Source organism: Scyliorhinus torazame, chromosome 4 (genome assembly GCF_047496885.1).
Source record: "Scyliorhinus torazame isolate Kashiwa2021f chromosome 4, sScyTor2.1, whole genome shotgun sequence".
Lineage (NCBI taxonomy): Eukaryota > Metazoa > Chordata > Chondrichthyes > Carcharhiniformes > Scyliorhinidae > Scyliorhinus > Scyliorhinus torazame.
Genome location: NC_092710.1, coordinates 279,052,310 through 279,124,398, shown reverse-complemented (window position 1 = coordinate 279,124,398; position 72,089 = coordinate 279,052,310). Strand labels below are relative to the sequence as shown.

General features: G+C 48.2%; 1 pseudogene; it reads right to left on the bottom strand.

The window, feature by feature from the left end:
- Nucleotides 1-19,261: 19,261 nt before the first annotated feature.
- Nucleotides 19,262-45,506, bottom strand: LOC140411491 (protein phosphatase EYA4 pseudogene; annotated as a pseudogene).
- Nucleotides 45,507-72,089: the final 26,583 nt, after the last annotated feature.

Below are 72,089 nucleotides of genomic sequence, written 5' to 3'. Positions count from 1 at the left end.
AGGCCACTGGAATCGGGCCTGGCGCCGGTCTGGCGATTCTCCGGGCCCCGAAAATCGGCGTATCCCCGGAGTACGCCGCGTGGCTGGGGGCCCATGACAGAACCCTGCCCAGCAAACCTCCGCTCCCGACCGGCCGAGTTCCCAACTGCGTGGAACTAACCACCTATTGCCGTTCAGGATGCTGGCGTGGCGGCTGCGGACTCAGTCAGTGGCCTTCGTGGTTGGGGGCGGGGGGATCAGACACCGGCAGGGGGGTGCTTATAGGCGGCCGAGGGTTAGATCTGCGCAGTTAGATGCTCGGTGGTCTCATTTTTCCGTCTGACTCCGCGGTCCGAGTCTGCCATGGAGCTCGGTGCGACCGCTGGAGGCCGCTGCCGTGCGCATGAGTGGACTCCAATCCAATGGCGGGGGCCCATATCCACAGCTAAAGCTGCGAGATTTATTCCGGGTCCTTGCTAGCCCCCTGGAGGGCATTGAATTAGCTCAACTTGTTTCTCGGAATTTCTGGAGTAAAACTCCACCGTTTGTACGCCACGTGGGAGAATGCATTTTAGGAGAATGCAGCCCCACATGACCCAAAGGCAGGCGGATCATTTCAAACAATATGTCCTTCTGCTGTTCGGAAAGTACAGGCCGTACTTATCGGCCATGCTTGCAAAACCCAATGAAGCTTTCTCGTGAGGGTGAGTCCAGAGCTAGGGGCACGGTTTTAAAATTAAGCGAGATGAGAATTTATTTCTCTCAGAGGGTATGCGACTTTGGATCTCATGAAGGCGGTCGAGGCGGGGATCGTTAAATATTTTTGATGCGGAGGTAGATAGATTCTTGTTAGGCAAGGGAATCAAAGATTCTTAGGGGTGGATGGGATCAGGTGGCACGGTGGCACAGTGGTCAGCACTGTTGCTTCACAGCTCCAGGGTCCCAGGTTCGATTCCCACTGTCTGTGCAGAGTCTGCACAGAACTCCCCGTGTCTGCGTGGGTTTCCTCCGGGTGCTCCGGCTTCCTCCCACAAGTCCCAAAAGACGTGCTGGTTAGGCAATTTGAACATTCTGAATTCTCCCTCTGTGTACCCGAATGTGGCAACTGGGGGCTTTTCACAGGAGTTCATTGCAGTGTTAATGTAAGCCTACTTGTGACAATAAAGATTATAAAGACTTAGAAACACAAACAGATTAGCTGTTCTCACCAGTGAGCTTGCTGTTGTTCATCACAATATCCTGGAAAACATTTAGAAGCACAAAAGTCTGCCCAGTGCTGTCGACCATCGCACATTGATAATGTGAGGGCTTCCTACTTGCAAAATTGGGTAATGGCACATTTCTTAGTACATTATTATTTATAGATTATATTATGAACTCAATACTACTTGGGCTGAATACATCCCTGATCTGTACATTATAGATTGCCACATAGCCTCCATGTGTTCTCTTGCACAATGCTATTACTTACTGGAATGCTGCAGCAATGTCTCACGTGTGTGTCTCCTGACCAACATTCCCTCTAAGCTGCATGGATGCATGGCTGTGCAGTAATCGCGAGTGTTCAGCAGAGGTGACAAAGAGGCTGTGCACAAGAAGCAGTGCCTTTAAGATCCGTGCATGCACAGCCGCGCGGTCATCTAAAAAGGATCATTCAGCGCACAAATGGATGATACACTGTAAAGGTAAATCTCGAGGGGCTGAATGGCCTACTTGGCTTCTATTACTTATGTTCATACACGTGTGTAATTTCAGGAAGGAATTCGTTTTAGCTCTTGGGGCTAAAGGGATCTGGGGGGAAGGAGGGATCAGGGTTTGAACTTGCTGATCAGCCATGTATATTCAAACACAATGTCCGACATTCAATGTGATTCCACAATTGTACAACATTTGCTAAATAAGTCTCAGTGTGCTCAAAATTACTTGATAACCAATTTAAGATTGTCAATCAGGCTCGCAGTTTGGTGCATTTCCGTGTACCGGAAGCTACATATATTGATACAGAGAGCCCTGTTCTTTGCAGACAGAAAAAGCATGTACACACATTGTGCCTTTTTAAGCTAAACAAAATAAGCGACAGCCATTCACAGATTCATTCCCCAGGGCAATTCCTTGACCAATCAGAGTCAAATTGCCTGGTTTAAATTTCAAACAATGCTTGGCTATTATCTGTCAGTCACCATCCACTGGTGCATTCTTGTTATAATCTGTGTGGGTCCGACGGAATAGGAATGATTAACTACCCCATGGACCTTGCAAAGTACGAGTTCCCCTAATAAGGGGGCGGGGGACCTCTACCAATGTCTGGCTCTGTATAAACAGAATCGGCCAGTAAGATACCGATCAGTGAAGATCCAGTAGGGAGCTAATGGAACTGTACATAATAGTTGTTGTAAAATAAAGTAAGCTTTCATTTCTACAAATTTGGTGTGGACTCTTCGTGGCCTTATACAATTTCTCCATGTCAACGTCTCTACCAATTAGAATTCACTTGCCAAGTAATCAACATTCTTTCATCTCTTACAAGATAAATGTTTGTTTTCCCCTTATATTGGTATTCTTGTGAAGTGTCCTGATGAGTTCAAGATGAAAAGCTTCAACATGTTCCTTTTTCCCGCAATAACTAACATTCTTGTTTATGTCCTCCCAAATCATTCCACAAATATGCGTTCACTAGAGTACCTCAAATCTGCCTGGCAATTCACAAACACTCTGGTACCTGAAGGACATGTGAAGAATCAGTATATTGTACAGGTCAAATGGATCACATTCTCAAGTCTCGGTCTCGAGCCCCAATCAGAAAATCTAGTCCACTGCATCTGAACCACTTTCACAGGTTATTTTCAATGAATCTTTCAAACAGTACATATACACTCAGCTGACAGGATGAAAACATTATAGCGATTTATTAATTGGGGCATCCTTTGAAGACAGAGTTCCCGTGTTTGTTAGCAGTTATCAAATTAAGGTGGTTTTATGGGCTGGGGCACGTCTGCAAGACAGAAGACAGTTGCACACCCAAAATCTTTTTTATGGTGAGCTAGCTGGAGTCAGACGGCCAGAGAGAATCCCAAAGCTCTCCCTGAAGAATGTTTGCAAATGTGACATGAAAACCCTCACTAACGATTATCACACCTGGCAGATGCTATCCGACAAGAGCAGAAAATGGCCATAACTCCTGTGGTAGGCTCCACCATGATGACCAGCGATTATAGCAGCTTACAACAATTGCCAACTCACAGTGACACTTGTAGCTTCATGTACAGCACCTGTGGCAGAACCTGCCTCTCAAGGATTGGCCTTTTCAGCCATCAGCAAAAGTGCACCAAGTGAAGACACCTCATCTGAAATGGGTTCGTCGGCTGCGTAGATGAGAGGATGCCTGAGTGCAACACCATTCGAGCACACAATCCCAAAGCAGTCCTGAATGTTTTTGCACGGATGTTGCTGAGTGCGTATCTGAAACTGGCATTGCTGAAAGTGTACCTCCTTTCTCAGTGGTCAAGTGTGAGAGGGATTCAACGTCTTCCACGCTGCTGTATTTCCCATAGCTGATATTGCCAGTGTGTGCGCAATAAGCATGTCTGCATCTTATTCCTGCTTCTGCGAATGTGCACACAATACTAGTAATGTACTGGGAGAGGGGTGACGGTGGGAAAGTAATGAATACGTTGTGATTCCGAGCATGAAGGCCAATACCTTAACTTTACCAATTATCACATTTAGAACTGTTAAGGCCAAAATTGACGCTAATCTCAGAGAAATCTGGATCTTTAGCCCAACAGACATTTTACAACAATTTATAATGGAGATCCCTGGGGAATGAGTAAGTTCCATGTGCCTCTCGGTATGGATAAACACTCAGTAAAAATGGCTGAAATGTTTTCATGGCTTTGCACTCTCAAGGGATTCGCATGGGGTCTGTGAGTTAAGGATCAGTGCACGTTCTCTGCAAAAACCATACAGACCATACTGAAAATCGTCTTCCAATTAAAGCATTGCTTCAACCCCTTTTCCATCTGACGAATAAGCTTTCGAGTATGTGCTAACTTTAGAAGGTTGAAGGTGCAATTATTTTCACAAGTGGTGTTCCACTGTGTAATTATACAGTGAGAAACTTTTTTCAATAAATGATCAGCAAACTATACAGCTTTTTTCCACTAAAAGGAATCCATTAGACAATTCTCATCATGCTTCCATGTGGGAATGATTACAACTTCATTACAGGACTGGCTGGAGTCCATACGCTCGCTCTGTGCTGTCTCCCATATTTCTGAAGGAGAAATTAATTAAATATAATGTCATGTTGGAGGCAAATGATGCGTAAAGATTGGGCTTGCGTTAAGCGATAAGGGATGACAATTAGCTTTCACTATTTATGCAGCAATTTCAAAAAGTGTGAATAAGATGTTGGACAGCTGGCAATTTCCTGCTGGCCACATGCTTTAATGCTTTAGGCTGTAACCGCCACGGGAAGGATCTGAAGCAGCTGTGCAATACTTACTTTCATTAAATACTGAGTGTCGAGACCCAACAATGAAACCGGAATACCTGGCTGCATGGTGCCAGCATCTTTAAATCTGACTGGTCGGAAGTGGAGTGGGTGGGTTTTTTGCATCCCCCCTGCCCCCCCAGGCCCCACTGCTCAAAGACAACATAACCCACTTTGTTGTCACAGCTTTCAAACCTGCCACTTCATTGCTGCCCGGCATCTATCCAGCACGCAACACCTCGCGAGATTCAACGCAATCTCGCTGAGGTGAGCTGCTTTTCCAGTTGAGACTGTGACCTGAGATTGACGACAAAACCTTTCCAAAGGATCCCTGACCCTTCCAGCCTCATCATGATTAGGCAGCTAGGTACATCCCGGGTGCAGGGATGCCAACCATTGGTATGGAACCTCCTTCTGATCCTATAAAGGCCTCCAGGGCAAAGGGTGGACATGTCCAACAGCCAAATCTCAGTACTTATGCCAAGAGGTGGCCATTACAGATTTTTCGTGTGAAGGTATTGCACCAAACATGCCCTTACAAAAGAATTGTTTTTAAAAGCAAGTAAGAGAGACATTTGCCATAATATCCACTCATGTATATAATGAGATGCAGACAGGCAGTGAGTGACACATAGGATGACCAGTAAGCACACAACACAGTGCAGCCAATCACCAGACAGGACATTACCACTATAAAGCCAGAGGGCACTAGGTTTCCCGCTCTCTCGGGACCCAGCCACTGAGACAGTCAGAGTCCACGAGCTAACAAGTGCAAACACCATGCGGTAGCTAGTAAGTCTGGTCAGGCTACTAAAAGGTCTCCAGTCAGTTCAGTATAGTGTCGACCCACAGCTGAATATGTATATCAGTTCTATCATTGAATGAAACAGTGTTGGATCTTCTCCAGTGTTAGACGTCTGTTTCTAGCTTCCCTGCATCGAGTGCAGTCCACATCGAACCTACCTGCCTGACACATCAACATTAGCCAGGTAAGTAGTCACAAATAATCCGGTCAAATCATTAAAAAAAAGTAGCCCAAGTGTTTTTGCTTTGGGAGCAAATTTGCACTCAAAATTGCGCTAATTCTGTGAAGTGAATTTTTCACCAAAACACAATATCTACCTTGAAATGTCACAATTCGGAATATTGAAAAAAAATTATATGTTTATGATTAATAAAAATGAAAATTGCTCTATCACAAGAAATGCAGTTTTACTAAATCACAAGAAATACATTTTTATTAGGGTGCCTAATCCATCACCGGTTTGTCATCCAATCTTAAATAACTGAAAATTGTTTTTAAGGACTGTACTGAAACATTTACTCATTAAACTGATAGTCATCAGTTTCTCAGTAAAATTTTTTAAATTAAAAGCTTTTAAAAGATGCCTATTAGTGTCATTGCAGCTGAAAATCTTTTTTAGACTTGTGTCAAAAACCAAGGAATGGGCATAATTAGTAGAAAATCGCCATGGTGATTTAATTCGACCTGCTGTTTGGCTAGTTTTTTTTTAAAGCATTAAAAAAATTGCAGAACTTCAATTTGCACTGACATAATTTGCACTTAAAATTCCTCAATGTTTGCCATTGATTTGGTTGATATTGAGATGCATTGCGTTGAAAATGCCAGAACAGCTAAATGGAAACACCAGGCCTGGATAATTTAAGCAATATTTTTAATCAATTTCCTCTGTGAACAACATAGACATGTTTATGATTTATCATACCAAGAACAGTGCACCTTCACCATCCCCCCCCCCCCCCCCCCAGGAAGCTATAACTGAGACCCAAAGCTAAGTGTTTGAACATTACAAGGTCCAGCTTTGAAAATACTTTATATTTGTGCCTGCAAAAGGGGAGGGTTTTCAACATAAATCTCCACTTAGGGATTAGCTCTCTGGCAACCAACCTACTGCTGCAGGGGAAAGAAAGTGAGGGAGAATATTATTTTCAGTATGATGTTCAATTAGTGAAAGTTATTCTGGTTAAATAATTGGACAGAGTAATTTATTTTGGAAGAGTTTCAAAGACATGATCTTCCTGGCATAGTGTTTATGCGACATTTCACTGTGAATGTAGTGGTGGGGGTGGCGCGTTGGATAGAGGCACTGTTAGGGATTGTGAAAACCTTTACAGTTACAATGGGCCCCAAGCCAATGAGACTGCCCTGCGCTAATCCAGAGATTGAACACTTACTCGCTATGGGAAACGCAGACGACCAATAGACTGGCGAGCACAATCGGGAGTGTTATCTTATTTTTCTGCCAGCTTGTTTTCATATATTCAATAGGCAACCTGCTTTTACATGTTTTTAAAAACAAATATTTATCTCTGGTGAAAGGAAGAATTGCAGGCACTTGGTCCTAACAGCAGAAATGCTTGGAGGTCTGTCCCAGGCAGGAGCCTCACACATTGGATCCTGGCTGAACTTTAGGTGCTGAAGGAATATACCTTCATCTCAGGGCTGCTGATCCTGTGCTACTGGCAAGGATAGGAGTCCGTCTCTGGACGCCCATAGAACTAAAGGCTAAAGAGGGAGTGAAATCAAATCAATGAGACAGATCAGGATAGAGAGAGATAGAGATAAATAAATTCCTCTGCATCCTGACTTTGGGGTATAGCTTAGGTAAAGAGATAGTTAATGAGGGAGAGAGAATAAGAGTGCAGGTGAAATTGCAGTTATTTTTGAGTGTATCGGGGAGATTTACGAGTTGGGTGTGAAGCATCAAGTGAATGCTCAAGCAAACCTTTTGCACGTGTGCTAGTCTGAAACAGGGGAATACCTTTGTGTCAAGCGAGTGGTAACTCTTCACTGGGTTATGTGTTTGTAAAAGATATTGCTGGATAAAGGAATATTGGTGAATTGAACCATCTTCTTGTTGATTTGAGATCTTTTCAATCTTTTTGTCTTGTGTAATACAGTTCATTTTTCTTGTTTTAATAAATATTGTGTTCATCAGCAGACTCCTGTGAATTTGTTCAGTAACTTTTCCTCCACAATTTCTTAAAGAAAAGTAAGGACCCATCAAGTTAGATTTCATTCTGGGATCTGACACAGCAAGCATCTCTCAAGTTGCCAAGAATAAAACATTGCAAGAAAGTATTGATATTATTAATCCAAATGACTTACGTAATGAATGTTTTATTGACCTTGTGTCAAATTCCTCTCTGTGCTTTGTGAATGGAGTTCTCTTTTTACTTTAGGTTGACTGAACTAAGTGTTTAGATAACAAAAGGTGAAAATTCCCATAAATACAATAACATCTTTGTACCAATTTGAGTGTAATTTTACCCCATTTATGTTCGAAAGCAGATAGCCATTAAAAGGAATGTTTTTGCTGATACGGTCACGAACGTTGATTTTGAACACCAGCTCTGAATCTCCTTGAGATATCTGTTGAGATAATTTTGTTGGAAGCATTACATTATAGACAGGAGGGGAACAGTTTAAACAACACTGTTTTCCTCAGACCATCTGTCTGTAAACAGAAAATGTGTTAAATTGTTTTTATTTAGTGTGATCCAATGTTACTAATAATCCACAGCAAACCCAAGTAAAGATTAACTGAGCAGGTTAGTTTATTCCACAACTTCAAAGACCACAACGTCCCTCACTGCATTTACACAGAAAAGGGGGGAATAGAGAAAAGGAGGTTTACAAGGACCGCAGAATATTGTTTCACTTGAAGTCCAGAGTCACAAAGTCAGAATCTAATGTGGAATTCTTTCACGTAAGCATCTTGAATTCAGCTGACTGGAGTATTGTGAGCAGTTTTGGGCCCCACATCTAAGGAAGGATGTGCTGGCCTTGGAAAGGGCCCAGAGGAGGTTCACAAGAATGATTCCTGGAATGAAGAGCTTGTTGTATGAAGAACGGTTGAGGACTCTGGGTCTGTACTCCTTGGAGTTTAGAAGGATGAGGGGGGGATCTTATTGAAACTTACAGGATACTGCGAGGCCTGGATAGAGTGGACGTGGAGAGGATGTTTCCACTTGTAGGAAAAACTAGAACCAGAGGACACAATCTCAGACTAAAGGGACGATCCTTTAAAACAGAGATGAGGAGGAATTTCTTCAGCCAGAGGGTGGTGAATCTGTGGAACTCTTTGCCGCAGAAGGCTGTGGAGGCCAAATCACTGAGTGTCTTTAAGACAGAGATAGATAGGTTCCTGATTAATAAGGGGATCAGGGGTTATGGGGAGAAGGCAGGAGAATGGCGATGAGAAAATATCAGCCATGGTTGAATGACGGAGCAGACTCAATGGGCCGAGTGTCTTATGGACTTATGGCCTTATGGTTTTGTAAGACTTTCTTTTCAACTGGTGTTAATGCCGTATGATGAAGTAAGAATGCAGAGATTGAATCAGTTCTATAGGCAATGGTACAAAATCTTCCAGCAGAGTCAGGTTAGATGGGTCGGTTGTCCTGTCTGGACAGAGCTGGATTAGACCAGAAGACCATAAGATATAGGAGCGGAAGTAAGGCCATTCCGCCCATCAAGTCCACTCCACCATTCAATCATGGCTGATTTCAACTCCATTTACCCACTCTCCCTCCATAACCCTTAATTCCTCGAGAAATCAAGAATTTATCAACTTCTGTCTTAAAGACACTCAACGTCCCGGCCTCCACCGCCCTCTGTGGCAATGAATTCCACAGACCCACCACTCTCTGGCTGAAGAAATTTCTCCTCATCTCTGTTCTAAAGTGACTCCCTTTTATTCTAAGGCTGTGCCCCCGGGTCCTAGTCTCCCCTGCTAATGGAAACAACTTCCCTACATCCACCCTATCTAAGCCATTCATTATCTTGTAAGTTTCTATTAGATCTCCCCTCAACCTCCTAAACTCCAATGAATATAATCCCAGGATCCTCAGACGTTCATCGTATGTTAGGCCTACCATTCCTGGGATCATCTGTGTGAATCTCCGCTGGACACGCTCTTGTGCCAATTTGTCCTTCCTGAGGTGTGGGGCCCAAAATTGCTCACAGTATTCTAAATGGGGCCTAACTAGTGCTTTATAAAGCTTCAGAAGTACATCTCTGCTTTTATATTCCAAGCCTCTTGAGATAAATGACAACATTGCATTTGCTTTCTTAATTACGGACTCAACCTGCAAGTTTACCTTTAGAGAATCCTGGACTAGGACTCCCAAGTCCCTTTGCACTTCAGCATTATGAATTTTGTCACCGTTTAGAAAATACTCCATGCCTCTATTCTTTTTTCCAAAGTGCAAGACCTCGCACTTGCCCACGTTGAATTTCATCAGCCATTTCTTGGACCACTCTCCTAAACTGTCTAAATCTTTCTGCAGCCTCCCCACCTCCTCAATACTACCTGCCCCATCACCTATCTTTGTATCATCGGCAAACTTAGCCAGAATGCCCCCAGTCCCGTCAACTAGATCGTTAATATATAAAGAGAACAGCTGTGGTCCCAACACTGAACCCTGCGGGACACCACTCGTCACCAGTTGCCATTCCGAAAAAGAACCTTTTACCCCAACCCTCTGCCTTCTGCCTGACAGCCAATCGTCAATCCATGTTAGTACCTTGCCTCGAATACCATGGGCCCTTATTTTACTCAGCAGTCTCCCGTGAGGCTTTGTTAGGTAGATGGTAAAATAATAAACTGCTACGTGTAGCTCAAAAATGTAATGTTTAGCTGATCAAAAGGCCAGAGTCTTGGGTCATGTGACTTTCCTTCTCCACAATGACATCAAAAAAGGATGTTTATCCAACATCTGGAATTGTCATTGCTTTCAGGGCTGATAATGTCTCAGCCATTATGGGTTGAAAGGTGTGCCATTTATGTTGAGGGCCTAACATATGAGAAACAACTGCCTCAGCACATTCACTGGCTCTGCTGACAAGATTGGCTTATCAACTGTAAATGGTCTTCCTGTATCTCCCATTGAAATTGGACTGACCAGTCCGAGATTCTCTGTTAGTAGCTCCTTAGGTATAATGAGTGTGACATTCCCGAAGCTGAGAGCAGAATTGTTTTGTCCTGGAGACAGCTGGGGATAACTCCCAGACAGAGGGTAAGCTATCATAATCATCTTATTCAGCAGAAATATCTACCTTAAAAATAAGAAATAACAAAAAGGCTACAGTTTTTATGGAATTTATTTCCTGTTCCGTGTCTGTGGAACCCAACAATTAAAACGCACTTTCCACGCCAGGATTGACACATTTCTGGCAATTTAACGGTTGTAATTCAGGGCCATAATGTTCGACAGATAACTGTATTATGATGGATATGTAAGATTGCTTAAGCTCCAGGATTGTGCTGGAGTCTCTAGGAATTGAAGATTAACCTCCTGCACACTGTAAGGAGAAACCTCGGAGAAAAATCAATAAAATAATTTATTTGGATATTTTCATTTATGAATCACAAAAATATTAAAGATGGCAGGTGTTGGCGATTCGTGGAAGGTTGATTCACTGGGCCAGTTAGAGGAGAGAAGCCGTGTGAAGAAATCTTGGGAATACATCCAATCAGAGTTGGAAGAATCATACAATCCCTCCAGTGCAGAGGGAGGACATTCAGCCCATCGAATCTGCACCGACCCTTCGAAGGACCACTCTACCTAGGCCCAATCTCTCACCTTATCCTTGTAACCCCACCCAATCTTTTGACACTAAGAGGCAATGTTAGCATAGCCAATCCACCTAACCTGCACATCTCTGGACTGTGGGCGGAAACCGGAGCACCCAGAGGAAACCCACGCAGACATGATCAGAACGTGCAGACCGTACAGTCACCCAAGGCCGGAATTGAACCCAGGTCCCTGGCGCTATGAGACAGCAATGCTAACCACTGTGCTGCCCTCTATAGCGTTGGAGCTATGAGGGAGGGAATCCACCGAGTGCGAACTGCGTGGAAACAAATGCAGCACAATTCTGTTTGTCTTTATATTTGCGACTCTGTTCTGCTTGAAACTTTTGCATCGGGAGCTTCAGAAGAGGAGATTGCATTGTTGGCTCATTGGTGTTTAAATCCTAAGTCATAATGCCAAGGCCTGTTGGCAATACCACTTGAGGACTTATGCAAATTAATGGAAAAATTGATTTAAACGTTATGTCCTTTAGGGGCTGTTTTAGCACAGGGCTAAATCACTGGCTTTGAAAGTAGACCAAGGCAGGCCAGCAGCACGGTTCAATTCCCGTACCAGCCTCCCCGAACAGGCGCCGGAATGTGGCGACAAGGGGCTTTTTGCAGTAACTTCATTTGAAGCCTACTTGTGACAATAAGCAATTTTCATTTCATTTCATTTTCATTTCATGGCCTGGATTTTTAGGATACTGCCTGTCCCACAGCCATTTTGTGAACGTTAATTGGCTGGACTTCTACCCCTCACCCGAGAAGAATCAGATAGGTAGGCAGCTCTTTTGTCCAGCCACTACCAGAAAAGGCAGTGGACAGGGCTGGGGCTACATGCAGTTCCCAAAGCCAAAGTCCCGGGATTCCAGGGACAGATGAGTTTTGGGATCACAGGGTAGGGAGGGTTGGAGAAGGCCAGGAGAGGGAGGTGTGCAGAGCGGGGTTGGGGTGTCGTTGGAGAGGCTGGCGGGAAGGCTGGTCCTGCGGTTACCAGACTATAAGGGGAGGGGTGCCCAATGTTTAAAAGGCTGATGGGAGTGTGTGTACCATTTTTGCCGCCTCCCTGCCCCCATCCCCCACCCGCCCCCCATAAAATTGTGGAGGTCGGGTTGAGTGGGGATCCAGGGTGGGCGGGAACCCAGTAGGAAGCTCGCTTGAAGAATTTAGTACTCATCTCCCTCTCCCCCGCTTACAAACCTGCTGGCGAGGGAGTGTAAAATTCCTCCCATAGGTGGGTTTCACAATACACAGGCCAAGAAAGTGGCTGAAAATCCGTTATCATGGCCATATGACAAGTGAACTAATCTCAGCTTGGATTTACGTATCAGTTTGACCTCAGCTGACCTCTGCCTAATTAACTGCATCGGTTCTTAATCTAGTTAATTGTGGAAGTAAAGTCTATAGCATGGCTGAATACTTTCAGCTCCATTCCAGATTCTTTACAGGTGTGGATTTCAAGTTCCTGGAAAATGCATCGGCCTCTTAAAAAAAATCTGACTGGAAGCGATTACGGCTCCGCTGGAGTTTGGACTGAGGGCATATTACACATTTGGGTGATTTTAATTTTTTGCACCCAGTGCTGTACCACACTGGAATGGATTTAGTTGATTAGACAAACAGCCTTTATGATTTTCTTTTTCTTTTTACTTTTCTCCCTGGTTGCTCTGAAGGTGCTGACCTCTCGTGAGTACCATTCAGTGTCCATTGACCAGCTCCTAGATAAGTAACTATGCTTTGTGTCTGATTAAAGACAGGTAATGTTTATTCTCAGGATCATTATAGCTGAACATGCATCGAGCCCCCCTCAATACCCACTTTGGTGTATTTTCCAGCATGGAACGCCGGACAATCGGAAAACTGAAAACAATTCTGACACTGGTTGCATAATTTAAAAAAAATTAATTTATGGGATGTGGTTGGGTCAGCATTAATTGCCCATCCTTAGTTGCCCTTGAGAAGGTGGTGGTGAGTTGCCTTCTTGAACCAGTGCAGTCCTTCAGGTGTAGGTACACCCACTGTGCTGTTCGGGAGGGAGTCCAGGATGTTGCCCCAGCGACAGTGAAGGAACGGCGATATATTTCCAAGTCAGGGTGGTGAGTGACTTGGAGGGGAACCTCCAGGCGATGGGGTTCCCAGGTAACTGCTGCTCTTGTCCTTCTAGATGATAGCGGTTGTGGGTTTGGAAGGTGTTGTCTAAGGAACCTTTGTGAGTTACTGCAGTGCATCTTGTAGATGGTACGTCTGGCTGCCACTGTTCGTTGTTTGTGGAAGGGGGAGAATCAAGCGGGCTGCTTTATCCTGAATGGTGTTGAGCTGCTTGAGTGTTGTTGGAGCTTCACTCATCCAAGCAAGTGGAGAGTATTCCGTTACACTCCTGACTTGTGCCTTGAAAATAGTGGACAGGCTTTGGGGGGTCAGGAGGTGAGTTACTCTCCGGAGGATTCCTGGCCTTTTACCTGCCCTAGTAGCCACAGTATTAACGGGGCTAGTCCAGTTCAGTTTCTGATCAATGGTAACCCCCAGGATGTTGATTGTGGGGGATTCAGTGATGGTAATGCAATTGAATGTCACGCGTCAGTGGTTTGATCCTCTCTTGAATGAGATGGACATTGCCTGGCACTTATATGGCATGAATGTAACCAGCTTCATGCGCGGCAGCACTTAGAAACATATGGTGAGGACCTGTCCGCCTGCATTAGAGCTACATGCTAATAGGATGTTACTCTATGTATATTAGTGCTAAAGAAAGACAGAACATGTATTGATATAGCCTCTTCGCATCTTTGGCGCGTGGAAACATTACTACCTGCAAGAAATCCACAAGCTACACATCACCCTGACTTGGAAATATATGACCATTCCTTCCTTGTTGCTAGATCAAAATCCTGGAATTCCCTCATTAACAGCATTGTGGATGTCCCTACACCACATGGGCTGCAGCAGTTCAAGAAGGCAGTTCACCACCACCTTCTCAAAGGCAATTCAGGATGGCCAATAAATGTTGGCCCAGCCAGAAATGCCTACATCCCAGCAGAGAAATACCTATCCTGCAAACCTATATGTGCCTTGGTGTCAAAGTTTGTTGAGTAACGCTCTTGTGAAACACCTTAGTGCATTATCTTGCATCACAGCTATTATATAAGTGTACTTTGTTGTCAGATAGATAACTGCCCAGAGTTTTGACCCGAAGTTGGGTGTGGAGATTTCCCGGCTCTGCGAACCAGACCTTCAAAAACGTCTGCCTGCAGATTGGGCTTTTGTTTGGGGGAAGGGGGTGCTTGCTGAAATCGGAGTCAGGGTGGTTTATCCAGAATGGGTGCAGAGGCTGCCAGGTGGGGAGGTGGGCTGGGTGGAAGACACCAGCACTATAAATACAATAAAATATCAAAACAATAAACAGCAGTCAAGCCCTCACCTCCCACCCTGCACACACTCCATATGTACATTCATGCCAACCCATGTCCCACTGACACCTCCCATGATCCCTCATATTCCCATGCCATACACCCCAGCCAAACTCCATGGTCTCTCATTCTCCCTATGCCAACCCATTTCCCCACCCACCAAACTTTACCCTTACACCCTCCATACCAACTCACCTAATATCCTTGCACACTTCCTTGACAGCTTTGACATCTTCAATATTTCCTTGAAAGCATTGGCATTTACTTCACAGCTGGACAGTAGTTGGACTTGGGTCGCACGGTAGCATAGTGGTCAGCACTGTTGCTTCACAGCGCCAGGGACCTGGCATGTGAATTCCCTGCTTGGGTCACTGTCTGTACGTTCTCCCCGTGTCTGCGTGGGTTTCCTCCAGGTGCTCCGGTTTCCTCCCATATGTCCCGAGAGACGTTGTTAGGTGAATTGGACATTCTGGATTCTCCTTCAGTGTACCCGAACAGGTGCCGGACTGTGGCGACTAGGGGATTTTCACAGTAACTTCATTGCAGTGATAATGTAAGCCTACGTGTGACACTAATAAAGATTATTATTATTGACAGCGGGACAGTTTTCTTTTGAAAGCTAGGCAGTTCCTTAACAGATTGACAGTTTTTGACAGTTGGACAGTCCCTTGACAGTTCCATAACAGTTGCATAAAAAGTGCACAATCATGTTTAATTTTAACAATACTGAAGGATATCAACTCTCCGAAAGGGTGCCTTACCTCTCCTGGGGTCACGCTCCCGGACTTCCAAAATCCCATATCACTGGTGCCATACGCAAGAACATGTCAGCATACAAAATAGTATAGAAGTCATAGGCTAAATAAGCCACTTTTCCCCTCGAGCCTGCTCCACCATTCAAGAAGATCATGGCTGATATGTTTGCGTTGAGTCCCACATTCCCATCTACCCCTGATAACCGTTGATTCCCTTGCCTTGGCTGCATCTATTTACTGACCTAAGGCTACGCCATCCCCTCCCACCCCCTCACAGATTTTGAAATCAGCTGAAGTTTCAGCTGCAGCAAGCAAGTGCCCAATTTAAATGGAAAATCATGGCCAGGTGGTGTCATCAGTGCTGCAGTGATTTTTTCAAAGACTTGGCAGTGGCCCACCATGTGTCAAAACTCCCAGGGAAACTAAGTGGGTTGCAGCATTGTGACTACCAAGATCAATAAAACTTTTGATTCTTCCGAGGAGCAGGGAGGAATTTTTGGGCCTCCCTTGCCCCTCCTCTCGGTCTCGCTCCCCGCACCAGCATCCGTTTGAGAACCTATTTGCATCCAGCATTTATTTATGTCAGAGTCCGTTCTCCCAGGTCCCTGCTGACGGCCGACTCCTGACTCATTATCCTACCCTTCTCCCCTGGCCATTGCACCATTTCCGCCCGCTTCCAGCAAGGCACTGATTCTTCTGATTGTTCAAATGTGGCCCCTCAATAAGGAGGACTCATTTCCTTCATAACATCCGTGTACACATCCAGTGTGTCATACCTACCATCCCTTTATATTTTTATTATTTTTATTATTGTTATTTATAATCAAGGCTTTAACCATAGAACCATAGAATTCCTACAGTGCAGAAGGAGGCCATTCAGCCCATTGAACCTGCAACGACCCTATGAAAGCGCACCCCACCTAGGCCCACTCCCCCACCCTATCCCCGTAACCCCATAGCCCCACCTAACCTGCTCATCTTTGGACATTAAGTGGCAATTTAGCATGGTCAATCTACCTAACCTGAACTTCTTTGGACTGTGGGGGCACCTGGCGGAAACTCACGCAGACACGGGAAGAAAGTGCAAACTCCATACATTCAGTCACCCAAGGTGGGAATTGACTCCTGGTCCCTGGGCGCTGTGAGGTAGCAGTGCTGACCACTGTGCCACCGTGCCACTTTAGTGTCAGCTTTATTTAATTCTCTGCTTTAATTCACTCCTTTGGAGTGCTACTCGAACCCATCGACTTCAGACAGAGGGGTATGAGTGCTGCCACTAGGCTAAGCTGACAGGGCTGTTACCAAGCCTATTACTAACAAAGGCTAAAGGGCTTTACTGTGTGACATTGCTGTACAGTAAAAGGATGCTGCTCTCAGTAGAACTACTCCAAGTAGAAAGCAATCCTGAAGCAGGAAACTGACACTTTTATTGACCAGTTTGGAAGTCATTTCTAAGTATGAAGAACACATTTCAAACTATTGAATGACATCAGACTTCTGGGAGTCCAGTAGATGGAGGAAACAGAGAAATTAGCTTTACAGTTTCTTTCCAGCTGAACTTTGCAGTTCATTCCTGTTAAGGCAATAAGCGGCTTACCATTAAAATGAAAGAGCCACTCACCATAACAGGAATTCAAGATGAAATATTAGAATACGTGTCCTGTTGCAGAAAGTTTGGAACACTTAAAACTGTCGCAATTTTGATTTCTAAAAACCCGTTTGCAAATCTGCTGCGTCCCACATACAACAATTTCATAATTGGGATATTCTGTCATAAAGCTTCAGTTTGTTCAGCCTCTGGCTGCTTTCTACAGTTAACATCTTATTTTTCTCTGAACATTAAACGGACAATCTTGCCAATGTTTCCGAATGTGCTTTTTACGACTCGTTTTATTTTCTTGCCCTCCCAAGGAAATGGTCAACATTTCTCTTTTTTTTTCCCCCACCAAGAATACACCCTGCTGTGCTATAATGCCCATTTGGGAGGTTGGCATATGACCATCTCATATCATCCGGCTCATCCAAGGCTGGAAACCTGAGCACACACCTTTTAGAATGTAACGTTTTTAGTTTCTTAATTGCTTCCCAGATTTCCACAACTGAACCATGTTTCATCATAGTAGTTTCTCTGGTCGGCGATGCCGAAATCGCGTTAGACGATTGGCCGGAAGATACCCGTTTGCGCCGAAATCGGGTGCGGTGCCGTGTTTGCGATGCTACGCTGCCTCAAAAATGGCGCCAGCGAGGAATATGCGGCACTCTGTCGGGACCGCCTAGGGACATCACCTGTGGCCCTCCCCTGATGCTCCGTCCCCGATGGAACGAGTGCCCGATGGCACGGAACACTTATGGTATTTTCTTCCGTGGACCCCGCGTGGCGGTTGTGGCCGCAGGTAAAGACGGGGCTTTATGCTGCGCAGCTGCAAGCCCCCCACCGGACGGAGGATCGGTGCAGCTGTTGCACCATGTTTACTGGCGTAAAACGCCACTGTTCCCACGCCGGCGTCTGCACTTAGTCTGGAAATCGGAGAATCCAGCCCCTTATCTCTAACACATTGGCGGGAATTCTCCATTTGAGAAACTACGGGCTCGATTCACCGTTTTGGAGACTGAGTGCCGACGCTGGTGTGGGAACTGTGCCATTTTACGACGCCAAAATCGCACCGAACCTTCACCCATCCTGCGACTGGTGAGGGGCTCGCAGCCGCGCCGGGTAAAAGTCCCGGCTCCCACAACGGAAGCGGCTGGAGAATGGCCAGTTCCGTGGCTGCGCATGCGCACAGCAACAACCTGCAGCGGTCACGCCGTAAAACATGGCGCCAGCCGTGCACGGACCCGACCTGCCAAATACTACCTCCCTGGTCACTCCCTGGCCACCTCCAGGCCATCCCCTGCCAAATCCCGCCCTAAATGTTGCTGCCAGAACTGAATAGCGGGCGATCCGCATTTCCGTTAGGGGCATTGGCGTAACTGAACAGTGTGCGTCGGAGACATCACGCGGCTGCCGTTCAGTGCTGCTCTCCACAAAAGTGGACCAGATGGAACGGCATTTGGGGGGGTCTTCCAGGGGTTCGGAAGCCCACAGGTGGTTGCCCTCTGCGCAGGGTGGCAGGCAGTGCTAAGATGCCAGGCTGGTATTTCTTCCTGTGCTGGGGTTGGACTCGGGGGTACCCTGCCCATGTGAGGTGAGTTGGGGTGCGGTGAGGTCCGAGGAACCCCTTATAGGTGAGTTGAGGTTTTGGGGGGTCCAGGGGTCAGGTCGGGGGCCATTATATTGGGACGTGATTTAAAAATGGCTTCCATTTTTAAGAAAGACCATGCTATCTAATGGAACGTTGATGCAATCCGGGGCCTCAATAGGGGACGCCCCACCAAGGTCGCACTTAGTCCCTTTTCACGCACTGAGGAGCTTCCACTCGCCCCCTGCAGTGGGGAGTTTCGGCGCGTGGAGTTCCTCAGTGCTGGAAACGGGACTAAGTCCGACTTTGGCGGGGCGTTCCCTGCTGAGGCCCCGGATTGCATCAAAGTTCCGTTAGAAAGCATGGTCTTTCTTGGCACTGCGAGCACTGGGAAACACCCAGCTAAACACGCTTGCCACGGTACTCTGTTGCAATTTGGTTAGATCACCCCCTCAATTTATGATGGATGGATTGCATATGTTTAATGATCTAATTATTGGGGCTAAGTGACTTAATTATTGTTGTTGAATGAAAGAACCGAGAGAGGGAGGGATGTGGCGTTAGTCCCCTTTAAGGGGTGATCTGCCGAGGGAGTCATGTGGCCCAGTTAACCAATCGGAGACCAGGGTGGGAGGGATCACCCTAGCAAGCACGGGTTTCTGTATCAGTTCCATCCTGGAGTCTGACTAGCAGCCATGAGGCTGAACACCTCTGCATTGTAGTTATGTGTAAATAAACGTTGCAGTTGTTATTTACCCAACTGGTGAATGGGAAATATTACACTCCCCATATCTTCTGATTCCCTGAGACAGCAGAAGCAGCATGCTATAGACATGCTTTGTGACCCCTACAACCGGAAATTCAGATCAAAACTCTGCAGTCCTGCCATATCCAGCAGTAGCTCAGACCAAAGGATAATATTGACTCTTGGAGTTTCCAATATACATGCTTCAGAAAGCTTTTTCAACCAAATCATACCGCGTAATGAAATTGGTGATTTGCCAAAACCATTACTGTATTCAGCTTCTAAAACAGGGAAGAACAAATAATGATCGAATTAAGGCAATCAGCTGCTGACCTCCGCTTCCTTGTTTTTTCAGGCAAATTAAGGCCGTTTTTCAATGTTCTGAATTACAGCATTCTCCCACCAGGAGGGCAATCTTTGCTTGCAAACTGGGCTAATTGAGTGAATGAAGAGAAGTTGCACGTCCAGCATTATTATAATACTGGGTTATATATCACCCCACAGAGCACGTGCAGGTTTATTTTTCGGCAGTGGTAAAGGAAGCCTTGGACAGGGGGTGAAAGGGCACCTACTACTTGCATATGCTGCAGACAGCGCATTGAAAAGAAGCTCCTAATTATCTGTGCACAGATTTACAGAGGTCATTACAAAGTGCGCCTTGCAGGTCCATTAAAGTCTGGGTTATATACCCCCCTCATATAAGCATGGCTTTCATTTGACAAAATGCCCATTGGGTACCAATAAAATTATAAAAATGTAATATTGCTTCACATGGACATGTAGGCCAATCTGCCCTGAACTCTGTCTCTCACTGAAGATAAAAAAAAGAAGAGGACAGAAAAAAAGCTCTGGTTTTTTACAGTTATTGCCCTTGAGCCGTGCAAAGAGCTGGGGGTTTTTATGAGGTACATGAAGCACTAAAGTCTTGCAAAATCTTGCATCCGGTTTTGATTAAACAATGTCTAGCCTTAGCAAACATTGTTAATATGCATTATGTTTTAAAGATTGATTGTTTTTAGTTTATTTCCCCCTTCCTGCCAGCACCCTACAGGCACAGACGCAGCTGCTGTTCAGCGCACAAGGATTCTAATCTTCCAGCTCACTCAAACGCATTACGTGTTAGTTACCCAGTGCCTCAGATTTATTTATTCTGCACCCATCTGCTGACAAACAAAATCCAGTTAAATCTTGCTAATTTACAAGATGTTCACATTCCTTTGGGTTTTGGAATGCTGCTAAAGTGAAAATCAGATCAACAGCGACATGCCTCCTACATATCTTTAGTTAAAGATCAATTCATTCCAGCGCCCACAAATACTGAACCATAGGCACCACCGGTTGTTTCAGTGGAGTATAGATCCGCTTAACTGTAACGCTGTTTACTTCTGTCATTTGGCTGGCTCTCCCCCCCCCCCCCCCCCCCCCTCCACACATCTACATGCAGCAGTGCAACTGATTTGTCATGGTTACCTTGAGTCAGCCATAGATCCTGGTTGAGACTATCAGTCTATAAGAACACAATGGAAACCCTGCATGTCCTCACATTCAAATCTCTCCACAATCATTTATCTCCGAACATCTGCCATCTTGTCCCATTATACATTCCCTCCCACATACTTCGGTCCTCCAAATCAGTCCTCCAAATCATGAGCGTCCCCTTGTTTGCCCGACCATCAATGGTGGAGCTTTCCATTACTCTCGAAAGAACTACAGTTTTCGACTTCTCATTTAAAACCTTTTTCATACAGAACTTCAGCCATCTCTCCTAACTCCTTTCCCATGGCTAGTATCGATTCTCCCGATTAATACTTCGGAGAGCACCTTGGAACACCAAGCACATTTAAGGTGCTGCATAAATGTAGCCTTCTTGTTGTTTCCACATTCTTGTATTGGAAGTCGTGCAACCTTGGGCCCAATGAGCAAGCATGGTAATGTGCACTGTCACTGGTGTTAGTCTCTCACATCAGTCTCCAGACTCACCTATAACTCGAACTGAAGAAGGAAGAAAGAATTTTCATTTTTATGGTGGTTGGAATTCTCTGGCCATTGGGATTCTCTGTTCCCGCTGGCAGCGCTGATCCGCTCGTGGGTTTCCCGGTGGTATGGGGTGGCTTCAATGGGAAATCCCATTGGCAAGCGGCAGGAAAGAGAGAATCCCGCCACCAGCGAAAGCGCGCTGCTGAGAAACCCGCAGCCGGGGGACCGGAGAATCCAGCCCAGTGCCTTCCGTGATCATAGAATCGCTACAGGGCAGAAGGAGGCCATTCGCCCCCTCGGGTCTGCACCAACCCTTCGAAAGAGCATCCCACCCAGGTCCACTCCCCCCCTCCACTCCACCCCACCCTCATAACCTGACTTGCACTGAGGGGCTATTTAGCATGGCCAAGCAGTCTAACCCGCACATCTTTGGACTGTGGGAGGAAACCGGATCACCCGGAGGAAACCCATGCAGGCACGGAGAGAAAGTGCAACCTCCACGCAGACAGTCACCCGAGGCCGGAATTGAACCAGGCTCCCTGGCGCTGTGAGGCAACAGAGCTAACCACTATGCCACCGTGCCGCTCTCGATCTCCGGATGTCCTTTACAGCTAATGAGGTACTTTTTAAATGTAGTCACCACTGTAATATAAGAAAAGCTCATCCATTTCAGTACTGCATCGTACCATATGAAATGAAATGAAAATAATTTATTGTCACAAGTAGGCTTCAAATGAAGTTACTGTGAAAAGCCCCTAGTCGCCACATTCCGGCACCTGTTCAGGGAGGCTGGTATGGGAATTGAACCAGCGCTGCTGGCCTGCCTTGGTCTGCTTTAAAAGCCAGCTATTTAGCCCTGTGCTAAACCAGCTCCATTATATATTTTATATATTAAATATAAAATATATATATAAAATATATATTTTAACACAGCATATTCTGAGTATGTTGTAATTACTGGCATCTTTTACCTTTAGATATTGACAGGTCTCCTGCATATTGCTGTTGATGTATATTGTTCTTGAAAATTGACAAGTGTATACTTGTTAAAAAAAGTAAATGATCCCAGAAGTAAATAAAACAGTCAGTTTTATATATATTTTTGTATGTTCCTGGTTTTCTATTACTGGCTTTATTATTTTTCACTGTATGTGTCAGACAAACACTGCCCAGACAGTTCAGACATGTCAATGTGACATGTTATTTTCAGATACATAAACCTACCGAAAGCAGAATTTGTTCTTAACCTTAACATATTTTAGTGTGTTTGCCAGAACATCTAAATTGAGGGAAAAAATCAATTCAGCACAAAGGCTACTTTCTATCATCGACAATTGGAAATTGCAGAAAATGCAACATGGCAGGCACATTGAGTTTTCCCCATCCATTTTATTAGCCGTCAGTTCCCTGGTCATTTATCCTTCCCCTATCAGCTTACTTCGAAAAAAGAATTTCTCCCCTTTGAAACATATCAATTAACTATGATTTCATGCCTTCCTCTCTCACCTTCCTTCAAAGAAAAATTTCCCTTGACTCACGTTAGTTTCGTTTAGATGCGAATGCTCCATCTTGTTAATTTGTATATTCTTTGACGAGGGAAGAATTGGTCCCTGCCTATCCTGTTAATTCCCTCACTTTCACAAAAAATGTAAATATTTTACCAAATGGAGGAATATTATTATTACAATTGTACGTTCACGGTTGCAACATTTTTTGAAGAAGAAGACTTTGACGGGTTAGTTTATCGACCTGAAGCATTAATCACTCTCTCCGTCGATGCTACCTGACCGATTGTGTGTTTTCCTGCATTTTCTGTTTTATTTCAGATTTACAAAAGATTAAGATTTTGCTTTTGTTTTACACTATCTAGTCTTTGCTGCATCTAATGTCCACGTGGAGTTGTTTTCAAAGGGAAATTCAAACAGAGTTGGCAAGGTTTTAGGCTTGATTTGTTCGGTTTAATTTTTAAAAAAAATCTTTTTTGTCACAAGTAGGCTTACATTAACACTGCAATGAAGAAAAAACTTGTTATAGGATATAGCATAGGGAGGGCACAGAATTATAGAATCATAGAATCATAGAATTTACAGTGCAGAAGGAGGCCATTCGGCCCATCGAGTCTGCACCGGCTCTTGGAAAGTGCACCCCACCCAAGCCCACACCTCCATCCTATCCCCACAACCCAGTAACCCCATCCAATACTGAGGGCAATTTTGGACACTAAGGGCAATTTAGCATGGCCAATCCACCTAACCTGCACATCTTTGGACTGTGGGAGTAAACCGGAGCACCCGGAGGAAACCCACGCGCACACGGGGAGAACGTGCGGATTTCGCACAGACAGTGACCCAAGCCAGGAATCGAACCTGGGACCCTGGAGCTGTGAAGCAATTGTGCTAACCACTATGCAACCTTGCTGCCGATAAGTGAGGAGATCATAATGGCACAAAGTGAAGGTTTTAACAGTCCATTGTGTTTGATTAGTAGACAACACCTTGATCAGCCCAATACAGTATAGTTTGTCTTCTCTCTACAAAACTCTTATGAAACATCGATTGCTGTGAGCAGGTTTGATCGGATCCGTCCTCACCCTAGCCGTCATAGCCTGTTCAGGTACACGGAGAGAGAATTCAGAATGTCCAAATTACCGTTTGGCATGATAAGTTCAGACTTCTGTACTGTCAATCCTCAAACCTAGCCACAACATAATGATGCAATTGAGACGATGTTTAAGGACTAGTTTCTCTTTGCTCCTGTGGTTTGTAATGCCACCGAAGCCCATACTTAGGTTCAGAGCTTGTAATTCGCTCCCATTACTCTAAAAGTGATCTTAAGGTAATAAGTGAGCACAATTTTTTTATATGGAGAGTTTGCAGACCAGCTTGGCTCCTGCAATAGCTCGAATCAGGTTGTTCTGAGATTATGTTTTAAATCTGTTAATTCCCAGCATTTTAAAGAATGGCTCTGTTAACTACTAATGACATAATTTCTAAGGAACCATTTTAGGTTGTTTTTAACTACTTGATCTTCTCCTTCCAGATTCTCTTCATCTCTGAGTCATTGGGACACAGTTCCTTTGTACTTGTCATGCAGCCATCTCATTCAAGATGTCGTGATGGTGAGTGTCGCAAATCATGGCTGAGGGTAATCCTGGCCTCATCTGCGGTGCAAACACACAGCCCCACATATGCAGGCACCCATAAACAAAGACACACACAGAGACACACACATTCATGCTCACACTCACTCATTCATGCACATGCACACATACAGGCACCCACATAATCTTACACACACATACATAGCAATACACAGACACAAGCACACACACCAGTGATAGCAAGAAGGGATTGTCAAAAATTGACTAAGGGCAGCACAGTGGTTAGCACTATGGCTTCACAGCGCAGTGTCCCAGGTTCGATTCCCGGCTTGAGTCACTGTCTGTGCGGAGTTTGCACATTCTCCCTGTGTCTACGTGGGTTTCCTCAGGGTGCTCCAGTTTGGACATACTGAGTTCTCCCTCTGTGTATCCGAACATGTGCCGGAATGTGGCGACGAGAGGCTTTTCACAGTAACTTCACTGCAGTGTTAATGTAAGCCTACTTGTGACAATAATGATTATTATTGTTATCAATTATTAAGATGATCTTATGGAATGGATGTGGGAATGGGAAGTGTCTAGTTCAGATATCTGCAAAATATTGCAGTGCAATCCTGAAGGGGTTCATTTCATGCTAGAGAGAATGACAATCTGGGATATTTCCACGTGAAAGTGCCGAGTGGAGCTTCAAAAGGTATTGGTAGCTTTGGGATTGCTAGCTACATTCTTTGAGGGTTAACCTCAATGTAACAACTTCACAGGCTGCCCATAATTTGTTCGGGACTATGAGATCAGTTTTGATACCATCAGTAGTTTGTGCCCCGCATCTGTTAGCAACACGAGGAGGTCGAAGGTGCTCCTGGCTCTGGAGAGTGCCAATGAACCTGCTTCCTGAAGGCATCACTAATGTCTACATATAATGAAGCTTCAGACATGGTCCACGCACCATTTGCTACAAGAGAAAGATTGTTGGAACTTGGATTCGCTGCTCCAGTGAGGTGAGTAACCTCAGACCTCGAGGAGAACTTGATCATTAGGATCCCAGTGTCAATCAGGTAGCACCTCACTGAAGTTAAAAGAACAGGACCTAGAGCAATTCAGACAGAGGGTACAGGGGGCTGACAGGAAAAGATATAATTATAGGTGGTGCATTTGAGCTGGTTGGCATGTTGCTCTGGGAAATAATCAGTGTCTGACCACAAACATCAGAATTAATTTCTGTGCATTCTTGCAACTATTTGGAGTTGAATAGAACAAAGAACAAAGAACAAAGAAAAGTACAGCACAGGAACAGGCCCTTCGGCCCTCCAAGCCTGTGCTGACCATACTGCCCGTCTAAACTAAAATCTTCTACACTTCCTGGGTCCGTATCCCTCTATTCCCATCCTATTCATGTATTTGTCAAGATGCCCCTTAAACGTCAATATCGTCCCTGCTTCCACCACCTCCTCCGGCAGCGGGTTCCAGGCACCTACTACCCTCTGTGAAAAAACTTGCCTCATACATCTCCTCTAAACGTTGCCCCTTGCACTTTAAACCAATGCCCCCTAGTATTTGACCCATCCACCCTGGGAAAAAGTCTCTGACTATCCACTCTGTCTATGCCCCCCATAATTTTGAGACCTCTATCAGGTCGCCCCTCAACCTCCTTTGTTCCAGTGAGAACAAATCAAGTTTATTCAACCTCTCCTCATAGCTAATGCCCTCCATACTAGGCAATGTCTTGGTAAATCTCTTCTGCACCCTCTCTAAAGCCCCCACATCCTTCTGGTGGTGTGGCGACCAGAATTGAACATTATACTCCAAGTGTAGCCTACCTAATGTTCTATACAGCTGCAACATGACTTTCCAATTTTTATACTCAATGCCCCGGCCAATGAAGGCAAGCATGCCGTATGCCTTCTTGACTACCTTCTCCACCTGTGTTGCCCCTTTCAGTGACCTGTGGACCTGTACACCTAAATCTCTCTGACTGTCAATAATCTTGAAGGTTCTACCGTTCACTGTATATTCCCTACCTTCCAAAATGCATTACCTCACATGTGTCTGGATTAAACTCCATCTGCCATCTCTCCACCCAAGTCGCCAAACCATAAGACCAAAGGACATAGGAGTGGAAGTAAGGCCATTCGGCCCATCGAGTCCACTCCACCATTCAATCATGGCTGATTTCAACTCCATTTACTCGCTCTCTCTCCATAGCCCTTAATTCCTCGAGAAATCAAGAATTTATCAACTTCTGTCTTAAAGACACTCAACGTCCCGGCCTCCACCGCCCTCTGTGGCAATGAATTCCACAGACCCACCACTTTCTGTCTGAAGTCATTTCTCCTCATCCCTGTTTTAAAGTGACTCCCTTTTATTCTAAGGCTGTGCCCCCGGGTCCTAGTCTCCCCTGCTAATGGAAACAACTTCCCTACGTCCACCCTATCTAAGCCATTCATTATCTTGTAAGTTTCTATTAGCTCTCCCCTCAACCTCCTAAACTCCAATGAATATAATCCCAGGATCCTCAGACGTTCATCGTATGTTAGGCCTACCATTCCTGGGATCATCCGTGTGAATCTCCGCTGGACCCGCTCCAGTGCCAGTATGTCCTTCCTAAGGTGTGTGTCCCAAGATTGCTCACAGTATTCTAAATGGGGCCTAACTAGTGCTTTATAAAGCTTCAGAAGTACATCCCTGCTTTTATATTCCAAGCCTCTTGAGATAAATGACAACATTGCATTTGCTTTCTTAATTACGGACTCAACCTGCAAGTTTACCTTTAAAGAATCCTGGACTAGGACTCCCAAGTTCCGTTGCACTTCAGCATTATGAATTTTGTTAACATTTAGAACATAGTCCATGCCTCTATTCTTTTTTCCAAAGTGCAAGACCTTGCACTTGCCCACGTTGAATTTCATCAGCCATTTCTTGGACCACTCTCCTAAACTGTCTAAATCTTTCTGCAGCCTCCCCACCTCCTCAATACTACCTGCCCCATCACCTATCTTTGTATCATCGGCAAACTTAGCCAGAATGCCCCCAGTCCCGTCATCTAGATCGTTAATATATAAAGAGAACAGCTGTGGCCCCAACACTGAACCCTGCGGGACACCAGTCATCACCGGTTGCCATTCCGAAAAAGAACCTTTTATCCCAACTCTCTGCCTTCTGCCTGACAGCCAATCGTCAATCCATGTTAGTACCTTGCCTCGAATACCACGGGCCCTTATTTTACTCAGCAGTCACCCGTGAGGCACCTTATCAAAGGCCTTTTGGAAGTCAAGATAGATAACATCCATTGGCTCTCCTTGGTCTAACCTATTTGTTATCTCTTCAAAGAAATCTAACATGTTTGTCAGGCACGATCTCCCATTACTAAATCCATGCTGACTTCTCCTAATCCGACCCTGCACTTCCAAGAATTTAGAAATCTCATCCTTAACGATGGATTCTAGAATCTTGCCAACAACCGTAGTTAGGCTAATTGGCCTATAATTTTCCATCTTTTTTCTTGTTCCCTTCTTGAACAGGGGGGTTACAACAGCGATTTTCCAATCCTCTGGGACTTTCCCTGACTCCAGTGACTTTTGAAAGATCATAACTAACGCCTCCACTATTTCTTCAGCTATCTCCTTTAGAACTCTAGGATGTAGCCCATCTGGGCCCGGAGATTTATCAATTTTTAGGCCTCTTAGTTTCTCTAGCACTTTCTCCTTTGTGATGGCCAACATATTCAACTCTGCCCCCTGACTCTCCTGAATTGTTGGGATATTACTCATGTCTTCTACTGTGAAGACTGACGCAAAGTACTTTTTTAGTTCCTCAGCTATTTCCTTGTCTCCCATCACTAGATTACCAGCGTCATTTTGGAACGGCCCAATGTCTACTTTTGCCTCCCGTTTGTTTTTAATGTATTTAAAGAAACTTTTACTATCATTCCTAATGTTACTGGCTAGCCTTCATAATTGATCCTCTCTTTCCTTTTTTCTCTCTTTGTTATCCTCTGTTTGTTTTTGTAGCCTTCCCAATCTTCTGACTTCCTACTACTCTTTGCCACATTATAGGCTTTCTCTTTTGCTTTGATGCATTCCCTAACTTCCTTTGTCAGCCATGGCTGCCTAATCCCCCCTCTGATAACCTTTCTTTTCTTTGGGATGAACCTCTGTACTGTCTCCTCAATTACTCCCAGAAACTCCTGCCATTGCTGTTCTACTGTCTTTCCCACTAGGCTCTGCTCCCAGTCGATTTTCGTCAGTTCCTCCCTCATGCCCCTGTAGTTACCTTTATTTAACTGTAACACCTTTACATCTGATTCTACCTTCTTTCTTTCAAATTGCAGACTGAATTCTACCATATTATGATCACTGCCTCCAAAGTGTTCCCTTTAAGATATTTAATCAAGTCTGGCTCATTACATAACACTAAGTCCAGAATGGCCTGTTCCCTCGTGGGCTCCATCACAAGCTGTTCCAAAAAGCCCTCCTGTAAACATTCAATGAATTCCCTTTCCTTGGGTCCACTGGCAGCATTATTTACCCAGTCCACCTGCATATTAAAGTCCCCCATGATCACTGTGACCTTGTCTTTCTGACATGCACTTTCTATTTTGTGGTGCATTTTGTGCCCTTGGTCCTGACCACTGTTAGGAGGCCTGTACATAACTCCCATTATGTTTTTTTTGCCTTTGTGGTTCCTCAACTCTACCCACACAGACTCCACATCATCTGACCCTATGTCGTTTAGTGCTATTGATTTAATTTCATTCCTAATTAACAAGGTAAACCCGCCCCCTCTGCCCACCTCTCTGTCTTTTCGATAGGTTGTGAATCCCTGGATGTTTAAATGCCAGTCCTGAACCCCCTGCAACCACGTCTCTGTGATCCCTACCACATCATACCTGCCAGTCACAATCTGGGCCACAAGCTCATCTACCTTGTTCCGTACACTGCGCACATTTAAATATAGCACCTTTAATTCTCTATTGACCGTCCCTTTTTGATTTCTTAGTGTGGTGGACCTTTTTTTACTGAGCCTTTCCATACACTGTGTCATATTTTGTGAGATGGGGACTATCTTAACCTCTCCTGAGTTCTGTCTTTTCGTGCTTTTTTGTATTCCTAAGCAGCTACGCTTCCCACTGATTACTTCATCTCTTGGTTCCCTGTCTTTTCCTTCCCCCCCCAATCTCTAGTTTAAAGTCCTATTGACCACCCTATTTACTCTTTTCGTCAGAACACTGGTCCCAGCTCGGTTCAGGTGGAGACCATCCCAACGGTATAGGTCCCCCCTGTCCCAAAACTGATGCCAGTATCCCATGAAAAGGAACCCCTCTTTCTCACACCACTCTTTCAGCCACGTGTTAACTTCCCTTATTCTTGCCTCCCTATGCCAATTTGCACGTGGCTCGGGCAGTAATCCGGAGATTATGACCCTTGAGGACCTATTTTTTAATTTGAATCCTAGCTCTTTTCATCTCTAAACAGGTCCTCTTTTCTAGACTTGCGTATGTTGTTGGTACCGACATGGACCACAACAACTTTATCCTCCCCCTCCCTCTCCAGTATCCTTTCAAGCCGGTCAGAGATGTCCTGCACCCTAGCACCGGGCAGGCAACATACCATGCGGGACTCTTTATCCTGCTCACAAAGGATACTATCTATCCCCCTGATAATAGAATCCCCTACAACTACAACTTGCCTATTTACTCCCTCCCCTTGAATAGCCTGCTGAACCATGGTGCCTTGGTCAGCTGACTCATCCTTCCTGCAGCCCTGTTCGCCATCCACACAGGGAGCAAGTGCCTCATACCTGTTGGACAGAGTCAAGGGCTGAGGCTCCAGAGTTCCTGACTGCTGGTTCCCTTTATCTGCCTGACTTGCAGTCACACCCTGCTGTCCCTGGCCACTGGCAGGATTTAAACTACTTACTCTGACAGGTGTGACTGCCTCCTGAAACGCAGTGTCCAGGTAAGTCTCCCCCTCCCGGATGTGCCTCAGTGTTTGAAGCTCAGACTCCAGCTCATCAACTGTGAGCCGGAGCTCTTCGAGCAGCCAACACTTACTGCAGATGTGGTCGCTGCAGCTCGCAATGGGATCTGCCAGCTCCCACATCAAGCAGCTCAAGCACATCACCTGACCAGCCATCACTAATTAATTAATTAGTTTAATTTAAGTTTACGAGTTTAGCTGCGTTTTTAAAAAAAATTGGGGCAGATTTGCTGTCAACCAATCAGATCACAGCTTCCCTCTGATGTCACTTTTGGAAAATAAAACAAAACTGGAAAACAGGAAGTTACCGTTAGGTTTTTATACTCACAGAGACTTCTCCTCCTCCTCTGAACAGCTCCCAAAATTAGGCCCGAAGAAAGAGAGAGAACAAACCAGTCGGGAAAAAGCACCTTCTCCCACTCTTCACCAAATTACCTCACTGCACCAAATTACCAAATTCTCACTGTCTGTGTCTCACTCACTCAGGCTGTGTCTCCTTGACCAGCGCAATGATCACTCTCCCCCGCCACGGACACAGTCGCAGCAGTGTATACTATCTACAAGATGCACAGCAGCAGCTCACCAAGGCTTCTTCAACAGCACCGTCCAAACCAGCGACCTTCTCCCTCACCTAGAAGAGCAAGGGCAGCAGTTGAATGAGAGCATCACTGCCTGCAAGCCACTCATCATCCTGATTGGAAATATATGGCCGTTCCTTCACTGCCATTGGAGCGCCCTCCCTAACAGCACAGTGGGTGTATGTACACCATATATATTGCCGCCGCTCAAGAAGGCAGCTCACCACCACCATGGGCAATTAGGGATGTGCTGGCCTAATGTTACTGGCTAGCCTACCTTCATGTTTGATCATCTCCGTCCTTATTTCTCTCTTTGTTATCCTCTGTTTGTTTTTGTAGCCTTGTCAATCTTCTGACTTCCCACTACTCTTTGCCACATTATAGGCTTTCTCTTTTGCTTTGATGCATTCCCTAATTTCCTTTGTCAGCCATGGCTGCCTAATCCCCCCTCTGATAACCTTTTTTTTCTTTGGGATGAACCTCTGTACTGTGTCCTCAATTACTCCCAGAAACTCCTGCCATTGCTGTTCTACTGTCTTTCCCACTAGGCTCTGCTCCCAGTCGATTTTCGTCAGTTCCTCCCTCATGCCCCTGTAGTTACCTTTATTTAACTGTAACACCTTTACATCTGATTCTACCTTCTTTCTTTCAAATTGCAGACTGAATTCTACCATATTATGATCACTGCCTCCTAAGTGTTCCCTTACTTAAAGATCTTTTATCAAGTCTGGTTCATTACATAACACTAAGTCCAGAATGGCCTGTTCCCTCGTGGGCTCCATCACAAGCTGTTCCAAAAAGCCCTCCCATAAACATTCAATGAATTCCCTTTCTTTGGGTCCACTGGCAACATTATTTAACCAGTCCATCTGCATATTGAAGTCCCCCATGATCACTGTGACCTTGCCTTTCTGACATGCACTTTCTATTTTGTGGTGCATTTTGTGCCCCCGGTCCTGACCACTGTTAGGAGGCCTGTACATAACTCCCATTATGGTTTTTTTGCCTTTGTGGTTCCTCAACTCTACCCACACAGACTCCACATTATCTGACCCTATGTCGTTTAGTGCTATTGATTTAATTTCATTCCTAATTAGCAAGGCAACCCCGCTCCCTCTGCCCACCTCTCTGTCTTTTCGATAGGTTGTGAATCCCTGGATGTTTAAATGCCAGTCCTGAACCCCCTGCAACCACGTCTCTGTGATGCCTACCACATCATACCTGCCAGTCACAATCTGGGCCACAAGCTCATCTACCTTGTTCCGTACACTGCGCGCATTTAAATATAGCACCTTTAATTCTCTATTGACCGTCCCTTTTTGTTTTCTTAGTGTGGTGGACCTTGGTTTACTGAGCCTTTCCATACACTGTGTCATATTTTGTGAGATGGGGACTATCTTAACCGCTCCTGAGTTCTGTCTTTTCATACTTTTTTGTATTCCTACGCAGCTACGCTTCCCACTGATTACTTCACCTCTTGATTCCCTGACTTTCCCTTCCCCCCAATCTCTAGTTTAAAGTCCTATTAATCACCCTATTTACTCTTTTCGCCAAAATACTGGTCCCAGCTCGGTTCAGGTGGAGACCATCCCAACGGTATGGTCCCCCCTGTCCCAAAACTGATGCCAGTGTCCCATGAAAAGGAACCCCTCTTTCCCACACCACTCTTTCAGCAACGTGTTAACTTCCCTTATTCTTGCCTCCCTATGCCGATTTGCACGTGGCTCGGGCAGTAATCCGGAGATTATGACCCTTGAGGACCTGTTTTTTAATTTGAATCCTAGCTCTTTACAATCTCTAAACAGGTCCTCTTTCCTAGACTTGCCTATGTTGTTGGTACCGACATGGACCACAACAACTGGATCCTCCCCCTCCCTCTCCAGTATCCTTTCAAGCCGGTCAGAGATGTCCCGCACCCTAGCACCGGGCAGGCAACATACTATGCAGGACTCTTTATCCTGCTCACAAAGGATACTATCTATCCCCCTGATAATAGAATCCCCTACAACTACAACTTGCCTATTTACTCCCTCCCCTTGAATGGCCTGCTGAACCATGGTGCCTTGGTCAGCTGACTCATCCTTCCTGCAGCCCTGTTCGCCATCCACACAGGGAGCAAGTGCCTCGGACCTGTTGGACAGGGTCAAGGGTTGAGGCTCCTGAGTTCCTGACTGCTGGTTCCCTTTACCTGCCTGACTTGCAGTCACACACTGCTGTCCCTGGCCACTGGCAGGATTCAAGCAGCTCAAGCACATCACCTGACCAGCCATCTCTAATTAATTAATTAGTTTAATTTAAGTTTACGAGTTTAGCTGTATTTTTTTTAAATTTGGGGCAGATTTGCTGTCAACCAATCAGATCACAGCTTCCCTCTGATGTCACTTTTGAAAAAAAGTGGAAAACAGGAAGTTACCGTTAGGTTTTTATACTCACACAGAGACGGCTCCTCCTCCTCCGATCGGCTCCTGAAACTAGGCCGCGATCCCCGGGTTAAAGTAGGTTTTTATACTCACACAGAGACTGCTCCTCCTCCTCCGAACGGCTCCTGAAACTAGGCCGCCATCCCCGGGTTAAAGTAGGTTTTTATACTCACACAGAGACTGCTCCTCCTCCTCCGAACGGCTCCTGAAACTAGGCCGCGATCCCCGGGTTAAAGTAGGTTTTTATACTCACACAGAGACTGCTCCTCCTCCTCCGAACGGCTCCTGAAACTAGGCCGCGATCCCCGGGTTAAAGTAGGTTTTTATACTCACACAGAGACTGCTCCTCCTCCTCCGAACGGCTCCTGAAACTAGGCCGTGATCCCCGGGTTAAAGTAGGTTTTTATACTCACACAGAGACTGCGCCTCCTCCTCCGACGGCTCTCGCAACTAGGCCGCGATCCTCGGGTTAAAGTAGGTTTTTATACTCACACAGAGACTGCTCCTCCTCCTCCGAACGGCTCCTGAAACTAGGCCGTGATCCCCGGGTTAAAGTAGGTTTTTATACTCACACAGAGACTGCGCCTCCTCCTCCGACGGCTCTCGCAACTAGGCCGCGATCCCCGGGTTAAAGTAGGTTTTTATACTCACACAGAGACTGCACCTCCTCCTCCGAAGGGCTCCCGAAAATAGGCCTCGATCCCCGGGTTAAAGTAGGTTTTTATACTCACACAGAGACTGCTCCACCTCCTCCGAACGGCTCCCGAAACTAGGCTAAACGATATAAATACTCTGACAGTCCTCATCACTATCCGCAATTCCACCAACCTTTGTGTTGTCCACAAACTTATTCATCAGACCAGTTACATTTTCCTCCAAATCATTTATATATACTACAAACAGCAAAGGTCCCAGCACTGAACCCTGGGGAACACCACTAGTAACATCCCTCCAATCAGAAAAGCACCCTGCCATTGCTACTCACTGCCTTCTATGACCTAGCCAGTTCTGTATCCATCTTGCCAGCTCACCTCTGATCCCATGTGACTTCACCTTTTGTACCAATCTGTCATGAGGGACCTTGTCAAAGGCTTTATTGAAGTCCATATAGAGAACATCCACTGCTCCACCAGAATCAATCATCTTTGTGACCTTCTCGAAAAACTTTATCAAGTTAGTGAGACACGACCTCCCCTTCACAAAACCATGCTCCCTCTCGCTAATATGTCCACTTGCTTTCAAATGGGAGTAGATCCTGTCTCGAAGAATTCTCTCCAGTAATTTCCCAACCACTGACGAAAGGCTCACCGGCCTGTAGTTCCCTGGATCATCCTTGCTACCCTTCTTAAACAAAGGAGCAACATTGGCTATTCTAACAGTAATGAGTAAAATTTAGGCTTTTGCCTCATAAAGGTATAGTCAGAAGACTTTGGCAATGGGACACTTTGTGAGGGTGTGTGAGAAAGGAAAGTCAAACATTAAGTGACTTTAAACTTACAACAGTGACAATAGGTGCAATTTAACTGAATGGGAACAAAGTCCCATGGCGAGCACGTTTAGCCATGGTGTTTCCCAGCACTCACCCCCCCAACCCCAACACCTGCACAGGGCACCCCCAGCCGATCGCCTACACGTAAAAAATGCCAGCTTGGCATTTAGCAGAGCCAACCTGGTACCCTTGCAGTGACCCTGCCAGCTGGCAGTGCCACATGGGTGCCTTGGCAGTGCCAGGCTGGCACTCAGATGACACTGCCAGGGTGCCAGCTAGCACCAGCAGTGCCACCCTGTCTAAAGGGCATGCTCTTGGGGCCTCTGATCCCCAGTAGTCCCCCACAAGTCCCGTTCCGTTGGGTCCACAAACTTACTAATCAGACCAGTTACATTTTCCTCCAAATCATTTATATATATTACGAACAAATCATTTATATACTTAAAGAAAATTGAACAAAAAGCAGGTAGATAAGTTATGGTACGTACAAGTCAGTGATTAAACAATAAGTCCAAATCAAATGTGCGAGTCCAAAACCCTTCAATCATCATGGTCAAATGTCTCTCTTGGTGGGGTGGTGAGTTTGCTGGTGGCATGTCCTTGTGAACGCCATCGGTGCCCCTGTGTATCAGGAACCAAGAAGTGGTCAAATCACTTTGCTGTCTGATTTGGAGTCTTTTCTTTCCCGATGTTTGTGATGGTGATGTTGGATGGCATCTTGTAGCTGGTAAGTCGTTGATGTTGAAGAGGTACCAGCAACAGTATCATTCGAGGTCATGTATGTGCCATATGTGGACGTTGGATAATACTGTGCATACTGGTTTTGGCCAAATGCTGTGTAGGAAGGGTAATCCTGATGAGAACTGTTGAAGCTTGTCGAATTGGAAACAGAATTGCAGCTCGCATAAATACCTGGTGATGGTGTGAAACTAGAACCTTGCATCTGATAGGAATATGCCATTTGGCCAGGCTGGGGTGCAGCAAATCCTGGGCTGTAACTAAGGCATCCAGTCTGCAGTGCAGATTGTGCTTGCGGTAGTCCTCCTTCGGTCTTGATTCCATTAGTGGGCGATCCGTAGTGCTGGCCTGTTTGAGAATATGCTGCATAGACTGCTGGCTGCTGCATTCCTGAATACTGGGGTTGTCCAGCATAAGCTGTCATTGACTGCACTGCTGGTGTGGAAAGAATATGTGGGTATGGCTTGGAAGGATATAGCTGAGGTGAATATTGGTGTATTCCTCTTGGACTGTAGCCACTACTTGTTATTACTGACCCAGTGTAATTGTCAAGTGATCCATCTCCTGTCGTCGTCGTCACCCTGAGCGTGCCGTCAATGAGTTTGCGTCACTCCCTGCCTGGAGTAAAGTCCAGCTTACGTGAATCAGAATTGGCGTTTGGTTGCTCTCCACCTGGAGTCTGGTCTGTTTCACCTGAGTCAGTGTTGGTTTGTTGGTGCTCCCCATCCGGAGTCTTAGAGGTTCACTGGAGTCAGCTGAGCATGTTCCGTTGATCCAAGACGCCACAAATTACACAAAAGCAATGGAATTCCTTAAGGAACACTACGCGCAGAAGGCGAATTGGCTCTTCGCCAGGCATGTACTCGCCACCCGCTCGCAACTACTTGGTGAGTCCATCGAAGACTTCTGGTGGGCCCTAATTCCACTCGTACGGGACTGTGACTGTCAGGCCGTTATGGCCGCTGAACACGCGAACCTCCTCATGCACGATGCTTTCATGACGGGGATTGCATCGGACTGCATCCGAGAACGATTACTGGAAGGGGCCACGCTCGAACTGGCGGAGACGAAAACTTTGGCGCTCTCCATGATGGTCGCATCGCGTACTGTGCAATCGTACCCCTCCCGTCGCGCTGCCAACCCTTCTACTCCTTCCTATCCCTCCTGGACCCCATCGACGACCTCCTCAGCCGGGGCCCTGCCTTCCCAATACGCCTGCGCCGCACGCCGATCTGCGCACCCCGGGGGTCCCCGCTGCTACTTCTGCGGTCAGCAGAAGCACCCCCACCAAAACTGCCCGGCCCGCACTGCCGTTTGTAAGGCCTGCAGTGAAAAGGGCCACTTCGCGGCTGTGTGCCAGGCCCGTGCAGTCGCTGTGATTGCGCCCGCTATCGCCCACTACCCCACGCCAGACGCACAATGGGAGTCGCCATCTTCTCCCGGGTTCATGAGCGACCAATGGGCGCCGCTATCTTGTCCCCCTTCGGCCACGTGCGCCCCATGGGCGCCGCCATCTTGTCCCGACCCCGCAATGTGCGTACCATGGGCACCGCCATCTTGTCCCGACCCCGCAATGTGCGCACCATGGGTACCGCCATCCTGTCCCCCACAGGGTCTCCGGACATCCCGACATCGGAACCGCACATGCTCGCCACCCGAAGCACCCGCAGCTCGCTTCGATGACGCTGGACCAATCTCACAGGCACAACCTGGCCACCGCGTCGACGACGGTGAAAATCAACGGCCACGCGACCTCATGCCTGCTGGACTCAGGGAGCACCGAAAGCTTTGTACACCCAGATACGGTAAGGCGCTGCTCCCTCACGGTCCACCCTGCCAATCAAAGGATCTCCCTAGCCTCCGGATCCCACTCCGTCCCGATCCGATGCTTTTGTACAGTCACCCTCACGGTCCAGGGCGTAGAATTTAGGAACTTCCGCCTCTATGTCCTTCCTAATCTCTGTGCAGCACTCCTGTTGGGCCTGGACTTCCAGTGCAACCTCCAGAGCCTCACCCTCAAATTCGGTGGCCCCTTACCCTCCCTTACCGTTTGCGGCCTCGCAACCCTCAATGTCGATCCCCCCTCCCTTTTTGCCAATCTAACTGCGGATTGCAAGCCCGTTGCCACTAGTAGCAGATGGTACAGCACCCAGGACAAGACCTTTATCAGGTCCGAAGTCCAGCGGCTGCTTAAGGAGGGTATTATCGATGCCAGCCACAGCCCCTGGAGAGCCCAAGTGGTAGTGGTTAAAACTAGGGAGAAACACAGGATGGTCGTGGACTACAGCCAGACCGTCAATCGGTACACGCAGCTCGACGTGTACTCCCTCCCACGCATATCTGATATGGTCAATCACATTGCGCAGTACCGGGTCTTCTCAACAATTGACTTGAAATCCGCCTACTACCAGCTCCACATCCGGAAGTCGGACCGGCCATACACGGCCTTCGAGGTGGACGGTCGCCTCTACCACTTCCTTCGGGTCCCTTTCGGCGTCACAAATGGGGTCTCGGTCTTCCAAAGAGAGATGGACCGAATGGTCGACCAGTACGGTTTACAGGCCACCTTTCCATACTTAGATAATGTCACCGTCTGCGGCCATGACCGGCAGGACCACAATGCCAACCTCGATAAATTCCTCCGCACTGCCACTCTTCTCAACCTGACCTATAACAAAGAGAAGTGTGTGTTCAGCACGACCCGGTTAGCCATTCTCGGCTATATAGTCCAAAACGGACTTCTCAGGCCCGACCCCGATCACATGCGCCCCTCATGGAACTTCCCCTCCCCCACTGCCCCAAGGCCCTCAAACGCTGCCTGGGGTTCTTTTCCTACTACGCCCAGTGGGTCCCAAACTATGCGGACAAGGCCCGCCCACTCATTCAGTCCACCCAATTCCCCCTCGCGGCCGAGGCACAACACGCTTTCGCCCGCATCAGAGCAGACATCGCCAAGGCCGGGATGCGCGCAGTGGGCGAGTCACTGCCTCTCCAAGTAGAAAGCGACGCTTCAGACGTCGCCCTTGCCGCCACTCTAAACCAGGCAGGCAGACCCGTGGCATTCTTTTCCCGCACCCTTCATGCCTCTGAAATTTGACACTCATCCATCGAGAAGGAGGCCCAAGCTATCGTTGAAGCTGTGCGGCATTGGAGGTATTACCTGGCCGGTAAGAGATTCACTCTCCTTATGGACCAACGGTCAATAACACACAGCGGGGCAAGATCAAAAATGTTAAAATTTTGCGGTGGAGAATTGAGTCCCTACACGACAGCCCTTGTCACCCGGGGGTCACTCGATTGTACCATCTGGTCAAAGCTCGCAATCTGCCTTACTCCGTCGAGGAAGTAAGGACAGTCACCAGGGACTGCCAGGTCTGTGCGGAGTGCAAGCCGCACTTCTACCGGCCGGACCGTGCGCGCCTGGTGAAGGCCTCCCGCCCCTTTGAACACCTCAGCGTGGATTTCAAAGGGCCCCTCCCCTCCACCGACCGTAACACGTACATTCTCAGTGTGGTTGATGAGTACTCCAGATTCCACTTTGCCATCCCATGCCCCGATATGACGTCTGCCACCGTCATCAAGGCCCTCAGCACCATCATCGCTCTGTTCGGTTTCCCCGCCTACATCCACAGTGACAGGGGATCCTCATTCATGAGCGATGAGCTGCGTCAGTTCCTGCTCAGCAGGGGTATAGCCTCCAGCAGGACGACCAGCTACAACCCCTGAGGAAAGGGGCAAGTAGAACGGGAGAAAGGGACGGTTTGGAGGGCCGTCCAGCTGGCCCTATGGTCCAGGAACCTCCCAGCCTCTCACTGGCAGGAGGTCCTCCCTGACGCTCTACACTCCATCCGGTCACTATTGTGCACCGCCACTAATAACACACCCCATGAACGTGTTTTTACCTTCCCCAGGAAGTCCACATCCGGGGTGTCACTCCCCACTTGGCTCGCATCTCCAGGACCGGTCCTCCTCCGTAGGCACGTCCGACTCCACAAGGCGGTCCCCTTGGTGGACAGGGTTCACCTTCTCCTCGCCAATCCTCAATATGTCAACGTTGAGTTCCCCGATGGCCGCCAAGATACTGTCTCACTCAGGGACCTGGCACAGTCAGGTTCCACCCCAACACCCCCCCGCCACCCATGCTCCCACCAGACCACCCCCCCTCCCCTTTTCCACTCCCAGAGTTCCCCAATGACTGGCCAGCATCAGCACCGCCATCACCGCCATTGGTGCCACCTCCACCACTGCCATCACCGACTTCGCCGCCACCGTTACGCCGCTCCCAACGAAGCACCAAAGCACCAGACCGGCTGAACCTTTGACGGACTCCGGACCATCAACATGGACTTTTCTTTTCCTACCACTGTAAATAATTGCACTAATTGTATATAGTTTCACGTCACCCCCGCCGGACTCATTGTTAACAGGGGGTGAATGTGGTGAACCACTGTATTAGGAGATGGAAGGTAGGACCTGCACTACAGGTTCGCCGGTGCTCCTGCCGACTGGCTCCGCCCAGGGAGAACTGTATAAATATGCGTGACCTCCAGTGCCCTGCCATTTCGCCAGCTGCAGCAGGAGGCCACGCATCTGACTGTAATAAAGCCACAGTTGTACCCAACTTTAGTCTTTGTGCAATTGATGTGCATCAGAGAGGTTCGAGCGAATGAGGTTGGCAGTAACGTGGTGTCACTGGAGTCACCAGTGGTCTCACAGTGATCGTCGAGTGCCTCTGTACACACGAGCTGAGGTCTGTCACATTGCACATCTTGCATGGCAAGTGGGATGCTGTCGTCACTCGTCTCACATACAGTGGATAGAGCCTCAGTAGCTTCTTGTTGTTCACTTGGGCTGGGTATACTGTCAGAGTCATCTCCTTGTGGCTCAGACAATGTGGGTGGACCGTCATAGTCGCTGTGTTGTTCATTTGGACTGTCATAGTCGCTTTGTTCTTCACTGGAGCATGATAGACCGAAATGCATATCATCACAAAGACCAGAGTGAATTGCGCTCGCCCGAGGTGTCTGAGGCAAAGGGGATAGATCCCAATGCCTTGGGTGCCTTGGGAAACTGCATATTCGAGAAAGACTAGCTGTCTCGCTCTATTTATGCAGTTTTGCCAAAAGGTGATCCCGCCCACAATGGGCAGGATTAGCATCGCAGCGTCTCGCGAGATAGTGGGTACAGAAGGCTGACAGGATAAGACATAATTATAGATGGTGCATATGAATTATTGGCAAGTTGCTCTGGGAAATAATCAGTGTTTGACCACAAACATCAGAGTTTATTTCTGTGCATTCTTGCAACTATTTGGAGTTGAATAATAATGTGTAAAATATATGCTTTTGTCTCATAAAGGTACAGTTACCTTTATGGGTGCAGCGTGGCCGTTTGATCGCGCCCAACATTTTAGGAATAACCTTTTGGTTGGAAAATCTCATGGGATGTTATGAGTTGTTAAAGTTCCTTGGGATAAATTACAGGTCTTGAGGTAAGTTTTTAAATAGAGGGAGGGATCATTGATAAGAAATCCTCCAAAAGTCAGAGCCCACTCAATATCGCTTCACCTTCAGCCAGTATTCTTGACTATTCGAGGGTCACCAAACCATGGCTCACCATTGATTTTACTGCTAGGCAGCATGGGGAGACAGGCCCCAAGTCTACTTCAGTTGAAACGGGGATCAAACCCTGTGCTGTTATTGTTATTCTGAGCGACAGACTAGCCGCCTGTTCAGAGTTTTTATTCTTCGGCTCTGTGACGGATTGGAGAACAGGAGAGGGCCTCTGTCCACACAGTGAGTTAATTAGTCACACAGGTTTTTGTTCAACCCCTGGGCAAGCCGACTTTATTGCAGACACCAGATGTGGTCACTTCCATCCACCTGCAGCTAAGCACTCACAGGTTTTTAACACTTCATTTGCATCAATGATCTGCTCCTCATCATCGCACCTCCAGGTATACAGTGGTTTGTGGGGGAAATTCTGGGATTCATCCATTCACACCATCGTTCAGCCTTATTCCTCACACTGGGAATTATATAGTCTCTAATTTTCCTCTGCATAACTTCACATGGTAGATTTGTTGCATGTGCTTTTGTGCTGCAGGGTGAATTTTCCATCATCAGGAAAAAGGTAAAGGGAGATTAGCAGGCTGCCCATCCCTACCACAGCTTCCAATCTGTGGGTAATTGCATGCTCTATGTGAACTCCCAACAGTGGGGTGGAAATTCCAGTGTGGCTGGTTAATTAAAAAGCCATGAAAATGCAAGTGTCCTTTCGTCAAGGTACACAGAGGGAGAATTCAGAATGTCCAATTCACCGAACAAGCACGTCTTTCGGGATTTGTGGGAGGTAACCGGAGCACCCGGAGGAAACCCACACAGACATGGGGAGAACTTGCAGACTCCGCACAGATAGTGACCCAAGTGGGAACTGTGCTACCGTGCCGCCTCCACATGGCTGTGGGTCTGGAGTAACATGTAGACCAGACCAGGTAAGCAGAGCAGATTTCCTCCTCTGAAGATTATCAGTGAACCAAATGCGATTTTACAACAATCTGGTGGTTACATTGTAATTTTTAACTTAATTTCAGAATTATTAATTAATTTATTTTGAATCACCTCAGCTGCCAATGTGACATTTGAACTCAAGTCTCCAGAGCATTAGGCTAGGTCTCTAGATTCCTATCTCAGGGTGCCAAGGTAGTAGTAGGCAGGGTAAGTAAGCTGGCAGGGTGATAGGTGGCAGTGTCGCTAGGGTGGCAGGGTTGTAGATTGGTTAAGGTGTCACCTGGGTAAGGTGGCAGTATGGGTAAGGTGGTGAGATTGGGTTGGGGACATTTGTCAGAGTGTTTCGGGGGCGTCGTAAGGTTGGGGGGGGGTGGAGTCAGAGAGCTGAAGGTTGGAATGCCAGTGGGTCTAGGGGGTGAGGTGAGGGGGGTTCGAGGGTCAGTGGGGTCAGAGGAGAATTGGAGGATGGATTCAGAAGGTTAGGAGCTTCAAGGGTCAGAAGGGGTGGTCAGTTGTATAGTTATCCAGTTTAAAATGTTTTTTTCCTGACCAACATTTTGTGGGTAGCTATCGGCACCCTCCAAAGTCTCTGACTCTACTTCAGAGTTGGAGAATCTTTTGAAAGGTTCTGATACAGGAAAATTGCCCCTCAAAAGTTTAAACTTCCCGGGCAATTCCTGTAGAGTCCTTGGATTGGGACTTCGAAGGCTCCCCTCAGCACATCTCCATTGGTACTCCCGGGGTACAACTACCGCAGACCAAAGATTTGGGTCAATGAGTTCAGAATTTGTTCTTCCACAACTTTACCACAGATGACTTGGCTTTTCATGACACTAAACATGAGGATCAACCTGCAAATCCTTTCAGTACATGACAATGGCAGAGGTCAAGATTGGGAGAGACTCCTGATCAACGATGTGACGGAAAGAAATTAGGGTCTCTGCCAACATGATCCATTGCTCCAGACTACAACGCGCATGTAAAAGTACATGCTGCCAAAGCAACTCAGGGCACGATTCTGCGGAAACATTTCCAAGTGCTGTTGCGAACGGGAATTGTCCCGTGTTTCCCTGTGCTCGGCCCAACAAGACTGGCAACACTATTCACCGTTAATTGGTCCACTTAACGAGGCCTCATGGGCTTCTCACCCCAAATGCTGGCTCACCAACTAATTCGCTGGGACCACGCTCGTTAGCTCCCCGCTAACAACGTCGAGCAGCACTTAAGCTGTACTTGCACAGCCAACCCCATCCAGCTCGCAACAATGGCGCTGAGGAGACGGCCCCAAGATTCGGGGACGCTGACCTGGGGAGGCTCCTGGATGTGGTGGAGGTCAGCAGGGATGCCCTGTTGCCCCGGGATTCCCAGAGGGTGAGCCACAAGGCAGCCAGTGCTGCCTGGGACGAGGTATGCAGCTGGCTGCCACCACCTCTGATGTGCATCCTGGGGACACAACTAGATGTAGTGGTAGAGCTAGGATGGCAAAGCACACTGAGGATCATTGAGGGAACTGGGGGAGGAGGGAACAGGGTAGGTAGCGGGTGAGGGATTGGTAGGGGGTGAGGGGTGGGTAGGGGATGAGGAGGTGATGCATCAGGAAAGGGGGGCATATATTGAACAATAAACGTCCTTGTGCACAACCAGGAGGAAGCCTCTATCACTTTCTTCCGCAATGCATTGCTGCATGCAGGTGACGGGTGTGAGCGAGCACTCAGCAGGGGTCAGATTATGGCATAGATTGAGCGGCACAGGCGCCCAGCTCTCAGCGGGTTATAGTTCCCTTCCTGCCCTCGACGGTGACCCGTGGACAGTGCCAACACTGACCCAGTACCCTGAAGTAATGTGACACATGCCCTGGGAGGGAGAGAAATAGGGGTGGTGGGTGGGGCAGAATGTGACGATGGACCAGGCCACGTCCTAGGTGAATCAGGCTAGTCTGGGGGCCTCCCTGGCCCTCCGGGCTTGCCGGGCCCTCACCGCCGCCCCTGTCTTGCAGTCTCCAGCTGGGCCTCAGGTTCCTCCCAGGCCTCGTCCTCTAGCCCATGATGGTCCGGTGCCTCCTCATCATCCTTGTCCCTGTGCTCCTCCTCCTTCACCTCCTCCTCCCCCTCTTCCCAGATGGCCACATGTTCCTCGTCACCAACCTCCAGCTCGTCGCCCCGCTGCTGTGCAGACCACAACAAAGTGGGCGACCCTCCTGGCGGTGTACTGGAGTGCACCACCGGAGCAGTTGAGGCATCTGAACCCCATCTTGAGGAGTCTGATGCACCGCTCAATGACAGCCCAGGAGGCTGCATGGGCCTCGTTCTAGTGGTCTCCGCTTCAGTCTCTGGCTTCCATACTGGTGTTATTCGCCAGGTCCTCAAGGGCTAGCCTTTATCCCCCAAGAGCCAGCCGTCCATCCTGAGGGGGTCCTCGAAGAGGGCAGGGATGACCAACTGTCCCAGGATGTCGCTGTCATGCACACTCCCAGGGAAGTGGGCAGACACAGACATTATCTGCATCTGGTGGTCCCACAAGGGCTGTACGTTAAGGAAGTGGAATCCCGTTCGGTTAACATAGGGCACCCCCAGATGGCCCGGTGAGCACAAGGCAGTGTGTGTGGTATCTATGACTCCCTGGACCTGGGGCATCCCGGAGAAAACTGCTGCCCTGGCATCCTGTTGGGCCTGGTCCATGGCAAAAATGATACAGTCTTCCGCCCGGGCATACAGGGCATTCGTGACCTGCCGGATGCACCGTGGGCAGTGGCCCGCAAGATACCACACAGGTCCCCCCTTGAGCCCTGCAATGATCCCGTGGCATAAAGATTCAGGGCTGCAGTGACCTTGACGGCCACCGGGAGCGAGTATCCTCCTCCTCCACGTGGTGCCAAGTCCGCGAGTCTGTGGCACAGGCGTCACACCATCTCCTTGTTGAGGCGGAGCCTCCTCCGGCACACACTGGCCATTTGTTTGAATGACCAGCGGTGCCTGTACATCCTTGGCCGTCGCAGGAGTCCCCCTCTGAGTCCCTCCCTGATGGGAGGCCAGGTCCTCAGGGTGTGGGACAGGGTCCAGCACATGGGCCGCTGGCTCGAGCATCTGCTGCTGCTGCTCCTGGTGCATTCACCGACGGCTGGCCACATCGCATAACACCAGCATCACAAGGGCAACCTCAGTGTCCAACATCCCTACCATAGTATTCAATATCTGTAAGGCATTGGGAGAGGGTGTGAGACCGACAAACAGCAGTGGCTTCCACCCAGGGACCCTCCATTCCCTCGTTGATCCCCACCCTATCCGGAACACCCTCTCCACATGCTCCAGGCCGCAGCGGGCCCCCTTTACCGGGCCCAAGACACTGTACCCCAGACACCCGCTCACAACACCACCCAGACCGGGTGCTGGCCCCCTCCCCATGGCAGTCTGGCCACAGATGCTGTCAGACCTGCTGAGTTTATCCAGCAATTTCTGTTTTTATTTAAGATCTCCAGCATCTGCAGTATTTTGCTTTTCTTTTGAGTGAGACAAGAAACTGCCTTCCATAGAAACCAAGCCAGATATGTGCTGACCTTATCATATTCCCCTCAAAGAACAAATTGAAAGATGGGTGGAAACAAAACTCAGAAAGCAGCGGGTTCAATGACAACAAGGCAAAGTTCGGCTGCGTCTGCCCAATGGACGATGGACCAGTTGGTCGAATACTTGGATGGGAAGTTCGCCCAGCACCGCAAGGAGTGTGCTGAAGACCTGATCCAGGCGGTGGCCTTGATTAAGGAGGTGGACGACCGGGTGGAGGAGAAAGTGAAGACTCAGGGAGAGGAGATTCAAAAGCTGCAGGAGCAGGCGACGGAACAAGAGGAAGAGTCCACAGCGATGGCAATGGACATTGACATTCTCCAGGAGCGGCAGAAGCAGCTGCTGGAGAAGGTGGAAGACTTGGAGAATCGTTCTTGCAGGCAGAATATCCGGATCGTCGGCCTGCCAGAGGGAAAGGAGATGCCAGTGAGTATGTGGGGAAGATGCTGGAGAAGCTGATGGGAGAAGGTTCATTCCCCAAGCCATTGGAGGTGGACCGGGCCCACAGGGCTCTTATGCGTAAGCCCGAGGGTTGTGAGCCCTCGAGGGCGATTGTGGTACGGCTGCATCGGTTCCTGGACAAGGAACGTATTATGAAGTGGGCTAGGCAGACAAAATGGTGCACCAGGGACGAGTCAGAGATCCGGGTGTATCAGGATTGGGGAGCAGAATTTGCAAAGAGGAGGACAAGTTTTAATAAAGTCAAGGCGGTCCTGTATGCGAAAGACATAAAATTTGGACTGCTCTATACAGCCCGTCTCTGGGCGGCCTACGAGAACCGGGAGCTATACTTTGGCTCGCCGGAAGAGGTGGAGGTCTTTATGAAAGACAAGGGGTGAAATTCTCCGGAAACGGCGCGATGTCCGCCGACTGGCGCCCAAAACGGCGCCAATCAGACGGGCATCGCTCCGCATCTTTGGGGGCCGAGCCCCAACATTGAGGGGCTAGGCCGACGCCGGAGAAATTTCCGCCCTGCCAGCTGGCGGAAACGGCCTTTGGTGCCCCGCCAGCTGGCGCGGAAATGACATCTCGGGGCGGCGCATGCGCGGGAAACTGTCAGCGGCCGCAGTGGAGGGAGTCTCTTCCGCCTCCGCCATGGTGGAGACCGTGGCGGAGGCGGAAGGGAAAGAGTGCCCCCACAGCACAGGCCCGCCCGCGGATCGGTGGGCCCCAATCGCGGGCCAGGCCACCGTGGGGGCACCCCCCGGGCCAGATCGCCCCGCACCCACCCCCCCGCCCCCCAGGACCCCGGAGCCCGCCCACGCCGCCCTGTCCCGCCGGTAAGGTAGGTGATTTAATTTACGCCGGCGGGACAGGCAATTTATCGGCGGGACTTTGGCCCATCCGGGCTGGAGAATCGAGCGGGGGGGGGGGGGGGCCCGCCAACCGGCGCGGCGCGATTCCCGCCCCTGCCGAATCTCTGGTGCCGGAGACTTCGGCCACTGGCGGGGGCGGGATTCACGCCAGCCCCCGGCGATTCTCCGACCCTGCGGGGGGTCGGGGAATGTCGCCCAAGAACTTGGTGGATACATAAGGACTTGAAAACCTAAACTGTGGTGGGCTGAGTTTTTAATAAGAAAGGGTGGGGGGGAAGTTTTGTGCGGTTCTTTCTTTCTCTGTCTGTAAAAATCTCAACCTTTCAATTCTGTAATTTAAGTTGCAACTTTCGGGAGGAGAAAGGATTTTTCTACTGGATTTGATTTTGATTTGTTGGATGTGCCGAATTGCGGTGAAAAGGGTTTTGATTTGCGATGTTTTTTCTCTTCTGTTGGAAAAAAGATGGTTGAGTTTCTGCATGCATTACTTTTTCCTACCCCATTTGATGTCTCTTCTATTGTCTTGGTTCTGTTTGAAGGTGATGGGATAGATAAGATTCTGTTAAGGGAGGGGGTGGGCCCCTGTGCCCAGGCCTTGGGGTTTGTTTATTTGCTTTCTGTGTTTGATGTTATTGTGTTGATGACTTATGTTAAGGGGGGGGAGGAGATCCGGCAGGTGGTAGAATGCTCGGCGCCGTGGGCAAGAGCTGCTCGGCTAGCTGGATAGCTAGTTAACGGGAGAAAAGTGGGGGGAGAGCTGAGGAGAGATGGAGTAGGGGGGTGGGGGGGGGGGGGGGGGGGAGGGGACTGCTGATGAGTAAGGGACTTTCGGGGGTTTGGAGATGGAGAGCAGAGGGCGGTAGCTGCCAAGGGGCGGCCCAAGGGAGGTGCAGGGCATGGGCTGAGGGCTGGCCTAGGAAAGGCCATGGCTGATTAACAGGGTTCTCGCCCCCCCCCCCCCCCCCCCCCCCCCCCTGACCAGACTGGTTACGTGTAATGTTCGTGGACTGAATGGGCCGGTCAAAAGGGCCCATGTGTTCACACACCTAAGACTGTTAAAAGCGGATGTGGCCATGCTACAGGAGACACACTTGAAGCTGGGAGACCAATTCAGATGGAAGAAGGGATGCGTTGGACAGGTGTTTCATTCTGGATTGGACTTTAAAACAAGGGGGCTGGCCATCCTGATTAACAAGAGGGTGGCATTTGAGGTGGGAGGATAGAGGCAGACCCGGGGGGTAGATTTATTATGATCAGTGGGAAGCTGGAGGGAATGGCAGTGGTACTGGTAAATATATACACCCCAAACTGGGATGATGTCGCATTTGTTAGGAAGGTGCTGGGAAAGATCCCTGCCCTGGACTCGCACCGGCTGGTTATGGGGGGTGACTTCAACACGGTTCTGGATCTGAGATTGGACCGGTCGAGTTCTAGATCAGGGAAAGTATCAGCAATGGCAAAGGAATTGCGGGGGTTCATGGAGCACATGGGAGGGGTGGATCCGTGGAGATTTGGGAGAACAAGAAGCAAGGAATATTCATTATACTCCCATATGCACAAGGTGTACTCCTGGATTTCTTTGTACTGGATAAAACACTGTTAGCGGGGGTGGAGGGCACTGAGTACTCAGCAATTGTGGTGTCAGACCATGGGCCACATTGGGTAGATCTACGGGTAAGCATGGGAAAGTCCCAGCGCCCGCAGTGGAGATTAGATGCTGGGCTGCTAGTGGACGATAAGATCTGTGAGCGAGTGAAGGAGGCCATCCGGGGGTATATAAAGAAAATGATGCGGTAGAGACCGCGCGTGAGTGGTTTGGGAGGCATTGAAGCCAGTTATCAGAGGGAATTTATTATGATTCGAGCCCTTAGGGAGAAAACGGAGTGGTCGGAGCTGGACAGATTGGTAGGAGAAAACGTACAGGTGGACAGGAGGTATGCAGAGTCTCCGAATGAGGAGCTCCTGAGGGAGCGTCAGAGACTCCAAATGGAATTTGGGTTCCTTTCCATAGGTAAGGCGGAGGGACAGCTGAGGAGGGCAAAAGGGGCAATATATGAATATGAGGAGAAAGCTAGCAGGATGATGGCACATCAGCTGAGGAAGCAGGAGGCAGTGAGAGAAATAGGGAAAATAAAGGATATGAGAGGGAAGGTAGTGTTAGACCCGGGAGCAGTAAATGACGTGTTCTGTAAATTTTATCGTCGATTATATGAGTCGTAACCCCCAGCCGGGGCGAGGGTATGAATCAATTCCTGGAGTTACCGAAGGTAGATGAGGAGCTGGTGGAAGAGGGATGTCCGCTCTCCCCATTACTGTTTGCCCTGGCCATAGACCCTTGGCAATGGTCCTTAGATCATCAAATGCCTGGAGGGGGATAGTGAGGGGAGGCGGGAGGGGGGGAGGCGGGGGGGGGGGGGAGTGGTGGAGCACAGAGTCTCTCTACATGCGGGTGATTTGTTGCTCTATGTCACAGACCTGGTGGGCGGGACGGCCAAAATCATGGAGATACTGGGAGAATTTGGGCAATTTTCAGGTTACAAGTTAAATATGGAAAAGAGCGAGATGTTCGTGATTCTGGCACGGGGGCAGGAAAGGAGACTGAGGGAGTTGCCGTTCAGAGTGGTTGAGAGGAGTTTTAGATATCTGGGGATTCAATTGGCTGAGGATTGGGGGCAGCTTCATAAGTTAAATCGGGGCAAAGCGGTGGATCAATGAAAAGGAATTTTCGCAGATGAGACATGCTCCCGCTGATGCTGGCAGGGATGGTTCAGATGGTGAAGATGACTGTCCTTCCGAGAATGCTCTTCTTTTTACAATGTCTTCCGGTTTTTTATCCCAAAGGCTTTTTTCAGGAAAATGAATGCGGCGATATCGGTTTTTGTGTGGACGGGTAAAATTCCGAGAGTAAAGAAGGCACTCCTGGAACGGGGTCACGGAGAGGGGGGCTGGGCCCTCCCGAGTTTTATTAACTATTACTGGGTGGCCAACATATCGATGGTCAGTAAATGGGTAGTGGGGGAGGGATCGGTGTGGGAGCGAGTGAAAGCGGCATCCTGGAAGGGTACAAGTTTGGAGGCCTTACTGATGGCGCCCCTGCTGTTTTTGCCGGCTTGGTACTCTACGAGCCCTGTGGTGGTGGCAGCCCTTAGCATGTGGGGGTAATGGAGGCAACACATGAGATTGGAGGGTGCGTCAGTGTGGTCACCGATTTGTAACAATTACCGGTTTGCCCCGGGGGGCTGGATAGGGGCTTTAAGGGATGGTGGCGGGCAGCGATTGAGCGATTTGGGGACCTATTCATTCAGGGGGGTTTCCCAACCTTGGAGACACTAGAGGAGGAGTTTGAGTTGCCGGGTACGGGATTTTGTCCGAGGGCAGGTTATTGGCTTCCCTCGCCTCCCTCTGAGGGGGTTACAAGATAAGGTGGTGTCAAAAACAGAGGTTGGAGAGGGGAGGGTCTCGGAGATAAACTAGGAGTTGATGGAGTGAAAAGGGGCCCCTATCAGGGAGGTGAAGAGGAAATGGAAAGAGGAGCTTGGTGGGGAGATGGAATTCGAGCTATGGGAAAATGCCCTGAAGAGAGTCAATTCATCCTCGTTGTGTGCTAGACTTAGCTTGATCCAGTTCAAAGTGGTCCACAGGGCCCACATGACGGTAGCCCGGATGAGCAGGTTCTTTGAGGAGGTGGGGGACAGATGTGGGCGATGTGGGGGTAGCCCGGCAAACCATGTACATATGTTCTGGGCATGTCCGAAGTTGAGGGGATTCTGCCAGGCATTTGCGGACGTTATGTCAGAGGACCTGGAAGGAAGGGTAACTCTGAGTCCAGAATTGGCAATATTTAGGGTGTCAGAAGATCCGGGGGCCAAAGGGGGGAGGGAGGCCAATGTTCTGGTCTTCTCCTCCCTGGTGGCCTGGAGACGGATCATGCTGGGATGAAAGGACTCGGAGCCCCCAAAGTCAGGAGTGTGGGTCAGCAATGTGGCAGGGTTTCTCAGTCTGGAGAAAATTAAATTCGCTTTGAGAGGATCAATTCAAGAGTTCACCCTGAGATGGCAGCCGTTCATAGACTACTTCAAGGAAAATTGAACGTCAGCAGTAAGGGGTGGAGGGAAAAAGTGGGGGGAGGAAAGCAGGAGGCATGGCAATGTTACAACGGGACAGAGACTAGTTTATGGGTAAATGAAACAAACATAACTATTGAAAACAAATAGAAAAGTCCCCGAATCCACCTTGCCATCCCACAGGTGTGAAATCATCACTTTCTGGCATACAATATGAGAATTTTGCCATTCAGATGTCTTTAAAGGCATTTCTTCTTCTTCGACAGCGCCTTAGAGTCAAGGATGACTTGCTTTCACACTAAAAGTGAGTTATCAGGCGACTGAAGAATCCAATATGCGACCCACAGTCTCTGTCACAGGTGGGGCAGATAGTGGTTGGGGGAGCAAAGAAACATAAAAAAATAGAAAATAGGAGCAGGGGGAGGCCATTCAGCCCTTCGAGCCTCCTCCACCATTCATTATGATCATGGCTGATCATCCAACTCAGTAACCTGTTCCCACTTTCCCCCCATATCCTTTGATCCCTTTTGCCCCAAGAGCTATATCTGACTCCTTGAAAACATACACAGTTGGATTCTCTACCAGCGGGATCCTCCACTTCACCAGCCGCGTGCTGACGCCCGCGGATTTCCCGATGACGTGAGGGCGCCCACAATGGGAAACCTCTTTGGCTGGCTGCCGGGACGGAGAATACCGCTGTCGGCTGGGGCGCGCCGCACCAGAAAATGGGTGCGGCAGGTTGGAGAATCCTGCCCACAATGTTTTGGCCTAAACTGCTTTCTGTGCTAGCGAATTCCACCGGCTCACCCCTCTCTGGGCGAAGAGATTTCTCTTCATATCAGTCCTCCATGGTTCAACCCGCATTCTTTACTGTGAACCCTGGTTCTGGACTTCCCCGCCATCGGGAACATCCTTCCCGCACCTACCCTGTCTCGCTCTGTTAGAATTTTATAGGTTTCTATGAGATCCCCCTCCCTTCTTCTCAGCCCAGCGAATATAATCCTAACCAACTCAATCTTTCCTCATACATCAGTCTCGCCATCCCAGGAATCAGTCTGGCGAACCTTTGCTGCGCTCTTTCTATATATCCTTCCTCAGATAAGGAGACCAAAACTGCACACAATATTCCAGGTGTGGCCTCACCAAGGCCCTGTATAATTGCAGCAAGACATCCCTGCTCTGTTCACGAATCCTCTCGCAATGAACGCCAACGTACCATTCGTCTTCTTCACCTGCGTCTGCAGGCTTACCTTCAGTGACTGGTGTACAAGGACATCCAGGTTTCGTTACAGATGTCCGTCTCTTAAGAACAAAGAACGAAGAAAACGAAACAGAACAGGTCCTTCAGCCCTTCAAGCCTGCACCGCCCATGCTGCCCATCTGAACTAAAACCCCCTACCCTTCCGGGGATCATATCCTTCTATTCCCATCCTATTCCTGTATTTGTCACGATAAAAGTCACTGTCCTATCTGCTTCCACTACCTCCCCCGGCAGCGAGTTCCAGGCACCCACTACCCTCTGTGTAAAAAAATTCCCTCCTACATCGCCTTGAAACCTTGCCCCTCACACCTTAAACCTATGCCCCCTCGCAATTTACTCTTCCACCCTGGGAAAAAGTCTCTGACTATCCACTCTGTCCATGCCCCTCATAACCTTATAGACTTCGATAAGGTCAGGTCGCCCCTTAACCTCTGTCATTCCAGTGAGAACAAACCAAGTTTCTCCAAACTCTCCTCATAGCTAATGCCCTCCATACCAGACATCACCCTGGTAAATCTTTTCTGCACCCTCTCCAAAGCCTCCACATCCTTCTGGTAGTGTGGCGACCAGAATTGAACACCATCGGCGAAATTCTCCGACCCCCCGCCGGGTCGGAGAATCGCTGGGGGCTGGCGTGAATCCCCCCCCCCGCCGGTTGCCGAAGTCTCCGGCGCCGGATAATCGGCGGGGGCGGGAATCGCGCCGCGCCGATTGGCGGGCCCCCCCGCTCGATTCTCCAGCCCGGATGGGCCGAAGTTCCGCCGCTAAAATGCCTGTCCCGCCGGCGTTGATTAAACCACCTACCTTAATGGCGGGACAAGGCGGCGCGGGCGGGCTCCGGGGTCCTGGGGGGGGTGCGGGGCAATCTGGCCCCGGGGGGTGCCCCCACGGTGGCCTGGCCCGCGATCGGGGCCCACCGATCCGCGGGCGGGCCTGTGCCGTGGGGGCACTCTTTCCCTTCCGCCTCCGCTACGGTCTCCACCATGGCGGAGGCGGAAGAGACTCTCTCCACTGCGCATGCGCGGGAATGCTGTCAGCGGCCGCTGAACCTCCCGCGCATGCGCCGCCCGGAGATGTCATTTCCGCGCCAGATGGCGGGGCACCAAAGGCCTTTTCCGCCAGCTGGCGGGGCGGAAATTCGTCCGGCGCCGACCTAGCCCCTCAAGGTTGGGGCTCGGCCCCCAAAGATGTGGAGCATTCTGCACCTTTGGGGGCGGCGCGATGCCCGTCTGATTTGCGCCGTTTTGGGCGCGCGGACATCGCGCCGTTTCCGGAGAATTTCGCCCCATATTCCAAGTACAGCCGAACTAAGGTTCTATAAAGCTGCAACATGGCTTACCAATTTTTATACTCAATGCCCTGGTCGCTGAAGGCAAGCATGCCGTATGCTTTCATGACTACCTTCTCCACCTGCGTTGTCACTTTCAGTGACCTGTGTACCTGCACACCCAGATCCCTCTGCCTATCAATATTCTTAAGGGTTCTGCCATTTACTGTATTCCCATCTGTATTAGACCTTCCAAAATGCATTACCTCTCAATCTATTGCCATTCAGATAATAATGGGCCTTCCTGTTTTTGCTACCAAAGTGGATAACCTCACATTTTTCACATTATACGGCATCTGTCATGCATTTGCCCACTTACTCAACTTATCCAAATCACACTAAAGCATCTCTTTATCCTCCTCACAGATCACCCTCTCATCCAGCTTTGTGTCATCTGCAAATTTGGAAATATTACATTTAGTTCCCTCATGTAAATCATTAATACATATTTTGAATATCTGGGGTCCAAGCACTGACTCCTGTGGTACCCATTAGTTACTGCCTGGCATTTGGAAAAATTCTATTCCTACTCTGTTTTCTGCCTGTCAACCAGTTTCTACCCATCTCAATACACTGCCCCCAATTCCATGCGCTTTAATTTTACACGCTAATCTCTTATGTGGAACTATGTCGAAAGCTTTCTGGAAGTCCAAATGAGCCACTCCACTGGTTCCCCCTCATCAATTCTGCAGTCCTGCCACATTCAATTGTGAATGGTGGTGGACAATTAAACAACTCACTGGAGGAGGTGGCTCTACAAATATTCCCATCCGCAATGATGGAGGAGCCTAGCACATCTGTGCAAAAGACAAGGTTGAAGTATTCGCAACAATCTTCAGCCAGAAGTGCAGAGTGGGAGATCCATCTCGGTCTCCTCAAGGAGGTCCCCAGCTTCACAGATTCCAGCCTTCAGTCAATTCGATTCACCCCACGTGATATCAAGAAATTAATTAGTGTGAGGGCCATTTCTGCTGATTTCCTTATTTCCCATTATTTTTTATGTTATCATTTTGATTCATGGATTCTGAATGGACATACATCTTTAAGACAAACAGGGGACATGAGGAACTCAAAAAATACAAAAGAGAACACTGCTCAAAGCTTTCGGCATCTGAGAAATCGGTGGGACACGGTTCAATTGGTTGGCCGGTGGTCATTGAATTGGTCAAAAGGTTTTGTTGTGCCCGCTAACACGCAAACTATCATCGGTTCACTCACTCACTCAGCCTCATTCACTCACACAGGCACTCTTTCACAGCCTGTGATGGGAGGAGCAGCTCTTGACAGAATCTTTCATTGAACTTGCCTGTAGTTTGAATATTGGCTCCCTGGGCCAGAGTCAGAGGTCTGATGGGCCGGATTGTGGCCCGCAGAGTTGGATAAGCCTGCACTAGAATTTCTGCCCTATATCTCTTTTACTCTTGTCCATAAGACATAAGATCAGAATTAGGCCACTGGGCCCATCGAGTCTGCTCTGCCATTCAGTCATGGCTGATATTTTTCTCATCCCCATTCTCCTGCCGTCTCCTCATAACCCCTAATATCCTTATTAATCAAGAACCTCTCTATCTCTGTCTTAAAGACACTCAGTGATTTGGCCTCCACAGCCTTTTGCGGCAAAGAGTTCCACAGATTCGTCACCCGCTGGCTGAAGAAATTCCTCCTCATTTCTGATTTAAATTGTGTCCTTTGCTTCTAGTTTTTCCTACAAGTGGGGACATCCTCTCCACATCCACTCTATCCAGGCCTCTCAGTATCCTGTAAGTTTCAATAAGATCCCCCCTCATCCTTCTAAACTCCAACGAGTACAGACCCAGAGTCCTCAACCATTCCTCATACGCCAAGCAGTTCATTCCAGGTATCATTCTTGTGAACCTCCTCTGGGCCCTTTCCAAGACAGCACATCCTCCCTTAGATACGGGGCCCAAAACTGCTCACCAAACTCCAAATGGGGTCTGACCAGAGCCTTATACAGATGCAGAAATAAATCCCTGGTGTTGTATTCTAGTCCTCTCAACATGAATACTAACATTGCATTTGCCTTCCTGACTGCCGACTGAACCTGCACGTTAACCTTAAGAGAATCACGAGAAAGGACTCCCAAGTCCCTTTGTGCTTCTGATTTACTAAGCATTTCCCCATTTAGAAAATAGTCTATGCCTAAATTCTTCCTTCCAAAGTGCATAACCTCACACTTTTCCACATTGTATTTCATCTGCCACTTCTTTGCCCACTCTCCTAGCCTGTCCAAATCCTTTTGCAGCCCCTTGCTTCCTCAATACTACCTGTACCTTTACAGGTCTTTGTATCATCTTCAAACTTGGCAACACTGCCTTCAGTTCCTTCTTCCAGATCATCAATGTATATTGTGAAAAGTTGTGGTCCCAGCACAGACCCCTGAGGCACATCACTAGTCACCGGCTGCCATCCTGAAAAAGACCCCTTTATCTCCACGCTCTGCCTTCTGCCAGTCAGCCAATCCTCTATCCATGCCAGGATCTTACCCTGAACACCATGGACTCTTAACTTATTTAACAATCTCCTATACGGCACCTTGTCAAAGGTCTTCTGGAAATCTAAATAAATCACATCCACTGGTTCTCCTTTGTCTAACTTCCTTGTTACCTCCTCAAAGAACTCCAACAGGTTTTTCAGACGTGACCTCCCTTTGACAAAGCCGTGCTGACTCAGTCCTATTTTATCATGATGTGGAGATGCCGGCGTTGGCCTGGGATGAGATCTTACAACATCAGGTTAAAGTCCAACAGATTTGTTTCGAATCACTAGCTTTCGGAGCAGTGCTCCTTCCTCAGGTGAATGAAGGAGGATTCAAACCCAGAACGCAGGCATTACCCTGGGTCTCTGGATTACGAGTCCAGTGACAATACCACTACGCCACTGCCTAACTGCCCCTGAGTAAGGAGCAGTGCTCTGAAAGCTAATGATTCGAAACAAACCTGTTGACTTTAACCTGGTGTTGTAAGACCTCTTACTATTTTATCATGCACTTCCAAGTACTTTCTTTGCTTCTTTAAGATGCTCCTCAAGCCGACATCTTTGACAAAGCTTTTGGTCATCTGGTATAACATCGTCTTTAGTGGTTTGGTGCTTCATTGAGTGTTACATTGTGCTATAGAAATGAAAGCTGTTGTTGTAAATACATCTTTATTCTATTTCCAGCGAAGAAAATTAAAACATTGCAAACACCTTTGAGTTGGAGTTAGCTCTGAGGCTTTCGTTTGACTTACAATTAGAATTGTTCTTCACTATGCCAATGTGAGAAGGAAATCACGACATGCTCCATTTAAAAAAAAACATTGATGTAGAGTTAATTATTGGACTGCTGAGCAAAAGAAGTGTGCAGCGTGAGAGTCGAGTGGGAATGAAAACTTACCTCATTTGCATTTCACCCAGACTTGCCAGCCGTAACTCGAGAAATTAGTCTACCCGTGCTAAACAACCTCTGAAAGTGTTCAGCTTGTGGCTCGACTTCTGTTTTTTCCCTCCTCTTTCTCTTTCTTCAACCACCCCCCGCCACCCCCTTCCTTTTTTCGGTGCGAAATGAACCCCACCTGATTCCTCACAACAGCTCGCAAATGAAGTGCGAACTGGTGTTGTTTTATTGAAGAGAAACAGAGTACAACAGCATACCTTTTTGTCAGGATGTTAAAGGCCTTCGTTCATCTGGTGATCCTTGGGGTGAATTCTTTATTATGAGTTATAACCCACATACTGATGAGCTGTTAATAAAAGTAAAGTAGCCCTGCTGGGGCAGTAGTTTGCTTTCCACACAGAATGTGCAGGCATTTATTTTTGTGTGTGGGGTGGTTCGAGGGGAGGCGAGTGTTGAAGTGTGTGTGTGTGTGTGTGTATGTGTGAAAGTTTACTGTTAATGATTTGAGTGCGAATAAATCTGGTTTTAATTTGCATGTGGTATTTCTGGTTCATTCTAAAACTCGAACTCAATCAGCACATTTCAAAGCTCCGCCACGGTATAATAATAACACAGGCTGGGCATTTCTTCTCCAGGGTAAAGAGAACATGGGAGAATGTGCTGGGCGGACCACCAAACACACAAAGAGACAAATACAGCAGACAGAAATGCCAGAACACGATCGAGGGCCAAGGTTGCCAGGCACACCTCACTTGCTGGTGTTTTCTTTCCCTTTATTCGTTCAGGGGATGTGGGCATCGCTGGCTGGGTCAGCATTTATTGCCCATCCCTGAGGGTATTTAGGAGTCTGTGGGGCTGAAACCACATGTAGGCCAGACCATATAAAGACAACAGATTTCCTTCCCTGAAGGACATTAGTGCTAAATGACATTAGAGAACCAAATGGTTTCATTTTGAATTCCAGATTTTTATTGAATTCAAATTCCGCCATCTGCCCTGGCGGGATTCGAACCCAGACACAGGGCATCACCCTGGGTCTCTGGATTACTAGTCCAGTGACAATACCAATACGCCACTGCGTCCCCGCACCTCCCTCTCTCCTTCCCAATACGATGCCTGCTGATTAGCCACCAAGTATCAGGAAAGAAAACCTAATGGCTTTAAGTCCCTACTGATTTTAGCTGCCGGCTGCAGTTGAATCCGTTCGACAAGATGGGATCAAGGAATTGTTGGAGAGAAAAACAAGAAACAGATGGAGTCTTCTGTTGTTCTACAAGTTTTATTCAGAGCTGCAATTTTTGTACATTGGCATCTGTTCACACAGGGGAGTCTATACATTTTCGCATTATTACATTTAGACTCTGGCAATTATATTTGCCAAAGAGAATTAACAGGGTTATATGAGTTTAAATGGGGTCTGTGGGTTGTACACTTAGACTTTAAAAAATCTAATACTTCTGCAAAGCATGGTGTTAAAGAGGCAGTGTCATTATCGAAATCAAAGCATTTGTCCAAATGCTTTTCTATAGTAATAAAAGGGGAAAAAAACAGACTGCAAACCTGAAATGAAGTATAATGGAAACACACTGGGCTGGATTATCCCACCCCGGCTGCCACAAGAACGCCATGGGCGAGACGCCGACAATGGAAAAGTCCATTGAACCTTGGGCGGGATTCTCCCGTCGCCGGGCAAACGTGCCCAGAGAATCCCACCCATTGCATCCAAAAAAAGGAAACGATGACTCAGTGTTTCAGGTGTAGGCATATCGAGGCCTACGTTTAGTGGTTAAGGGGGATGGAGATCAGGAACAAATAGTCGACCAATTTATTTTGAAGGCCTCCCATTCAGATTTTCAAGTTCACCTCCATTAGGGCAGCTAGTGCTCCTGTGGAAACAGGTGGGCCCTCGTAAATAGGGAAAAACTGACATGGTCAGGACCTCCAATCCTATTTTAGTGTCAATTGGCACAGTCACAGCAATTTCCTTCACCCACCCGTAAATGATGAATAGATCAGTGTAATGGGGACATGATTGCATTATTTAAAGGGAGCAGTGCATACCGAATCTGTGCTTCTCTGGGTGTTGCTGTCGCAAAGTTGTATCACCTCCTGCAGTGTGGTATGTAGCAGTCAGCCATGGCTGGCATGGTGTTGCCTATTTTAGTCAAGGTGGTTGCGGTGCTGAATTCTTTGCCTCAGTCTCCTTCCAGGTTGCAGCAGGGTAAATCAGTAATTACAGTCAAGTAACATTTGCCCCAAAATGTGTCAGCAATGACCATCTCCAACAAGAGAGAGCCAAACTCTTTTCCCTTGACACATACCAACATTACCATGGCTGACCTCCCCACCATCAACAACCTGGGGAGTTACCATTGATAGAATGAACTGGACCAACCATATAAATACTGTGGCTACAATGTGAAGCCTGTGGTAAGTGTCAATTGTACCAGTTGAAGTTAAGTACATACAGATGGATTGTATTGATTATATGGTTACTTGAGCACATGTAGCAGAGCACTTAGAAAACAGTGGCAGGAGAGTCAGCATGGATTTATGAAGGGGAAATCATGCTTGACAAATCTACTGGAATTCTTCAAGCATGTAACTGGCAGAATTGATGAAGGGGAGCCAGTGGATGTGATGTATCTGGATTTTCAGAAGGCTTTTGACAAAGTCCCGCATAAGAGATTAGCGTGTAAAATTAAAGCGCATGGGATTGGGGGTAGTGGATTGGAATGCTCCTATGCCCTCCAGGTTCACCAACCAGTGGGACTGTTCTGTGCCTCGGCCACTGCCTGCACAGATTACCCCGGGCCTTGGTCGTGCCCTCTTCCCCAGGCTCAAGTCTGCCTTCATAAACACTGCCTGGGAGATGATGGCAGAGGCAGTCAGTGCTGCCAGCCACACCAGGAGGAGACAGCTGGTGATCCAGAGGGGTGGGGGTCACTAGTGACCTGGCCTGAAAGGGGCAGAGAAGCATGGAGGGCTCCAAAGACCATGGTGCAGGTGTCCACTGGTTGGGATGCGCTCTGCTGATCACCTGCTTCCTCTGCATTGGGGCAGCACTCCTGAGGAGTGCCAACACCTGGTGGGCCCCTGATTGAGCTTGGCCATGCCCATTCTCTTGATGATACTGCTGGGGTATGAGGGTGTCCAAAGGGACGGCCTGGTTGGTCTCCCAGATGACCAGAGCTTTCTGAGCATTCAAAGGACAGAGGCAGCACACAGCAGGTGAGCAGCCAGCAGCCTGTAAGTAGCATTAAAGGGGTGCATTTAAAAGACAGACTGCAGCAATGGCGGTCTGAACCAGGCCACTCCCTTCCCGGGGTGGGGACCCCGAGTCCACGGACTCAACACAAAGTCATCCCCACTACATCCCCCGGCCCAGGCAGCCACCCCCAGCCAGCCTGACAGTTTTCAACCGTTTTTCAGTGTTTTCTTACCCTCTCTCTCCCCCTCCGCAGCCATGGTGCCCAGTCCATCTTTGAAAATACATATAGCAATTCATGCATAGAATTTCATAGAATTTACAGTGCAGAAGGAGGCCATTCGGCCCATCGAGTCTGCACCGGCTCTTGGAAAGAGCACCCTACCCAAGGTCAACACCGCCACCCTATCCCCATAACCCAGCAACCCCACCCAACACTAAGGGCAATTTTGGACACTAAGGGCAATTTATCATGGCCAATCCACCTAACCTGCACATCTTTGGACTGTGGGAGGAAACCGGAGCACCCGGAGGAAACCCACGCACACACGGGGAGGATGTGCAGACTCCGCACAGACAGTGACCCAAGCTGGAATCGAACCTGGGACCCTGGAGCTGTGAAGCAATTGTGCTATCCACAAGGCTACCGTGCTGCCCAATAATAATCTTTTATTAGTAATACAAGTCGGCTTGAAGTCACTGAAAATCCCATAGTCGCCACACCAGCGTCTGATCGGGTACAGTGAAGGATGTCCAATTTGTCTTTCGAGACTTGCGGGAGGAAACAGTGACCCAAGCCGGGAATCGAACCTGGGTCCTTGGCGCTGTGAAGCAACAGTGCTAACAACTGTGCTATCGTGTATGCAATCCATTGCTCCCATTCAGCCCTGACATTCATGCCCGCGACACTTGCGCCTGAGAGGGCCAAAGCATCGCGGAAGGCAACCACATTGTGTCCAAGTCACTAATCACATTTAAATACAAATTCAGTGTTTGCCAGGCCCGAACCTCGATTTTTGCCAGACACCGGACCCTCCGCCCAATCGCGATTCGCGTTTCTGCTGTTGCGAGATGGCGAATCCAGCCCTTCGTCATTTTGTGGGTGATTGCGCCCTTTATTTCTGAAGGCCTTGTCAAAAATATTGTTAAAGGGAAAGCATAAACTCTTGCAACACTTTACAGCTGTTTTGTTAAATTGGAAAAAAGAATTTATGTTACCCCAAATCAAATCTAACTCAAATGAGTTTATTGAATGGGAAAAGTCGGTGTATTCCCAGAGCAGTGACAAGGTGAGTAGGACACAGCGTTTCTCTTTGTCAGACCACATGAGCGCACCTGGGAATTGTTCACAGTGGAATAGACTGAGGGGAAAGGTCATTCATAAGGCCATAAGACATAGGACCAGAATTAGGACACCTAGCCCATCGAGTCTGCAGCACGGTAGCATGGTGGTTAGCACAATTGCTTCACAGCTCCAGGGTCCCAGGTTCGATTCCGGCTTGGGTCACTGTCTGTGCGGAGTTTGCACGTTCTCCCCGTGTGTGCGTGGGTTTCCTCCGGGTTCTCCGGTTTCCTCCCACAGTCCAAAGATGTGCGGGTTAGGTGGATTGGCCATGCTAAATTGCCCATAGTGTCCAAAATTGCCCGTAGGGTGGGGTTACTGGGTTATGGGGATTAGGTGGGGTTATGGGGATAGGGTGGAGGTTTGGACCTTCGGTAGGGTGCTCTTTCCAAGAGCCGGTGCAGACTCGATGGGCCGAATGGCCTCCTTCTGCACTGTAAATTCTATGTCTATGTCTATGTCAATCATGGCCGATATTTTTCTCATCCCCATTCTACTGTTTTCTCCCCATAACCCCTGATCCCCTTATTAATCAAGAACCTATCTACCTCTGTCTTAAAGACACTCAGTGATTTGGCCTCCACAGCCTTCTGCGGCAAAGAGCTCCACAGATTCATCACCCTCTGGCTGAAGAAATTCCTCCTCATCTCTGTTTTAAAGGATTGTCCCTTTAGTCTGAGATTGTGTCCTCTGGTTCTAGTTTTTCCTACAAGTGGAAACATCCTCTCCACGTCCACTCTATCCAGGCCTCACAATATCCTGTAAGTTTCAATAAGATCCCCCCTCCTCCTTTGAAACTCCAACGGGTACAGACCCAGAGTTCTTAATTGTTCCTCTCACGACAAGCTGTTCATTCCAGGGATCATTCTTGAGAACCTCCTCTGGACCCGCTCCAAGGCCAGCACATCCTTCCTTAGATACGGGGCCCAAACCTGCTCACAATACTCCAAATGGGGTATAACCAGAGCTTTTTAAAGCCTCAGAAGTACATCCCTGCTCTTGTATTCTGGCCCTCTTGACATGAATGCCAACATTGCATTTGCCTTCTTAACTGCCGACTGAACCTGCACGTTACCTTGAAGAGAATCGTGAACAAGGACTCCCAAGTCCCTTTGTGCTTCTGATTTCCTAAGCATTTCCCCATTTTAAAAATTGTCTTTGCCTAAATTCCTCCTTCCAAAGTGCATAACCTCACACTTTTCCACATTGTATTTCATTTGCCACTTCATTGCCCTCTCTCCTAGCTTGTCATAGTCCTTCTGCAGCCCCCTTGCTTCCTCAATACTACCTGTCCCTCTACAGATCTTTGTATCATCTGCAAACTTAGCAACAGTGTTTTCAGTTCCTTCTTCCAGATCATTAGTGTATATTGTGAAAAGTTGTGGTCCCAGCACAGACCCCTGAGGCACACCACTAGTCACGGGCTGCCATCCTGTAAAAGACCCCTTTATCCCCACTCTCTGCATTCTGCCAGTCAGCCAATCCTCTATTCATGCCAGGATCTTACCTTAACACCATGGACTCTTACTTATTTAACAATCTCTATTGCGGCACCTTGTCAAAGGCCTTCTAGAAAATCTAAATAAATCATGTCCACTGGTTCTCCTTTGTCTAACTTCCTTGTTACCTCCTCAAAGAACTCTAACAGATTTGTCAGTCATGACCTCTCTTTGACAAAGCCGTGTTGACTCAGTCCTATTTTATCATACTCTTCCAAGTACTCCGCGATCTCATCTTTAATAACAGACTCTAAAATCTTACCAATAACCGAAGTCAGGCTAACCGGCCTATAATTTCCCGTCTTCTTCCTCCCTCCATTCTTAAACAATGGTGCTACATTGGCCACTTTCCAGTCCTCTGGGACCCTTCCTGCCTTCAGTGACTCCTGAAAGATCACCACCAATGCCTCCACAATTTCCTCAGCTATCTCTTTTAGGACCCTGGGGTGTAGTCGATCCGGACCAGGTGACTTATCCACCTTCAGACCTTTCAGTTTTCCCAGAACCTTCTCCTTAGTGATGGCCATTGTACTGACCACTGCCCCCTGGTTCTCCTGAATCTCCAGGAACACACAGATCAGGGGCTGTTTAGCACAGGGCTAAATCGCTGGCTTTGAAAGCAGACCAAGGCAGGCCAGCAGCACGGTTCAATTCCCGTAACAGCCTCCCCGAACAGGCGCTGGAATGTGGCGACGAGGGGCTTTTCACAGTAACTTCATTGAAGCCTACTTGTGACAATAAGCGATTTTCATTCATTTCATTTTCACTTCATCCACACATTATTGAATGTTGTTGTGGACAAGACTTCCATCATAAGGGCAGCACGGTAGCATTGTGGATAGCACAATTGCTTCACAGCTCCAGGGTCCCAGGTTCGATTCCGGCTTTGGTCACTGTCTGTGCGGAGTCTGCACATCCTCCCCGTGTGTGCGTGGGTTTCCTCCGGGTGCTCCGGTTTCCTCCCACAGTCCAAAGATGTGCAGGTTAGGTGGATTGGCCATGCTAAATTGCCCTTAGTGTCCAAAATTGCCCTTAGTGTTGGGTGGGGTTATTGGGTTATTGGGTAGGGTGCTCTTTCCAAGAGCTGGTGCAGACTCGATGAGCCGAATGGCCTCCTTCTACACTGTACATTCTATGATAATCACAGAAGGCACAAAATCGAACAGCAGGTGCTGACAACAAAAGATAAATTTAGCTGTGCAAAGTGAAGGAGCAATACATGAGGATCCATAGATTTCGCAGAGTGGTATTATGCTGTGTTGTGTTACGACATCTTACAGTCATAACCATCTGCTATCTACAATAACTCTCAAGGCAAACATTGCTGCTGCTATCAACGTTTGGGAAGGCGATTGCACAGTGGTATTGTCACTGGACTAGTAAACCAGAAACCCAAAGTAATGCTCTGGAGCATGAAATCTGCCGTCCTTACCTGGTCTGGCCTACATGTGTCTCCAGATCCATAGCAATGTGGTTGACTGTTAAGTGCCCCCTCAAGACAATTAGGGACGGGCAGTAAAGGCAGGCCCAGCCTGCGATACGTACATCCCATGAACGTACGAAGAAAAATGTCTTTGACATGGAGTATAGTAGTTAGAGGCTCACCTGTCTGCCAATATAATACATTGGGGGCGGGATTCTCTGACCACGGACCGGGTCGCAGAATCGCCGGGGCGGGAGGGCACAAATCTCGCGGCGCCGATCCGACACCGCAGAACCGGCGGCAATGGCGCCGGCGCAGTCGGCACGGCGCCGGACGGGGGCTGATCAACACGGTCTCCCTGGCGATTCTCCACGCTCGACGGGCCGAATGCCCGCCGAGTTCGGCCGGCTTAGTTCGCATGTGATCCTACCCGGGGGACCTCGGCGTTCATGCTGCGGGGGGCGTCCTGGTGTGGGGGATGGGGGATCTGACTCCGGGGGGCAGGGGGTCCTCCATGGTGGCCAGGCCCGTGATCTGGGCCGACCAATTGGTGTGTGGGCTTATCCCGGGGGCCTATGTTCCTCCACGCCAGGCCCCTGTAGGCCTCCGCCATGTTGCACGGGGGCCGGCGCGGAGAAGGGAACTCACGCGCATGCGCGAACCCGCGCCGGCCGTGGCGCACATGCGCGAACTCGCGCCGGCCGTGGCTCGCGTGCGTGAACTCATGCCGGCAGTTCTTGCGCCCGCATCAGCAGCTGGAGCAGCGTGAGGCCCTCCAGTGCCGTGCTGGCCCCTGTGCGGCGCAGGATCGCTGATCCTAGGGGCCAGATGACGCCGTCGTAAAACGCTCCGGCGTTTGCGACGGCGTCAACACTTAGCCACAGGATCAGAGAATCCTGTCCTGGGTGCCTGTGTGTTCCAGATAGCATCCTTATTGCTACCTTTATTAGTATTCCAAACTGATTATCCCTGATCTTCTTCTCCAAACAAAAGGAATGTTTCCAGCACTCAAAGATTATTTTGTATGTGAAAAAGATGCAACAGCTTCAGGGGTTGGATAGCTCTGACGTTAGGTTCAAATATCCAAAGTTGTCTCCCATTAGCATCACAGAAATGGCACCTTGCTGCTGGCTCACCACTGAAATGTATTAAAAAACATGAATTTGCTGTTTTACAGGATAAATACCATCATCTAAATTCATTCCACAAATTGAAGAAATTCAGTTAAAAGAGCCTGCAATTACATGATGGGTGGAATTCTCTGTTTGGGAGATAAGTATTGATGCCGGACTGAATTGTCTGCAGTTCGAGTTCCTGTTGGGGGCGCTATTCACGGAGCAATTCAGAACATACTAATGGGCCAGACCTCTGCTGGTGAATATTCTGAGCGATTCCCAACCCAGCGGGCATTCTAACAGCTGGGGCCGGAGTAAGCGCCAAAGAACCTGGCAACTGGAACTGTTTTCAAAAAACCCTAATTTTATTGGAGGAACTGGAGCTGTTTCAAGCGCTCCACTTACCACACATTCAGTGCAGCCAACAAGGTGGCTCAGATAAGACCTGAGGTTGGGAGTCTGAGGTGGACCCACAGCTCCATACCAGTGAGGAGTGGGTGGGCTCCTTCTTCCGCAGCGCGGGCAGCAGGCTCAAGCCCGCCCTCCTGAACATTGTCTGAGAGGTGGTGGCAGAGGCAGTTAGCGCTGTCAGTCTCGCCATGGGGAGACAGCTGGTGATCCAGAGGGGTGGGGGTCACTGGTGAGTCCTCCGTCTGAGTGGGGCAGAGAACCTCTTTTAGGATGGGTATAGAGGGATACAGCACAAGGAAGTGCTGAGGTTTTGGTATCATGACTGGTACAGGCTTGGAGGGCCAAAGGGCCTGTTCCTGTGCTGTATGGTTCTTTGTTGTAACCAGGGAGGGCTCCAAAGGCTGAAGTGCAGATGTACTCTGGTTGGGATGATCTCTGCTAATCCCCTGCATCCTGTGCAATGAGGCGGTGCTTCTGAGGAGTGCAAATACCTGGTGAGCTTCTGATTGAGTTTGGCCCTTGATGCTACATCTGGGGTATAAGACAATAAGACATAGGAGTGGAAGTAAGGCCATTTGGCCCATTGAGTCCACTCCACCATTCAATCATGGCTGATTTCAACTCCATTTACCCGCTCTCTCTCCATAGCCCTTAATTCCTCGAGTAATCAAGAATTTATCAACTTCTGTCTTAAAGACACTCAACGTCCCGGCCTCCACCGACCTCTGTGGCAATGAATTCCACAGACCCACCACTCTCTGGCTGAAGAAATTTCTCCTCATCTCTGTTCTAAAGTGACTCCCTTTTATTCTAAGGCTGTGCCCCCGGGTCCTAATCTCCCCTGTTAATGGAAACAACTTCCCTACATCCACCCTATCTAAGCCATTCATCATCTTGTAAGTTTCTATTAGATCTCCCCTCAACCTCCTAAACTCCAATGAATATAATCCCAGGATCCTCAGACGTTCATCATATGTTAGGCCTACCATTCCTGGGATCATCCGTGTGAATCTCCGCTGGACCTGCTCCAGTGCCAGTATGTCCTTCCTGAGGTGTGGGGCCCAAAATTGCTCACAGTATTCTAAATGGGGCCTAACTAATGCTTTATAAAGCTTCAGAAGTACATCCCTGCTTTTATATTCCAAGCCTCTTGAGATGAATGACAACATTGCATTTGCTTTCTTAATTACGGACTCAACCTGCAAGTTTACCTTTAGAGAATCCTGGACCAGGACTCCCACGTCTTTTTGCACTTCAGCATTATGAATTTTGTCACCGTTTAGAAAATAGTCCACGCCTCTATTCTTTTTTCCAAAGTGCAAGACCTCGCACTTGCCCACGTTGAATTTCATCAGCCATTTCTTGGACCACTCTCCTAAACTGTCTAAATCTTTCTGCAGCCTCCCCACCTCCTCCATACTACCTGCCCCTCCACCTACCTTTGTATCATCAGCAAACTTAGCCAGAATGCCCTCAGTCCCGTCATCTAGATCGTTAATATATAAGGAGAACAGCTGTGGCCCCAACACTGAACCCTGCGGGACACCACTCGTCACCGGTTGCCATTCCGAAAAAGAACCTTTTATCCCAACTCTCTGCCTTCTGCATGACAGCCAATCGTCAATCCATGTTCGTACCTTGCCTCGAATACCATGGGCCCTTATTTTACTCAGCAGTCTCCCGTGAGGCACCTTATCAAAGGCCTTTTGGAAGTCAAGATAGATAACATCCATTGGCTCTCCTTGGTCTAACCTATTTGTTATCTCTTCAAAGAACACTGAGGGTGTCCAGAGGGGCAACCTGGGTGGGCTCCCAGATGGCCACTGGCCTTCTGGGCATTTAAAGGACACAGGCAGCACTTAGCAGTGTGATTAGGCAAAGGCCTGTAAGTAGCACCAAAGGGGTGCATTTAAAAGACAGACTGCAGCAATGGCGATCTGACCCAAGCCAACCCGATCCCAAGAGAGACACCCCACGTCCAAGGATGTGGCACCAAGTCACTGCCCGCTACTGCCTCCGGCTCGCACAGCCGTCCCCAGCAACCCCACAGTTTCAACGATTTTTCAGTGTTGTTTTAGACACCCACGCCCTCGTCACAGCCATGGCATCCAGTCCACGTTTGTCAATGATTGTAGTAATTCTTGCACGTTGAGAGGAGCAGAGCATCGCTGAAGGGTGGAGCATGAAGTGTCCAACCCGCGATTCACATTTATATGTATGCAAGTGCCTTTTTTGCATGGTGCCGCCAGAACCGGGTGCAAACCTCGTTATCACCACCAGTGAGGGACCAGAGCATGGCACCAGAATCGGCGCCGGCAATGACCTCGATTTTAGCCATATGGCCGATACTCCGCTCAATCGCAGTTTGCCTTTGCGGCAACGCGAGGTGGAGAGTTTCGCCTGATAATTTTAATTACTACCAAGCAACCTCTTTGACACTGGAAATCATTTGTTGTAAATGTCGAATTTCATTCCTTTTGATTTGGAGATGATTTTTTTGTTTAAATCAGCTTTTCCTTTTCTCTCTGTTTCTTAATCTGGGATTTAATTACAAGGATGTGGATGCAAAATTTGAAGCTTGGAGATAGTGAGTTAAATTGGGCTGACATACACAGGGTGAGTAGGTGAGCAGGAGTTGAGGTGAGCTTGGAAGGATATGGACTGCTGAAGTTTGGATCGGTTAAATTTTATGGAAGCTGGAGGAGAATAACACAGTAGCACAGTGGTTAGCGCTGTTGCTTCACAGCGCCAGGGTCCCAGGTTCGATTCCCAGCTTGGGTCACTGTCTGTGCGGAGTCTGCACGTTCTCCCTGTGTCTGCGTGGGTTTCTCCGGGTGCTCCGTTTTCCTCCCACAAGTCCCGAAAGATGTGCTGTTAGGTGAATTGGACTTTCTGAATCCTCCCTCTGTGCACCCGAACAGGCGCCGGAATGTGGCGACTGGGGAATTTTCACAGTAACTTCATTGCAGTGTTAATGTAAACCGACTTGTGACACTAATAAAGATTATCATGATTATTCTAACCAGTCCACCTCGGCACTCACCTGCTGCATGGCTACCTTTACCTCGGATCTTCTTCCTGGAATTTCCTGACTCAAGCTATCTGCCTCAGTAGCGAAAACCTGAAAATTCCTCAAACAGCAATATAATATTGGCGATCAAATCTGTTTTTAGCTGTGTTTATTGGGAAACAAATATTAGCCAGGAAACCTGGGAGAAATTCCCTGCTCTTTTTTGGTGTGAGAACTTTTACATTTAGCTGATAATTTTTGTGACTAACAGAGGTGGCAGGATTCTTCGGATGGTGAGCATTCCCTCCCTGCCATTGCAAGAGTTGCCAGGGAACACATCCTAGCTGATACGGACTACTGGCATTTAATTTTTAATGGGGTGTTAATTGGCTAGGGGTGACAGGTTTGCCCCAACTGAGGTGGAAGTCCGGTCTTAGGGAGCTGACAACCAATCAGGTCTGGAGTCCCAACAATGCCAGGTTCGAACAGTGCCTGCTGCTGGGACTACAGGCAGTCCTTGAAGAAGAGGAGTGAATGGAGGCCGGACTGAAGGAAAGTCTAGGTTATCAGCAAGGTCTGGCTGGCAGGTCCCAGCGAGGGGACTAACGGGGTTGTGGGGGCCTGATTTGAGAGGCTGGGGGAAAGGGTTAAAGGGGGTATGACCTTTGGCTAGTGCTTCCGATGGGCACAGGCATCCCAAAGGAGGTACCCTCCCGCCCCATAACCAGCCTGCGGACCTAAAGCTGCTGGGCCACCTGCTTGACATGGGCCTCTCCCAGCCCCAGGTCAAATAGTGACGGGGGCAGGAGGAGGCCCTTAAGTGGGCCAATTAATCAATTAACCCAAGGGCAGGTGGGCTCTGCCTCCATCTTGATTGCCAACTAAGGGGCTGGTTTAGCACAGAGGGCTAAACTGCTGGCTTGTAATGCAGAACAAGACCAGCAGCGGGGTTCAATTCCCGTACTGGCCTCCCCGAACAGGGGCCTGAATGCGGCAACTAGGGGCTTTTCACAGTAACTTCATTGACGCCTACTTGTGACAATAAACGATTATTATTATTGTAACTGTAAAATGGCAGACAGATTGAGGAAGAGTGGGCAGGTGGTGAGCAGGCTATGTGCTGCATTTTCGAGCTTTGTCATCTTCAAACCCAACGGTGGAGGACTGTAAGTTCTGCACAGAGTTTTTACACCTGCTTTTATTATTACATTATTTAGTAAAAGAAAGTGTCAGTCAACACACAATTACATAACTAATGAGGCATTAATTTTCAAACATTCTGTTCCTATATCTTATGGTCTTATAGCCCTACAAGAGCGGGCCGGGTGGGGTGTCCTGGACTTCATTTAAGATAACAAAGCCGGGCAAGTGTTTGAAGTATCAATGGGGGAGCATTTTGCGCACAGCGATCGTAACTCGGCTAGATTCAAGATTGTTATGGAAAAGGACAAAGATGGGCCTGAATTCAAGCTTCGAAACTGGGGGAAGGCTAATTTTAATAAGATCAGAGATGATTTGGCCAGAGTGGACTAGGAGCAGACAACTTTAGGTAAATCTGTGACAGAACAGTAGGATACATTCAAGAAGGAAATAGGGAGAGTACAGGGCCGACGTATTCCAAGAAAGAAATGAGTAGGACCAGCAAGTGGAGTGCGGTTGTTTATTGCTTATTGAATTGCTCTGCTGTTCTTCTGATTCTTTTTGCGAAAATATGTGAAAATGCCTTGAATAAAAATATTTTTAAAAAGAAAAAGGTAGGACCAACAAATAAAATGAAACCTGAATACTGAGGGATATACAGCATTGGATAAAGAGAAAAAGGGAGGCTTATGGCAGTGGTATAATCAGACAAAGTCAGACTGGATTTATGAAATGGAAATCATGCTTGACAAATTCATTAGAATTCTTTGAGGATGTAACAAGTAGAATTGATCAGGGTGAACCAGTGGATGTGTTTTATTTAGATTTTCAGAAGGCATTTGACAAGGACTCAGACAGATTGCGATGCAAACTTAAAGCGCATGGGATTGCGGGTACTGGATTAGAACATAGAACATTAGAACATAGAACATAGAACATTATAACATAAGGAAGGAATAACAGGAAGACTGAGTACTGGGCTTCCAAATGAAGTACAGGCCCTTCGGCCCTCGATGTTGCGCCGACCTGTGAAACCACTCTAAAGCCCATCTACACTATTCCCTTATTGCCCATATGTCTATCCAATGACTATTTGAATGTCCTTAGTGTTGGCGAGTCCACTACTGTTGCAGGCAGGGCATTCCACGCCCTTACTACTCTCTGAGTAAAGAACCTACTTCTGACATCTGTCTTATATCTATCTCCCCTCAATTTAAAGGTATGTCCCCTGGGGAGGCTCCTAGATGCAGTGGAAGCCAGGAGGGATGTCCTGTTCCCCGAGGGTCCCTTAGAGTCAGCCACAAGGCAGCTAGTGCTGCCTGGGATGAGGTGGCTGCAGCTGTCAGCTCGGGGAGTATGACCAGGAGCACTGGCCTTCCGTGCTGGAAAAAGGTCAATGATCTACACCGGAGAGCACGAGTGAGTAGACGCCAATGCCCACCTCCCTCACCCTCAAGTGAGCATCCATGCCCCAACTCCCCATGCGACCCCCATCCGTCCATTCACCCCCTCCCCCCTCCATCCCCTCCTTCACACCCCTTCTCCCATCACTGTGAACCACACATGTGGCTAACGATGCTGCTGAATGACAGGAGGCTGTTGTATATGGCGATGCTCTCGTTGATTGTATGGAAATGGGGATTAAGTGGTGATAATTGGTTTCTCGCCACTCTACGGCGAGACCCCAATTTCGCCTAGGGGAGCGGGCCGGTTGCATCACAAACTGTTTGGCGACTGGTGCGGATCTCGTTTTTGGCCTCTCACGCTATTCATTGGCCTATTACGCTTGAGCCAGAGCGCAACGAGGCCAGAGAATCGCGCCTATGGTTTCTTATTCCTCGAGGATTTCGTTGACCACCATTGTTTAAACTAGAAATCATTATGTTGGTGATATTATTGTACGAGTATTTCATGCATCGTAACAAACACTTTACTCAACTATAGTGGCACAGACATGATTTAAATAAACGGGATAAAAGTGTGGTGGTATGTATTAGGGGTATTACGGTACCCTGTGATACCGAGAGGCTATTGGTGGATAGACGCTGGGTCCCGATTGGATCAGCCGTCTACT